The sequence below is a fragment of the Peromyscus maniculatus genome, chromosome 7 (genome assembly GCF_049852395.1).
Source record: "Peromyscus maniculatus bairdii isolate BWxNUB_F1_BW_parent chromosome 7, HU_Pman_BW_mat_3.1, whole genome shotgun sequence".
Classification (NCBI taxonomy): Eukaryota; Metazoa; Chordata; class Mammalia; order Rodentia; family Cricetidae; genus Peromyscus; species Peromyscus maniculatus.
In genome coordinates this window covers 43578720-43650808 of record NC_134858.1, presented here as the reverse complement: position 1 = coordinate 43650808, position 72089 = coordinate 43578720, and the positions used below count along the sequence as shown (strand labels likewise).

The 72089-nt window shown below is 46.9% G+C and overlaps 1 long non-coding RNA gene and 1 pseudogene across 1 annotated transcript; both read right to left on the bottom strand.

The window, feature by feature from the left end:
- Nucleotides 1-22961: 22961 nt before the first annotated feature.
- Nucleotides 22962-23130, bottom strand: LOC143274244 (small ribosomal subunit protein uS14 pseudogene; annotated as a pseudogene).
- Nucleotides 23131-45943: 22813 nt separating this feature from the next.
- On the bottom strand, nt 45944-48093 carry LOC121830827 (uncharacterized). The gene is made up of 2 exons (XR_006074072.2): nt 48011-48093; nt 45944-47347 (listed from the first exon to the last, which is right to left on the bottom strand). It is a non-coding gene; the product is annotated as an uncharacterized LOC121830827 (long non-coding RNA).
- Nucleotides 48094-72089: the final 23996 nt, after the last annotated feature.

Below are 72089 nucleotides of genomic sequence, written 5' to 3'. Positions count from 1 at the left end.
TGAGGCCCAAAAAGGACATCAGATCCCCTGGAGCTGGAGTTACAGATGTTATGAGACTCCCCATCATGGGTGCTAAGAAACGAACTTAGTCCTCTACAGGATCAGTATGTGCTCTTAACCACTAAGCCATCTATCTAGCCCTAATGAACTCATTTTTTAAAAACTTCTGTCCAGGCTCTGCCATATGCCAGCCTTGGCTGGGTACTGGGGATGAACTTGTAGCCCAAACACAATCATGCTATCATGGTTACTGGTTAGCCACCCACATCAGAATAAACGGAGGTGCTGTGGGACTGTGAGTTCCAGGTGGAATAACCATCTGCTACAAAATATGCCAGCCACATTCTCAGGATCACAGGCCAAGAATATAATTTTTCTATACAATTTATCAGTCAAATTTTTTCTCACCCAGCAGCATGGGAATTCTATGAATGCTCATGTGCCCCCCAGAGTTCAAGGCAGCATCATAGGCAGCACCAGTACAGAAGCAAGAGACCATTCAGGTTGCCCCTGGGCATTTGGCAGGAAGCAAATTGGCTAGAGTCAAAAACTACTAGTCTTAAACCTCGTAGACCAAGGGCCAGGGTTCCTAGGCCCAAACCTGGATGCAAGTTCTGACTTTTGCCAGAATCTCATATTCTTGGCCAAAGTCTTAGGTGTCTTGCCCAAGTTATGATGCCATGCTTCTGAATTCCACCTCTTATACTAAGAACGGCCCAGACACTCCAGCCAGGGTCACCAGACTGAGAAACTCACAATACAGGATTGCCCAGTTAAATTTAAATTTCACAGAAACAACCAATAAAGTGATTTTGTAATATCAGTTATGTCCCAGATAGTGTGCCAGACACGGCTGATGGAAAATTATTGTTTGTCTCAAATTCAAAATCAAGTGAGCAACCTGTGTTTTGTTTGGGAATGGAAAAAAAAAAAAAGACTGCTCAGAAACTGGGCAGACAAGATAGACTGGGAGGACAGGGGCTTAGGAGCCAGGGAAAGTGCCAGGAGCCCAGCGGGTGTCCTCCAGCTCCCAGGGGAGCCTGGGCTCCTCCTCCAGCACAACCTCTCCCAACCCAACAGCAACGTGAGCAGTCTCTTGCAGCTGTGCTAACTAGAATGCTTTTCCACAAACAACAGATTAATTGATTTAAAACTTTTAATGCCAGATGCTCGGTGGAAGCATTTTAATAATCCTCGAGTCAGAATTAATCACGTCTCCTGATCTTTAAGGAGGGCAGTTATTAAATCCTGCAGAGGCAGGGGATGGGGGCAGGGAGAGGGGGAAGCCTGTTTTTTCAGGAGCCCTAGTCACAGTCCAGCTCTAATTAAGAGTCCCAGGGTCCACCTGGGGACATGGGTGGGGAGCCCCGGTAGAGACATCTCTGGGTGTGATCTGCCTAGGATTGCCCCCAGAGAGACACAAGGCTGCTTAATCCAGCCTTGATTCCATGAAGCTCGAGGCCAAAGCAGGACAGAGGGAAGGCTCATCTAAGACTTGTCCCACAGGCAGGCCTGAGGCCTAGCTGACCCACAGACCACAGACCCAGGATTCGTTCGCTCAGTCCCGGGTCAGGACTACACTGGGGTCGAGACGCCCACTGGCCAAGTCCTCTCACCCACTCCCTTTGTACTTCCTTGGAACTTCAGACAAATCTACTCGTGTCATTTTTGAACAAGGAAAAGGGAGAAAGTCCCCTCTCATAAAACTAGGAAGCTCTCGACCCTTCTATGTGGCCACCCTCTGGCCTCGCTCTCTATTTCCTCCTTCCCAGACTCCCCTCCTCCCCACAGCATGCCCTCAACGCTCTTTCTCCCTTGCCTCTGCAGGAATGGGTTATCTCTGCCCCAGGGACCCACTTGCTCTTCGGCTTCCCACTGAAGCAGAACACAGTCCTCCCCGGAAGCTGGGCCAATGCCAAAGCTGTGTTCTTGGGCTTCCTAGCCTCCATAGTAGAGCAATATACACTTTTCTTTCCTTTTTTATGGTATATGTGTATATTACATATACATGGCGTATGTACACGTTCCTGTGGGTGTGTGCACATGTGCATGCAGGTGAACACGTGTGCTCATTCCTCTAGAGGTCAGACGTCAACATGAAGTGCCTTCCTTGCACGGCTGGCCAGTGAGCTACAGAGATCTGTCTCTCTCTTCCGCCCCCAAATATGCAGTTACAATCACATCTGGCTGTTGATTGACATGAGTACTGGGGATCTGAATTTTGGTCCTCATGCTTATACAGCAGGCATTTTATAAACTGAACCACCCCTTCCCTAGCCCAAACCTTCTTTTCTCCATGAATCACCCAAACTTCTTTTCTCTATAAATGACCTAGTCTCAAGTATTCTGTCATAGCAACATGAAACAACGACCATCATGTTCTCTCTATTTTCTAATCTCTTCCCCTTCTTTATCATGTGCCATTTAAATTCTTACACTGTGTCTCCAAATGCCGCCCCCACCCGCTTCTTTCCCCACTTGGTAACTCATCTCTGGTGCCTTTCACCAGCCTCCTACCCTTGCAATGCGCCACGCTCTTCACCAGCATGAGTTCTAATCTTTACAGCCCCCTACCCAGCTTGTTTGCAGAGGGGTAATGGAGGCTCAGTTATGCTCCATGACTTGCCCTGCATTATACCAAGTACCACATCCTAGCCTCCTAGCTCCCATCTGTCCTCTTGGTTTCTTTATTTCAGAATGACTCCAAAGAGCACATTTTGCAAGTGATAACAAGTGCTCTGCTCTATTTAAAGCTCCTGGGGCTGAGAAGATGGTAAGGGAGTCCGCCACCAAGCCTGATGACCTGAGTTCAATCCCCAGCACTCACCTAGTAGGAGAGAATCAACATCCATAAGTTGACCTCTAACCTTCACATGCTGGTTGTACACACACACACACACACACACACACACACACATTCATAAATAAATAAATAAATAAATAAATAAATAAATAAATAAATAAATAAATAAATAAATAAGCAATGCTTTAAAACACATACTCCTAAAGGTCATGTCCTCTCCAGCTCTTCTCTCCACCCCTATTTATCTCAAAAGTAGTATATCAAACTACCTAGAAGTATCTCCTTGACAGCAGAAAGGTCATGGCTATGGTGAGCCTGTGTGGGTACCTAAGCTTCCTGGTAATGGAACTTAGGAACCCCATTTCTTTTGAGAGTCCCTCTTACCAGTGTGGTGAGGACCACACCCATCTGGCTCCAGCTACCTCACATGTCTCTCAGCCCTTTCATATCATCCCCAAGTAGGCAGGGGCCTGCTAATGATCCCCGCCACACATGAGGTCCAACTCAAAAGCAATGACAGTCCAGAACTGCCTTAGGGTGGCGCACTGTGGCCCCCATTAATGCCGAACACCCAGGGCTCCCCTGGTCCCCAGATGTCCCACTGTCAAGCTAAATCGATACTCTCTTTTTTCTCTGCAAGAACATCTCAGTAATCCTAATTGGTCACTATGGCAACCTCAGCTGCAGCTTCTCGTGGCCTCAATGAAGAGACAGAAGGATGAGAGGGGGTGAGATGGAGGTTAAGCCTACTTATTGTATAATGCTCTGCCTTTGATATCACCTAGATCCACATGCTAAGTACCTGGAAAGAAACAAAATCCCGTGTAAATTAGAATGATACCATCCAATCCCCTGCTTATACCCTCACTAGCAGCAGCCGATAAGGCCATTGTCTGCAGACGCAGGGCCTGACCTCCTCTGCCTTGGCAGCTGATGAGGTTTCCCTGGTAGGTCACATTCATCAGGCAGGCTGGGCTGAGAATCCTGAAGGGCCAGCTGCCTGTGCAGGACCACGGTCTGCAGTCCTGTCCACCCCCACAAGAAGTGCATCTCAGGGAAGAGGGGAGATAAGAAGACCACAGCATGAAGCTTTGTCCTGCCTCTTTATTGGCAGAATCAGGGAGGTGTCACCCATGCCTTCAGCAGGTGAGTCCCTTCCCACTTAGTTGGGGTGCTGTCTTAATCTATTTTCTGTTGCTGTACCAGAGTGCCACAGCTTAGGTAGTTTGTAAATGATACAAGTTTTGGCTCACAGTTCTGGAGACTGAAAGGCTAAAGAACAAAGAGATCACATATGCAGACGGCCTTTGATCATGTCACAACCCAGAGAAAAAAAGTGAGGTTCAACTTGTCCCTTTTATCAGTTACCCACTCTGGGGACAACTAGTCCATCTCCTTGCACCTTTACTGGGGTTCAGGAGGTCAGACTCGGCTGTCAGGTTTGTATGGCAAACCTGAGCTCTCTCATCATCTCTTATGGTGGCTAATTTGGGTCACATTGGCTGGGCTAAAGCATGCCCTAGACAGTGGGAAAGCATTATTCTGAACATCCCCGTGAGGTCAGCATGGGAGCTGGTCCACTGAGCAGAGCTCGCTTGTCTAACGTGGGTGGGCATCATCCAATGCTGTGGGGCCCGAAGAACAAAAACTGAAGAGGAAGGAAAACACAGGATCAACCTCTCTACTCTCTGACCTCCAGGTTTGGACGGAACCGGATCTCAGGCTCTGCTGTGCTTGCAGCTTGCCAGCACCGAGGAGGCCTTCCCTTTCCTCCTCTCATGGATCCTGTTCTCACTGAGGAGGATCTTTTGTCCTTTGCCAAGCTATAGACATGTGTGTTCTTGCCTCTTTCCAAGCTTAGACCAGAGTAGGTCACTATGGATAGAGAACTCAGAGGTGGGGTCCTTCCTGTCACTTCTATCATAAGGCAGGAAACAGTCCAGATGATGTTATCATACCGTGTGGTGATTATAGTTTCCTCTCTGAAACCCAATCCCACCTGGCTAAGAACATGACCCTGCCTCTCCTCTTTGGGTAGTTTTGTTTATTTTTTGTTTTGATTCAATAAAGAATGTAAGGGCAGGTACATTTCAGGTTCATTCCTTGAGCCCCCAAACAACTGAGACATAAATAAGGCAGTGTGTGTGTGTGTGTGTGTGTGTGTGTGTGTGTGTGTGTGTGTGTGCGCGTGTGTGTGTGTGTTTACTATACCAATGGGGAAGCGGAGACAAAGGGAATGATTGACTTTTCCAAAGCTAGGGAGCTAGTGAGTTACAGATCTGAGTCTTCAAATTCCAAAGTACAAAATCTGGGCTCTCTACCATGGTGCTACAGCTGCCTGCCTCCTGGAAGCTATTCCCTGGGCCCCACTCATCTGCTATTCTGGCAGGGTAAACACTTGAAGAATGCCCTGTGCTCAGAGGGCATGTTGAGTGGAATATCAGGTCAGGGTTCATCTGCATTTCTGGCAACAGAAGGCTCCGGAGATAATAGGAGCCCCTTTGTGCTCAGTGGGGCTGGATGGGAGCAAGCGGATGTCTGAAGGAGATTACAAGCAGTTATGGATATTGCTTGTCATGCCACCATCAGCAGACGCCTTTTTCAATTGACTAGTTGCTTGTATTTCCAGAATAGGGAATGCCAGATGTATTTACTGCAGTGAAAGAGAGTGTTGAAGGCCCTTGGAAAGACACCCAGCTGTCGAGTATCTGAGCAGCCGTGGAGACCAGGGTAGTTTAACTCTTGGTGGCCTAGTAATCAGCAGTCTTAGGAGCCAAGGACAAACAGACAGGGTGACATGCATCTGACAGATGACTCAAGATTTGACATCTCTTTTCTAAGTTGCTGGTTTGACAGAACTGACTTTCCTAAGTAAGCAATACAGTCAGAACTAACACATGTTGAGTCCTTGTGTGCTAGACAGACTCAAGACATTGCACCATCTTTCAAAATTATTATTATTACAATCTCAAAACAAATTCATAATAAGAAAGTGTCAGACACTGGCTGCTGGTTCAGCCACCAGTAACCCTTTCCTCTTAGGTACCCAGTCACTTCCCAGCCTTTCTTTCCTGTACTGATGTGAGCATGTGACAGTGGCATGTGGGTAGAACTCATTGACACTAGTTCCTGAGCTGTCCCGATCCTCCAAGCTCTCCTCCCCTGTCAGCTGCCTACTACATGCAGAGGATGCAGTGGAAAGCCCCCAAACTTTGTAGAAACACACCACCAGGAAGGGTCCATGGATCCTAAACAACTGCATAGTGCTAGACCCCTCCACTGGTCCACAGTAAATCACTGGGTATCAGCACTGAAGGTCTACCTATCCCAACTAGTTCATTATATATCAGCACATATCAACCACCTCTATTTTATGAGAGAGGAAAGAGAGGCACAAAGAGGTAGTCACCGTGATGTTCCCAAAGTACAAGTAAGTAGTAGGGCCACATCCAAAGTCCATGTCAGGCTCCAAAGTTCATCGGTTTTCCAGGCTCCCTGTACCAAACGGTATCCAGCCACAATTCTGTTTTACCAACAAATTCCTCAATAAGCTCTTCAATTACCCTTAGCCACCACTCATAGGAGTGTCTGTTGAATAGTGATTGAGGTCCTAAACCTGACTCAGAGGGTAGAGCACATCCATCAATCCCATCCCACACCCAGCAGTTTGGTCCACGTGTTTAGATCTAAATGAAAGGAGTTTCTGGAGCTATAGAATGTGGCCAGCTTCTCCCTAAAGACTGTGAATCAAGATAAAAACAGCTGTCCCTGTGGAAGTGAGAAGTCCAAACTCAGACCTCCCGAGCCTCATATCGGGAGGTTGGGATTTTGCATGACAAAGAAAGCTGGTTCTGTGCTTTAGCATGTGCCCTAGTTGGTGTTAATTGTCAACATAAGAACAGTGGAGAGTCATCTGAAAGGAAGACCCCCATCCAGGAATTGCCTAGATCAGATTCGCCTGTGGGTATGTATTGGGGGATAGAGGTGGGGTGGGAGGGCACATCCCACTCCAGCAATACTCTTTCCTAGGCAAGTAGTCCTACAGAAGAAAGCTAGCTGAGCATGAGTCTGTGCACAAACCAGCAAGCAACATTCCTCGACGGTTTCTACTTCAAGTTCCTGCTTGAGTTCTTGCCCTGACTCCCCTCAGCGATGGACTGTAACCCTGGAAGTGGAAGTAAACCCTTTCTTTCTCCCTTAAACTCCTTCTGGTAAGAATGTTTTACCACAGCAACAGAGGGGAAACTCAGGCAGCATATTCCTGTATTGATCCTAAAAGCCCGGTGTCCGTTGCTGTAAGTCTGAGACTCAAACGCCCGGTCTAACTAGTTGAGGTACATGTACAGTGACAAGGGGAAAGGATGGCTGAAATTGCCAGTGACCTGGAAACTCTGGAGTCTCCGATCGCTGCAGGCAGAGGAAAGCTCATGGTTCTTCTCTGAATGGGGCTCAGCCAGAGGAAACAAATCAACTTGACGTGAGGGAGAAGTGAATGTGTGGATGTGTGTGTCCTGAGTATGTGACCGATGTGCCAGACCACAGGAGGGAAAGGGAAAGGCGGGCCCATGCCTGTCCTCCAGGGTGATAGGGTGATTAGGGAAACCAAGCAGAAATGCTGGAGTTCAAATGCTAGAAGGTCTCCATGAGCACACCCTGCAAAAATTCTCTCCAGCCGTCACTGCTGATTTGTGCTTCATCACATGTCATACACGGAGCTCAGTGGCTGAGCTTACAAAAACATCCAGCCCCACATAGTCGGTGGTGTGGGCTTTTGCTGAACAACCGATAGGGAAAAGGAAAATGGTTTCCTTCTTAAGCACGCTGAAATAGCTCTCTCTCTCTCCCACCCTCCACTCCCGCTCCCCTCTCCTTTTTCTCCCTCCTTTCCTCCTTCCCTCCCTCTTTCTCTCTTCTCTCTCCCTCACTCCCCAGGGACCTTTTCTTTCTCTGAAAACCCACGTACTCCCTGCAAGTTTCTCTCACTCTTAGCCAACGTAGTCCCCAGCTCTTCCATCACTGTTTTATTATGCAGAAGATCAGAGTTCTTTCCCAGATTCTGTCTTCAAACTTTTGCATTCTAAGCTGTTCCCAGTCTCACCCAGCACACACTATCGAGTACTTCAAAAAAAAAGTGCCCCCTTGTTATCACGACTCATTCCGGATGATGAAGTGTACTAAAATAACACACTGAAAAATATTTCTACTATCCTATCATTGGGAATTCACCCTACAGAAGCCTGGCCTGACTGCTGTCCGTGGTGCTGAACCGGCGGGCGGTGGCCGCTCATCATTTTCCTACTTCCCTTTCTGTCAGGGAGCCGAATCCCCTTTTGAGTTCCATCCACCTTCACTAAAGCAGGATTGGTGGGGCTGTGGAGACTGCGGTGGGTAAAGCGCTTGCCACACAAACATGAGGACGTACGTTCAAACCCACAGAACCCATAGAAAACTGAATATAGTAGTGCTTGTCTGTAATCTCACTGCTCATGAGAATCCCCAGAAGCTCACAGGCCGGCTAGCAGGGCACACACAGTGCAGCAGCGAACAGCAAAGAGACCCTGCCTCAACAAGGTGTAAGGCAAGGACACTTGAAGGAGCCCTCTGGCAAGTGTGTGGGCATGCAAACGCGCGCACACACACACACACACACACACACACACACACACACACACACACACACTCACTCACCCACACAAATCGTACACCCAAGAAATAAATAATTAAAATGAAATAAAATTTGATTATTAATAGCACTTGTCTCATGCAAAGCAATTAGCACAAAGAGATCAATAAATGTAGCATTTATTGTTATTATCATTATTATCCATTGTGCTGTTACTCTACAGGCCCCGGGACGGTCTGATGTCTCTCTTCTTTGTTCGCGATCACTTCCCAAACAAATTCTACCCTCAATCTATTGCTCAATACTATTTGTATAAATAATGTTGTCACTCTCTCCCTCCCCCTCTCCCATACGGCATTTTAAAGTTAAAACAAACATTCCAAACTTCTGACTACCAATGAAAGACAAATAGGAGCTAACAAGTAGTAGAGAGATGGCAACAATCTACAAACAAGCCTCAATGTCCGCCACAACCGATCACACTGGTTATGTAAGACAAGAGCCAGCTCCAGATTCTTCTTAGCTCAGTGTTTTTCCTCTGCGGGCTCACGTGGTGACTCCACCCTGCCCCCAACCCTTGGAAGTCACTATTCCCAGCATTCTCCACTCTTGGCTTTTTCACGTTATATCTTATGCTCTGCTGAAACTGCCTGCCCATGGAGGTTGTTACTTCCTTCTAATCCACAACAATGTGAACAATGCCAATCATATTGCTTGGACCAGAGTGAAGAAACAAATGAGCAAACAAGAGAGTAAACATAGCATGGTGGGTTGCATTTCCTTGTCTCTTCCTTTTGTTCTTCCATGAAGCCACAAGCCTGTTTTCATGACTCTCTCAGAAGCCACATACCTGTTTTCATGACTCTCTCAGAAGCCACATGCCTGTTTTCATGACTCTCTCAATTACCCCTTCTCTCCGACTTTGGATTTACATATGTATTTCTTTGGGTATCTAATGAAACAGAAGTAATGATAGGCTAGTTCTAAGCATAAACCTTATGATGGCTTCCACCTCTTGCATCATAATGAAAAAAAAATTGTGTGGATCGCCCATAGTCCCAAGAGAACCAGAGCCATCTGGAGCATCGCTGCTAGAACTGAACAACCTAAGGTAATGCCATTGTCTGAGTCAATGTTCTATGCTGTGAAGAGACACCATGACCAATGCAACTCTTACAAAATAAAGCATTGAATTTGGGGTCTAGTTCATTATCATCATGGTGGCACACAGGGTGCTGGACAGTAACTGAGAACTATATCCTGATCCACAGACAGAGGAAAAGAGACCCTGGACTTGGCAGAGACTTTTCAAACCTCAAAGCCACCCCCCCTTGACACACTTCCTCTGACAAGGCCACACCTCCTGATCCTTTCAAATAGTGCCACTCCTTGGTGACAAAGCACTCAAATGTATGAGCCCATGGAAGGCATTCTTGTCTAAACCACCACAACCATGCCTGTTATCCACAGACTTGATGAGAGATACGAAACCAGGGCCTGACCTCACTTTGGATGAACCTCTCCTCAGCTGACCTCCAGAGCTGGGAGTGACAACAAATGATTATTGATTTAAGTCACTGAGTCTGAAGCAGATTTGTTACATGGCATTTTGATAATAGCTAACCAATACATAGATAATACACACAAGGAATTTTTTTTAATCAGAAGATTATGTTTTATGGATTCCAGCATCTCACTCCATCTGAGAGTTAATTCATCATCTATAAAGCTTGAGTGACAATTTCTGTCCAATCTAGTGCACAAACCATGCCCAGTCCTAAATGAGATTAAGTTGGGAGCACACTGCAGTGAACTGACCAGCAACACAAAGATAAGAGTCCATTATCACCAGGGAATGTCATTCATAAGTCTCTCCAACACCCCTACATACCCAAACTAGCCCTGGTTCCTACATCCATTGCAATGAGACACTAAAGAGCTAAGGGTGGGTATTTGACTCCACAGAAGTACTCCCGAATCCATTCACTAACAAAAGAGGATGTGACACACCCCTTTTCATGTTTGACCAGAGAATTTAACTGAGTTCCTAGACTTTTTAAATAGGAAGCTCATACTCTAGACTCTAATCAGAGGAAACTCAGCTAAGGAGACTGATGCCGGCACTGGACAGCTCTGCCTCTGAGAAAGTGCTTCCCTTCTCTTCCCTAACCTCCAAACTCCATCTGTTTCCCTAGTTACCCGCTTCCTACGGCATTGTATACGTCTCCTTCAAAGCCTGTTATAGGTTATCATTTTAAAGCTATTTGCGGAGCTGGGGGTGTAACTCAGTTGGTGGAGCGCTTGCCTAGCATGCACAAAAAAACCCTGTGTTCAGTCCCAAGAACTGCAGGGACTAGGTGTGGTGGCACACACCTGTGATCCCAGCACTTGGGAGCTAGATGCAGAGGACCAGAGGTTCAGTGCCATCCTTACAGTGAGCCAAAAGGCCAAAAGGTGGTTCAACGTCAGTGCCACACACACCACACTGTAAAAGTCAAAGGTGGGCCGGGCAGTGGTGGCGCATGTCTTTAATCCCAGCACTCGGGAGGCAGAGCCAGGCAGATCTCTGTGAGTTCGAGGCCAGCCTGTGCTACCAAGTGAGCTCCAGGAAAGGCGCAAAGCTACGCAGAGAAACCCTGTCTCGAAAAACAAAAAACAAAAAAACAAAAAACAAAAAAAAAAAAAGTCAAAGGTGGCCAGGGATCACAACCTTTTTTTTTTTCACTACGACCTCCTCAGCACATAGTATAGAGATAAGTCAAAAGCAGTCAATCCTAGGAAAGCAGAGGATTAAAAGGGAGAAATAGTTCTTACCCAAATAAACAAACAAATTATTTTAATGTTATTTAACAACCTGACACAGTACTTACTTAACTAAGAATAATTCCCTCAAGAATGAATGAATGAATTGGCAAATGATAAATGAATGACAGTGTTTGTCTTTCTGAAGTTTCTACCTCTCCATCAACGGTGCTAATTCTGTCTCTTGGGTAAACTGCACAGCCAGCTCCCATCTTGTGCCATTCATGAGCATTCTAAAAGCTAGCTCTTGGGGGATTTCTCATTAGAGGAGATAAAGGATGGAGAGTGAAGAGTTGGCAATTCACACAGTTGTTATTTATTGAGCATATACCATGTGTTAGACACATTTCTGAATATTGAGGTTATAGCCCTAAGTATAAGAGATACCCAAGAGTTCTTCTCCCATGGAGTTTGTGCTCTGATGGGAGGAGAGAGAAATGAAACACTGGGTGTCTGTGTCCCATGGTGCTAAGTGCAACCGAGAAAAACAAATCAAAATAAGGGACCCGGGGGAAGGTTGATACTTGGAATGGGGTGGTCAGGACACAGGCTTTGAGGTAACGTTTCACAGAGGTCTGAAGATGTGGAGGGAGCAGATCATGAAGATATCTGAGGGAAGATTCATCCAGGCAAGAGGAAAACAAAAATGGCAGGCACATAAGAACAGCACATGGAACGGCCATGGATGGGGAGCATGCCTGGCAGGATGTGGGAAAGGTGTGAAAGCCAGTGCAGAGAGAGAGAGAGAGAGAGAGAGAGAGAGAGAGAGAGAGAGAGAGAGAGAGAGAGAGAGAGAGAGAGAAAGGATGAGCTCAGCTGGTTCAGAGGGAGCCTCAAAGGCACTTCAAACTCTCTGCTTACTGCAGTAAAATACAGGTCTCACACAGAGGAAGAGAGGGAGAGGGAGAGAGAGAGAGGGAGAGAGGGAGAGAGGGAGAGGGAGAGAGAATGAGAGACTCAAGCATCCATATACAAACATACAACTGAATGTTCTGAGCACAACACTGAGAAAGAACCCATCACCCTGGCTGGTGTCCACACTGGAAAGAAGAAGGCTAGAAAAGGTTAACAGATGTTAACAAGCTGAAAAGTGTTAGGGTGGTGGTGGGGTCTCCTCTGTATCCCCAGATCCTCTGAACTTCTGATGCTCCTGCCTCCACCTAATGGAGGCTGAGATTACACATATTTGTATGATGTTGGGGATTGAACCAAGACCTCAAGGAACCCACCTTAGAGAAGGGTAGATGAATGTGGAATGCATGAATGCTTGATAGACAGGTGACAGAAATGCTGTCTTAGAGTCTAAACTGGATTTGGTTCAGAATTCCACTGTTGAATTGGGCAGGTGGCACATGCCTGATATCCCAATATCTGGGAAGCAGAGGCAGGAGGATCTCTGTGAGTTTGAGGCAAGCCTGCTATTGTATTATTCAGGGTTCTCTAGAGGAACAGAACTTACAGAATGATACATATGGGATTTATTAGAATGGCTTACAGACTGTGATTCGACCATCCCAACAATAGCTGTCTCCTTATGGAAGTCCCAGAATCCAATAGTTGTTTAGTCCACAAGGCAAGATGTCTCAGCTGGTCATCAGTATATGACTGAAACTTGAAGAAATGAGCTCTAGTACCAATGAAGGAATGAAGTTGCCAGCAAGAGCAAGGACAAGCTGATAAAGAACATGAGTTTCTTCCTTCCATGTCCTTTATATAGGCTGCCACCAGAAGGGGTGGCCCAGACTTAAGATGGGTCTTCCCACCTCAAATGTTCCAAGAAAGAAAAATCCTTCACAGGTGTACCCAGAAACTTAGGTTTTAGGTAATTCCAGATGTAGCAAGTTGGCAACCAAGAATAGCCATCATATACCCAGTTCCAGGCCAGCCAGTGCTACATCATGAGATCCTGCCTCAAAACAAAGAGAAGCAACCGAAGAAACCCAGAATTCCACTGCTCAGTCTGGCCTGTCTTTTGTGCATGTTTTCTCTAGAATTCTCTCTTCTAAGGATAAGAGTCAAAGTTATTAAAGCATGTAGAAGAATGGCCAGCCCAGCCAGACACTAGAGACCACATCTTGTACAATTCCATTTATATGAAAAGTCCAGGAGAGTCAAATCCATAGAGGCAGAGAATAGATTAGTGGTTGCCAGGGGCTGGGGGAGCAGGGGGATGAGCAATGACTGCTGGGAGGATGGGTTTTCTTCAGGGGGGTGATGAGAGAGTCGGGATGGCTTACTAGCCACAAATATTCTAAAACTCCTTGTATTTAGTGTTTCGAATGGGTGAGTTTTGTAGTTTAGGAACTTCCTCCAGTTAAAAAATCATGTTTTCAAGCCACACTGATAGTCTTCTCAGGCGAGGGAATCATCCTTATGAAGACCATGACGTGAAATAGCATGTGTGCTGTCCCAGATGGAATCATAAACAGAAAATGGACAGTAAGTTAAAAAAAAAAAAAACAAGGAAGTACGAATATAGCTTTGGCTTTCTAGTTAATGGTTATATGAAAGAGCAGGTCACTTCCTGTAACTAATACACCAGATTGATAACTCAGATCAGAGGGTGATGGTAGAGAAAGCTGCTGCTCTGAGGCCTCTGGGAGTTCTGCTTCAGCATCACAGTTTTGGGGGTGTGTTAGGGTTTTGTTTGTTTGTTTTTTAACTAAAGTTGTAAAACAAAAGTCTTCTTATTGTTGTTGTTATTATTATTTCATACAGCCTGGGCTGGCCTTGAACTTGCTCAGTAGCCAAAGATGACTATGAACTCCCGATCTCCTGGGTGCTGGGATTACTCACATGTACCCCTGCACCTGATTTACACCGTGCTAGCAATTGAGTTAAGGGCCTCCAGAAATATAAGGGCCTTGTGCTTGCTAGGCAAATACTCCACTGAAGGAGCTACATCCCCAGCCCCAAATTTCTTGTTTAAAAACAGTGGCCAGTGAGGCCTGGGAAACGGCTCAGTGTTCTCCATCAGGCAGCACAGCATGGGCTGCCCCCTCCACCTGCAGAGTGGAGCCTCTCCTCCACCTCCTCCCACAGCCGGCTCCCTCCCGCACCTCCACACCCCCTAATTCAAGCTGCCTGAGCGTTCTTCCATAATGCTGCCTCAGATCTGTTCTTTTTGTGTGTGCCCTGGGCAGTAAACTGATTGTTTAAAATAATCATAACAATAAGGTAAAAAAAAAAAGCTATAACCATATATATATATATATATATATATATATATATATATAAACTTTTTTTTTTTCTAAATGACTTTAACTAATGTCCTCTGGGCTTCTGGGTGAGTACTGTGCACCCTGTCTGTGTACAGGCAAATGCGATTACAGCAAATCCTGTAACACACCCAGCTCCTCTGCACACCCAGCTCCCCAGGCCATTGCCTGCCCTAACCACATTAGCAGCACAGGAGCCATCCATCAGGCTAACTGGGGACAGGGCCTGGCCCTGCTGCATGGCCCTGGACCCTCCCAACAGAGAATCTGCTCCGATTTCTCAGTGACAAGATCAGGCAAGTGGCCGTAGCCCTGGACTGTCTCAACTTGCTTCTCTCTTGCCAGCCTCAGCCACCCCACAACATCCTCAGAGTTTCTTGGCTGGCTGTGGAGGATCTCTTTGGTTCCTGTGGACAGACCAAATCTGGCTAGGGTGAAAGGCCGTGTTTCTAGTCTCCATCTGCCTCCCACTCCTAGTTCAGCAGGTGCTAGCTCTTCTGCCCCCACCAATAACACTCCCAGTCTCCTGGACCCAAGGCTGTCAAAAATAGAGCTCACTGGCAGCAGGAGCAGGAGAGGGGAAGGGGTAGGGGGTCTTGTTTACCTAACACACTGCTAGTTGCTACAAAGGTCAGGGCCCATCTGCCAGGCAGCAGGTGCCAGGAAACCAGCTGCTTTCATGGCACAAGTACCAAATATTACTGCAGGGCAGGTTGGTGGACCTAGGAGCTGAGCCCTCCCCTCAGTCCCTGGGCCTGCAGCAGACACATGCATGTGGATTTAGTCTAGACCCCGAGCCAACCTGATAGGCCACATGTAACTGGCTCATTTGCCACTGAGACCCATGCAAATGTTGACTTCCATTTTGACTTCTCCTTGTCATTTCCCATGCCACACGCCACCATCCCTATGCCCTGGACAACCTCAGGGAACTATTTTACTTTTAGACTAAGTTCAAGCTAATTAAGACTCCTAATTATCTGTCACTGGGGGAAAAATTACCCAACAATGCTCTTACTCATTTCCATTTGAACAAAAACAGCTTGGTTTTGGGAGGCTCATTTCAGGTGATGGAGGCTTCTTCTAGGTACATCTGGGCCATTTCCTTATTCTACTCTCTCCACACAAATTCTGCTAGGACAGTGACACTGGACAAGAATGGAGCCACAGGGAGAAACCTGGAACCTCCTGAAGGCAAGTGCAAGCTGCATCCCAGCCTCAGGAAGAAATGCCAATGGTCTCCCAGGCTGACTTAAATAAAGACACCAATTTTCTACAACTTAGGCATGACCCTTCTTCAGCTTTTACCAGTAGATGCAGGACAGCTCAGGAGAGAGTAACATCCCACAGGTATTATCTCCTTCTTTAGAGCGTTCCCCATAGACAGGAAGACAGAGCTGAAGAAGACAATCTGGGAGTTTAACTCCTGATATAGTAAGGCCAGGCTCAGGCAGAGGCTAGAACAAAATGTGGGGTGCTCTAGGAGCTTCGGAGCCCCACATACGCTCCAAACACTAGCAGCCTCAAGGAGGGACCGGAAGCCCAAGGAAGGCCTGCACCAACTTTCAGACCCCCAGTAAGCAACCTTCCTTCTCTGAAACTGTTGTAAGACCCCAAGCCGTCTGCCTGGCTCTATTTCAACCTCCACTGTGCACGAAAGTCACTTGAAAGATTTTTTTAAGTTGTAGTAGCAAGTGCAGCCATTCTTAGGTTAAATGGTTGCAGTTGGGATGGCTAGTATTTTTTAAGACTTGCTAGATGGCTCAAAAGTTTAGCTAGACCTGAAAAAAAACAGCTCTGGGATTTCATGGCCACCCCAAAGCTTCCATCAAAACAATCAAGAGGGCTTGTGAAAACAGACTACAGATCCTGCCTTTAAAACGTCTAACTCAATAGGTCCATTTTTAACAAGTCCCCAGATGATGCTGATGATGGCCGGAGGGTGGGACTTTGAGAACCATCATCCTAGACCAATGCTGTTTCCAGTCTGGCTCCCCCAAATAGCAGCAACAACAACACTACAAATATGAAGATGCATCTTTACAGGATTAAAGAAAGGTATGACAGAAGGTGGAGGAACAGAGGTGAGTCCAGTGAGAGAAGGTGTGCCAGCTTGGTATCACCACACTGGTGCAGGACAGAGGTGGGAGGGAAAAGAGAGCAGGGCCAGGTCCTGTCAGTCATCTGTTCTCTTGCCTTGCCTTTCTCCACTGCTATGGAAGGTTTAGGGACAGGAGAGATGGCTCCGTGTAAGAGCATCTTACGCTGCTCTTACAGAGTACTGGAGTCAGCACTAACTGATGTCATTATTGCCTGTAACTATTGTATATAGTTATTGGACATATTGTATATAGTTTTTCTTATGTTCGTTATAACCTTCTTTTTTATTTTAGACAAAAAAGGGGAAATACGGTGATATTTCCTCTAACAATTAAAGCTTGCCTGAAGATCAGAGGGCAAAGCCAGCCACTAGTTAGCGGTAGAGGCCAGGCAGAGGCAAACATACCTTTAATCCCAGAACTAGGGAGGTGGAGACAGGAAGTGATATGGCTGGGCAGAGAGAGGCATCATGTAAGGTGGGAGGAGACAGGAGCTCGGGGTTCCTTTCGGCTGAGGAGTTCAGAGAAGTAAGAACTAGCAGCTGGCTGCTCTGCTTCTCTGATCTTTCATCTCTCACCCTGATATCTGATTCTGGGTTTTTAATAAGATCAATTAGGATTTGTGCTACAAATACCTTGTGTGCTAGCAACAAAAAAAAAATCTTAAAAGTGTCCCCAGCCCCCCAGTTTTTGCATAAATTAGTGGCTCAACTGTCTCCTCCCTACCTCCATCCCCCCCTCACTCCTACATAAGCAGTTATCACCAAGTTCCTTGTCTCCCTCATATTACAGATGGAAAATAATCTGCTTAGAGCTGCCAGGGCAAGGATTTTATTGCCCTTTGATCCTGGCATGTGCTCCCCACTGGAGACAGAGTTGTGCCCAAGCAGAAAGACAAACTGTAGACTGAGCATGCTCTAAGTCCAGAAGGCTGACCCCCTTCCTTGGAGAGCTGACTGATTTCTCCCCAAGCATCTCCTTAAGTCCTGAGCTACATAAATGTTAGGGAACATGGTAAAGAGAGAGGAGGTAGCCAAAGACCCAGGAGGCCTCTATGCTACCCTGGGCCCAGTTCCCACTTACCATGACCCTGGCACAGCCACATGCTCTCTACAGTTTAGCTTGTCTCTGTAAACCATGGCGAGGACCCATGCATGTTCTCTCTGACAGGGCTGTAGGCTGTGTTGTGTACATTGGACTGCACTATATGTGTACCCCCCCCCAGCTCATTTTTAGTAATGAGTGGCCATTGATTCACTGGAGCCTGTCTGCAAGGTGCCCCAGAGTCCCATTCCCAGGAGCGCCACTCTGTGAAACAAGGCTTGGCCAAATGACTACTCATGACACAACATCTCTTCAAACTGAGGCTGAGGGCTTATTCCACATGGTTGCAATACCCATCCCATTATTCAGCCCTGCCTTGGGAAGCTGCTGGAAGCACCTGTTAGACTTTAGCCTTGTTGGTGGCAGATCTTCAACCAGGGAGGGTGGATTTGAAGGTTGGAAGCAACCCAAAGCTATCCAGAGCCAAGAGTGGTGAATAGAGTGAGCAATTAAGGCTGGGAAACACCATTTTTAGTCTGCAACAAGGTGTAACTGTAATTAAATCGATCTGGGGGGCTGTCTGGATGGTTACTAATGTCTCCTCTAGCTCCAGTACGCTATGATTTTCTTGTATAAATAGAAAATGGATTTTGAAGGCAAAAGAAACATTCCACAGGTTAGAAACGAAGCCACTTCAAAGGAATCTGTAGCAAATTACTCCTCCCCAGGGACTACTTTAAGGGACAGTTCTTTAGATGCAAACCTTATTTCATGGAGTTAGAGACATACTTTTTCACATTTCATCTCTGAAATATGGGATCAGAACAAAGATAACAATGAATGGAGGGTTGTAATTTAGCAGACATCATTTTTCCCATCTTAGAGTATATAAAAAAAAAATGGTGCATTCTAACCAATGGCATCTTAGAATAGATGAAATGCATTAAGTCCAGTTTGACTTTACCTCTCATCAAACACTGCTTTGGAAGTATGGTTCTTCTACTTCCCAGGTGGGTTTGTGGTTGGTGATTTGGCAGTGGTGGTGGTTGGTTGCGTTTTGTTTTCTCAATACTTGGGCTTTTCTTACATGAGGCAAGCTCTGCTGCATCCGTAATATTCTCTTTGTATTTCTATTTTGAGATAAGGTCTCCTTAAGTTTCTAAGCTCCATCTTGGACTCATCCTGCAGCACTGTAGCACAGGAAGGCCCTGAACTTAGAATTCTCCTGCCTCAGCCTCAAGAGTAGTTAAGATTACAGGCCTGTTCCACAAGCCCAGACTCAGGTCAGTCTTGACTCTCAGTTTTCACTGTGGATCCAGAGTCTCTAGCAGTAAGACTGAGGTATCAGCAGATTCTAAAGGTCTCCGGCCACAGGTGTACAGCAGCCTCAGATAGTCAGAACTACCTTATAGCCTTCTGGGAACCCGGGTGTCTAAGGAAACCAATAGCCAGTAGATCTGAGGAATGGGAAGCTGTGACAGTCAGAACTGATTATCAGTTTGACAGGCTCTAGACTCACTTAGGCAGCCGATTCTAGGCATGTCTGTGACGGAGTTTCTATTAAGTTCATTGAGAAGATACACCCTGTCTGGGAGCATCCACATCCCACAGGCCAGGGTCCTTGACTGAATCAATCAAGAGAAGGCAAGCTGAGCACCATCACCCACTTCTTCCCTGACTGTGGATGTAAAGGGACCAGCGCCCTCCACTCCTGCGGCCGGATGTGCCCTCCCCACTTTGATGGCCCCTGATCTGTGAGCCGGAACAAGCCCCTCCCTCTTCAGGTAGTTTTTGTCAAGTAGTTTGTCCAGCGGGAGAGAAATGACTAACACAGAAGGACTTAGCAATCATGCTATGCTCTTGGGCTGAGCCATGCTTGAAGTCCTCCTTCTTCGGACATCCTTTTTTTTTTTTTTTTTTTTTTTTTTTTTTGTGAGACAGTGTTTCTCTGTGTAGCTTTGTGCCTTTCCTAGAAATCGCTTTGTAGACCAGGCTGGCCTTGAACTCACAGAGATCCACCTGCCTCTGCCTCCCGAGTGCGCTACCACCGCCCGGCCAACATCCTATTTTCTAGATGGCGTACCTTTGTTATCACTTAAGAGGTCTCAGTGCTTGATGCACATACAGAAAGAATGTGCCCCAGCAAGTGTACCGTGTACAGTTAACTGGGTTGAGGAGGTCACAAGGCAGCGCCATCTTGGGCCAGGAGGGTGCTATTCTTTATTTGAGATAGCAATGCAACTAGTTAAAGGATGACTTTCCCCACTCAAAATTCACACATACCATGGATTCCAAAGTTGCCACATGCCACCAGTTGTTAGAAAACCTCAAGATGTAAGATGGCACAGGCTGCTTTCTAAAGCTCTCAGCAAGGCTTCCAAGGCCCCTCCCTGAAGACAGCTTGAGAAGAAAATATGGATTTGCAAAGAGAAGCCCTTTGTAGCTTATGCTCTGCAATATACCCCCCTCAAGAGGTGTGGCAATTAATAATTAGGCTTGCAGAACTGGCAAAGCCACCTTTTCTTCTTCAAGCTCAGTTTCCTGCAAGTGGAGGCAGGAAGTGAACAAGTCAGCAGAAGACAGATGAGTGCCCAGGAGACACCTAATCCCCCAGGCCTTTCTCAAGTGCACCTGTTAAGTGAGCACAAAGATGTCTCACTCCATTGATTAAAACATAGCTACAAGCAAGAAGATTTGGGGGTGCGGCCTCACCCTCATCTGATGCTTTCAGTTGCCCCAAAGTACAGCCTGCTGAGGACTAGGCAGGAAGCACTGTGTTGAGTAAGGCCAGGCCTGGTTGTTTGGACACTGGTCTAGTAGCCCCAAAGAGAAATATACCCACTTTATTCAACAGTCCTTGGCCTGCACCAAAGAGACTCCTAGGCTAAAGGATCTGCTAAGATTAAGTTGGGCTTCCTGACCACAGTTGCGTCTCCACAAAATGTGTTGGCCTTCCCTATCGCTTCCCAGAATGTAAGGTGCTAACAGGCATTGAGGAAACAGCTGGCATATGGTGAGCAGAAGAGTGAATGAATCCCACCACAAGCACTGTTAACGGCACTCAAAGCACAGAGCTCAAAATAAAGGGGAGGGATACCCAGTCTGAGTTGGAAAAGAGGGACATCGGATAATGTCTGAGTCCTAATCCACACACACCTGAGCTGCTCTTCCTTGTCTCTCAGATGAAGCCCCACCTTCCCTGGCAACAAGCCTTCTGCTGAGGATGCTCTAGGTCCTCCTTGGAGGCTTACACTAAAAAGGACTGACTCCTGTTTCCTGGAAACCTATAATGGGTCAGGTGACAGACAACATGAATGAATCCAAAATTGTTCTCTGTGGGTGATTGACAAAGGGAACAGAAACAAGACATCTGGTTTATATGGAAACCCACAGAACCCAGAGAAGCCTGAGGAATGCATTGCTGGGTTGTACAGCACGATTTCTAAATTTGCATACCTTATGTGTTGCACGATTAACAGTTTAGCACAGTGCCAGGCTGCTTTCCAGAGTGGCTGCACAAATTTGATTCCCACCTAAAATCTACACCTACTCCAGTCTCTTCCCATCAAACTGGGACAGGCTGGGATACAGCTCAGTGGCAGAGCACTTGTCTACCATGAGAAAGGTCTTGTGCTCAAGGCCCAATACAGGAGTGGGGAAAATGACATGGAATAAGAAATGCTGTTGAGGATATGAGAAAACGGAAAAGTCCATACCTTGGGGGGGGGGAGGTGCGGGGGCATCAAAATAGTCACTTTCCTCTTTGGAAAATAGCCTCATGCTTTGTTTTAAAATGTTTAATATAGGCTATACAATAAATGCAAGTACAGAAAATATGAGTATATGACCCAACAATTCCATTCCTAGGTATTTACCCATGGGAAAGTAAAATGTGTGTCCACACAAAGGTCTGTACATGAATATTCATAGCAGTGTGTTGCGCGCGAGGGTCAAGAGATAGAAAGAAAGCGCCACTCGACAGTGTTGTGCTCTTGGGTTGAGCCATGCTTGTCTTCCTCCTCCCTTAGAGTTTATGTTTTTCTAGGCAACCTTATCTTTGCTATCACTTAAGATGCTTCAGCGGTCTCTGGTACTTGCAGCACATACAGAAAGAACATAAGCCCCAGCACTGGCACTGTGCACCATCGGTGGATAGATAAATCAATGTTAATAAACAATAATACAGGACAAATACTAATACATGCCATGGCGTGGATGAACCTCAAAAACATACTAAGTGAAAGAAACCAAGCACAGAGAGCCATTTAAACGAAATGCCCCGAATTAACAAATTGGTAGAAAGTGGAGAAGTGGTCATCTGGACCTGGGAAGGGTAGCTAAGAGAACAGGCGTGCGGGCCACCCATCATAATCCTCTTGCCTCATCTGATGGATGAGATTACAGGTATGCATCACTGTACCCAATTTAACTATAGTGTTACTTTTACTTTTTTTTCCCCCAGTACTGAGGACTGAAACCAGGGCCTGGTGCCTGCCAAGCAAGCCCTCTGCCGCTGAGCTGCATTCCCAGCTGCCTCCCGCTCCGCCCCCTCCTTTTTAATTCTGAGCCAGGGTCTCACCCATACTGGCTGTGCACCCACTTTTTATCCCAAGCTAGCCTGGAACTTGCACTTCTGCCTCAGCCTCCCAAACGCCAGACCATTGCCCCAAACCCCAGCTTAGCTAAGCCGTGAGCTTCCGATCACCTCTCCTGTCTCCCATCCTGTCTCTCTAGGCATAGTGGGATTGTAGATGTGGGCTACCACATACAGCTTTTACTTGGGTTCTGGGGATGGAATTGGGTCATTAGACTTGTGCACTGAGTACTTCTGCCTGCTGAGTCATCTCATGGGTCCAAAAGGTGTTCTATCTGCAAGCCTGTAGCCCTGGGCAGGCTGAGGGCTTCCCAGGAAGAGCAGGGAGTCTTTAGGGAAGAGTTCTAGGCGAATGAGGTTGGGGCGGGGAGTGAGTTTGCAGGAGAAAAGAATATGGCTATCAGCTCCACATTTCCAGCCCAAAAAATAGGGTGTATGCAAACATACTCGGAGGACTGGAGGTGTGGTTTACATGGTACAGTGCATTGCACAAAGCCCCGAGTTCAGTCCATAGCACTGTACATAAACTGCATGTAGTGGTGTGTGTCTATAATCTCAGTAGCCAAGAAGACAGTTCAGAAGTTCAAGGTCATCTGCACTACACAGAGAATTCAAGGCCCACCTGGGATTCATGAGAATGATTGTTTGGGTTTGGGGCTTTTTGCTTTGTTTTGTTTTTTAAGGTCTTAAAGTTTCAGTGTTTTTCTTTTCTTTTTTCTTTGTATGTAGATGCTAGCATGATCTCTCGATCTTCCATAATCCACTCAAGAAAGGTGGCTTATTTAATGAAGCCCAGGTCCTTTGAGTACTGACAGAACACTGCCTGCACATGTTCAGCCCATATTCCTAGATCAAACCCTAGCTAGCATGTTGAACAGCCATGGCAAGAGAGAGGACCCTCGCCAAACATGCGAGGGTTGACTCCAGTACAGCTGCTGGAGACCCATCTTGTCTTCAGACTGCCAACGAGGGGAAAGGTGAGGTGCTATGTTTAAAAGGAAGAAGGAGAGAAGGAAGAGAAGGAGGAGACATCTCAAAGGGCAAAAGGATGAACCATACAAAATCAGGATGAGACAGGTATTGCCCTATCAAGCTGTGTCATGCAATCTTCCCCACATAGGTTCAAAGAAGAGAATCCAGACAGCTGTAATTCTAAAAGGGCAGGGTGTCATTCACAATACTTCCTAACGAATGGTACCGTGTGAGCAGGCAGGGAAGTCATTCATGAAGGAAAAACCTGTCCTCGAAGCGAGGACCTAAGATGCTTACATCCTGAGTACCTGAAACTCGTCCTCATCCATCTCCCCCCACACCTGAGAGAGGAGGTGCCGTAACAAGCATCTTGATATATACTCGTCTACAATCTGGTTATGAGGTTATCAGGCAAGAAAGACACCCCAGGGGAATGCATATGCTTCTTTCATAGAGGAAGCTGTGAGTAAATAGCTGAAATTTATCTTGAGGGAGATAATAGAAACACTTTTTTTAAATGTGGAAAAAACAATATTTTCCTCTAGAGCATTAAAGCCTTTCCAGGCTTAGCTCATGGTTCTCATTAATGGACCTCCTGGCCAGATCCATCTGGGGTCCAGGAGACAAGGTGAGAAGTGGATTCGCCTGGTCAGTGGTTTTAATACAAGCCAGGTTGGGGGATGGGTGGGGAAGAGCACGTACCACAGTAAACTAAACCTCTGCTGCTGCCCAACTCAAAGCTCCTTGGGGGGTGACCCAAGGATATCCCTTGCTTATGTCAAGAGGTTCTGGAATTTTCTGGGAAAACCTATGGCTTCTAAGTCTATGATCTATGCCATTCTTGTGGGAAGGGGGGGAGAGCACTCAGGCCTCTTTGCCTACATAATGTAAATAGTGAATATGTTCACTTCACTGACCTGTTGGTGTAGGAACCAGCTCTGCTGCTGAGGTGGCTGCGTAGTGTCACAAGCCTTGTGAGCAGAGTAGCGCTGGAGGGGCAGAAGGAGAGAAAGCAACACAAGCAATTATTGAAAACATTACTCTCAATTCTTGAGATCAAGCCCAGAGCCCCACATACACTAGGCAAAAGCTATACCAATGGATTACATCCCCAGCTCTCTTTTTACTATTGTTTTGAGATAGGTTCTCACTCAGTTGTTGGTTCTGACCTTGAAGTCATTCTGTAGATCAGGCAGGTCTTCAGCTTGTGATCCTCCTGCCTCAGCCTCCCCAAAACCTGGGATTGTCAGCCTACACCAAAGGGTTTGGCTTCACTAAGTTCTTTAAAACAAATCTTCATGGAGTCCTCAGTTGCCACTGGAGAAACTGAGGCTCAGGAACCATGGTTGATCCAGTCAGTAAGAGGTAATGTAGGATGTGAGTCCAGGTCTATGTGCATCTGACTCCACAGAGTCCTGAAGGTTGGTCATGAATGTTGTGATGGGGTCAGGACCAGGGTGGGTTCACTTTCTGTATCTGTAGGTTAATCTGGTACATGGGATGCCTCCTTCTGTATCTGAAGCTTCCCATTAGGAGACCCACCAACACCCTCTATGAGCAAGAAAGTCCCCATCTGAGTGCTCCCAAAAGCCCTCATTCCTGGAGGGAGCAGGGAAAATCCTGTCCCTGGCCCAACTATCCACTCCTTTTATGGGTACATTTTATATGAACTCAGCATGGAACCTCTCTGTGTCTTGATTTCCAAGTTAAAAATTTAGACCAGATAGATGCTTTTCAACTTTGTTTCACTATAACTCACAGCAAGAACTGTATTTTTTATAACCCATTTTATATGTAAATATGTTTTTTTCCCCTACAAAACAAAGGTTATTCTTACTCTACAGGATGCATCCTACTATTTTTCTATTTTATTCTGTTTCCTATGTTTGTTAGTTTCAACACTGGTCACAGCTCATTAATCGATTTCACTACCCCAGTGGGTCATGACCTGCAATTTGAAAACCCCTTCTAGAATGCTCTCTAATGACCACTCCAGCTGTGCCACTTGATGGCTCTTTATCTAGGCTGCTCCTGCTACCACCCTGGAAGCTGATGAGCTCACGAGGCTGCCCCACCGCCCCCTCCCTCTTCTGGCCACCTGCCTTACACGTGAGCACACTTGCACTTACCCTCGTGAACTCCCTGAGGTTAAATGACTCATTCAAGGTCACACCCTTGCCTCTAGGCTCTCTATCCTGTCTTCGCTTCCTGAGACAGTGTCAGTGGTCAGAAGGCATCCAGGCCTCCTGGAGGAAGTCTTTCCCTCACTCCCCAACCCGCACACACCCCAAGAAGCAGCTCTTGCGTCTCGCCTTCTGTACTTAGCACTTCTCACCTTCCCTGGCTGCCAGGACGGCCTTGTGTGTCTGTCATGTCGACTGAGCACACCTGAGTCAGGCATGTGTTTGGGGCTGAGGGACAGGTGAGGAGTTTCTTGATCTGTCTGGTCTCCAGGCAGATTTCAGAGTCTTCATTCTCAACGAGCAGACATTCTGCCTCACGCAGGTTCTAATTGGACAAACCAAATGTGAGTCATTAAAGCTGTCTTTCTCCCAGTCCCAGGAGTGGACTTTTGAGGCTTCCTGTCAAATATGCCCCTGGATCTGTGATGTGTCAGCCAGAAGTCTAAGGATGCATGAGCTGGGGACACGGAAATGGGCAGGGAGAGCCTGTGGCCTCCTTACATGCAGAGTGTATAGGGACTCCACAGAAACTCAAACCCAGGTGTCAAAGAGGAGCCTCTGGTCTCAGAGAGACATCTGTAAGCAAAAATTTTGGCTCAGGGTTTATAATGGCAATTAATTACTGTGCTGAGTTTAGGTAGGAAGAAAAGATGAAGAATGATAGCTGGATGGCAGCTGATGGATGTTGAATAATAGATAGTAGCAGAGAGATGGTAGGTAACTGTAGATAACGGAGAATAAAAAGTTGCTCAGAGATTGTAGCCCAGCACAGATAATAGATAGTAGCTGATAGTAGATCACAGATAACAAATGGAAGATTCTGGATAATGGTGGAAGATAATAGAAGCTGATAGTAGATAATAGTAGATGGTTGATAACAGCAGCTAATAATAGATAATAGGAGCTAGATGATAATAGTACCTAATGGTGCCTAATAGTTGCTAAGTGATAATAGCCACTAATAGAGGGCAGTGCTAATAGCGGGTAATAGTGGCTGGCTGCAGATCAGAGCAGATAGCTCCTAGCTAGTGGCCCGAAAGACTACTGCATAGTGAGCATCTCCTAGCTCCCATCTGTGGCTCTGAGTGACATGAGGACTCCCTTACACAGCCCTGTCCTAAAGTTTCTGGCACCTAAGATAGAAGGAATAGGGGCAATTCAACCCACTCATCACAAAGCTTTGCTTGCATTGTGTATGTGTGTATACCTAGATGTGTGTGTTTTATGTGTGTACATGTGTGTAGAGAGACCTTGTGTTTTGAGGTGGGGTTTTTCACTGGCCTGGAACTTACCATGTAGGCTGGCTGCCTGGCAGCTAAGTCTCCCCCAAACTGCCTGTCTCTGACTCCTCCACACCAACATGGCAAGCATGACTCCGACCCTCCTGCTTGTACCAGAAGCACTTTAAACCCCACCTTTATTTGCACTTTAACTTTCTTAACTAGTGCAGGATTTTAGGCCCATCGTGTAACCCTAGGATTCCTTACCTCCAGGGGAGGAGACGGGTCATAATCTGACAGCAGGAGGCAAAATGCCAATCCATGATAACTTTGATATTTCATAGTGTGCTACAAAAATCAGACAGTCCAAAAAGCAAAGGAAGGCCCCTCTGCAGGAGGCAGACCACGAGCTAGTTGTGGACAGAGAAGATAACTCTGTCTTCCTCCCTGGATGCCAGCAGGAGGCTCCTCCGAGCTGTGCGCATGGCTGGTTCTTCTGATCATGCAGGCTGCCTCTCCTCACTCTTCCCTGCTATGTTACCCTGAAGCATCTCATCTCGCCTTCAACTATGTCCCCAGTGTGTTTCACTGGTTCCGTGGCTCTCTACCCAACTGGGACATGAAGTCCCCAGCCCCTAGAACAGTTCCTGGCATATATAACACCCCAGTGAATATTTATCAGATTAAATGATAAATGGACAAAGCATTCTCATCTTGGCTTTAAGATGGCAGCTATGGGGCCAGATGGGCTGGGGTACACAGACTGTTCCACTTCAAACTGGTCATGGTAGATATTAGTAAATCACTTAACTGCTCCGATTACCTTTACTTTGCCCATGCACATGTATCTTTTCATAACGACCCTTATAGGTCATATGTCCATGTATGCACACGTTTCTATGTATATTTATCTATCCCTGTGTATCTATGCACAAGTATATTTCCAGATATTTTTGTGCATGTGATGTGCATTAATATGGAAGTTCCACACACAGTGCATACAGTTATGAGTGAGGAACCATTGTGGATCTCCTATGTATCATATGAGAAGCACTGCCAATTATTGTTAATCTCATTTTCAAATGAGGAAATAATGTAAGGGAAAAGGAAGTAACTTGTTGGATCAAGGTCACAAATTAGTGACCAAGCTTGGGTGAGAACCCAGAGGTAGCTGACGCTAAAGTTTTTCACATTTGTATCTTGCTAACTACTGTTCATTCAACAAATATTTCACACACCTGCTCTAGACTCATCATGTGCAGGACACAAAGGGTTGTTCAGATAGATACACCTCTTGGAACATTCCCAGTCTGCTTTCTAAGACAAGACTGAGATCCTTGGACTGACAAAGAGACCACATAAGACAGAGCTAACAAGTAGGACCCCAAGGTGAGGAGCAGGGAAGGGTTAGATCAGTATGCACCAAGGATGCTGGCTATGTGCTACCCAATGTGTGTGCTCAGAGATGGATGGGGTAACTAGGTGGTTTAAATGAAGCTTGAGGGATATATGATGGGTTTTTAAATGGCATCTTCTTATGACCACCTCTGGCCCTCTGTGTGGATAAGGATGGAGATGGGGAGCACCATCCTGCCTTTGTGGACTCCTCCCCATGCGGTCACCTGCTGCTGCTGCTTGCTATGGGCTGGGTTTGCCTTCCCGGGTCCAAGACCCTCAGCTGAGAACTCAGATCCTTTCACAGGCAGCACTACTCCCCCTTGCTCCCCACATGTTTCTTAGGAGCCTCCCAAGGAGCTGAAGATTTCTAAGATATGGAAATTAAAGAGCACGCATATTCTTAGTTCCCCGCATGGTACAATGGCCATTAACCAATTAATGGCTGGGCAGATGCCAACCAGTACCAGGGTAATTACTAGATGGTAATTGCCATATCATTAGAAGGTAAATATAGGGTCGAACTGTCATCCACCCTGTAGAGGGCAACTGGGAATTCATTTTATTCCTATTAAGCATAATTATCCCCCAGTCTCTAGGAACCTGTGATTTCCAATATAATTATATAGTGTTTGCCAACTCCATCCACAAGAGAATGAGTTCCAAAGCAGACAATGAGGGGCAGCCTAGGAAGTTGTAGGGCAGGAGTTTAAAGCTCATAGCAGCATCAGGGTTAGGAGCTAAGTCAGTTGGATGTATCCAAAGACAAAAGGACTTAGGAAGAGAACAGGAGAGAAAAGGAAAACATATTAGTTGCTATTATGGGTTGGATGGGAGATGTCCCCATAGGCACACGAGTTAAACACTTGGTCTGAAGCTGGTGGTGTTTGGGAAGTTTGGAGAACCTTTAAGAAGTGGGGCCTCTTGGAGGAAATCACTCTAAGCCAATGGCCTTTGATCTTTACAATCCAAGTCCCACCACCACCCCTGCTTCCTGCTCAGGTCATCACCCTTCCTTGCCTACTGTCACATCTTCACCGTGGTGAGAAAATGTATCCTGCCCCCTGGAACGTAAGCCAAGATAACCCTTTTCTCCCCTAACTTGCTTTTGTGGGGAGTGATATTTTAGTACAGCAGTGAGAAAGTAACCCTTCTCACTGCGGTGACCACATACCCTACAAGAAGCAGCTTAAAGACCATCACGGTGGGGGAGGCTGAGTGGAGTTCACGGGTGTCCGGAGTGTGTGGTTAAGAAGCCTCACCTCCTCACATCTGAGTGGAAAAGGAAGTAGAGAAGGAACAGGAAGCTGAATTGGACTGTGAATATCAAGGCTTACCACCAAAACAGTGCCACTACGTGTGACCAACTCCAGAATATGAGCCTGGAGGAGTCATTTTATATCCAAGCCATAACAGATGGTTCATTGTGATTAATGGAAAACTTGTCCCTGAATGTCTAAAAACACCATAGGAGCCTTCATTACCCTCCTAGGTACAGTACCCTCCCCCATTCAGCCAACCAGAGTTGGTGCATGGCCATTACCAAGTGTGACATGTTATACAACTGCTTGAGGGAGAAAATAATGATAATAATAATAATAGTAATAATAATAATAAACAAACAACAACAAAAACGTAACGGGCATTATCATATCCCTCATTTTAAAGGTAGGGAAACTGAAGTTCTTAACTGCCTCCTAAATAAATAAATGTAGTGACTGAAAAAAGGAGAAGGTCATCTGTAATACTAAAAGGTACCTTCTCACTAGCAAGGCAAGAGCCACGCAGGTGTGACAATTGGGACATAAAGTTGATAAAGAACCATAAAGGCTTCGGGGTGAAACAATGGCAAGCAGTGTCCCCAGCCATGGAAGACACGCAGCTCTGACCCAGTGCAATTGGAGACATCCAGAGACACCATTTTTCATGCTAATGTGTATTAACACCATATATCACCTCTAAAGAGAACCCGACTCTAATAAACATTTACACCAAAACTATTTCCTATAAATCAAGGAACAAATCCCCAACCTGGTTAAGACTGGCTTTGTATCCGGGAGTCTTACTATTAAATCAAGTATCGTAATTTGCTTCAAAACTGCTTTTGCCAAAAGGTTAAAATATCCATACTTGTAGCTCGTCAATCTCACGGAGTAGTGGGAGGTCCTTTCTTTCCATTTCTCCTTATTATTCAGTCTTCTTCCCGTTTTACGACTGGCTACCCAGTATCTCTCTCAGGCTGTATGACCTGAACCAGGAGGATCAGTTTAGTTGGAAGATGAGGGATTTACAAGATCAGAAGCTTTTAAATAACAACCCATGGTTTAAAAGGAAAACAACTATAACAACAGAAACAGTACACTAATTGCTATATTAATAAACCTATTACATGTTAGACACTGAGATACCCCTGGGGGTGAAATGCAGAATAAAGATGGGCAGAGCCCACCCCTCATGGGGTTTACAGTGGAGCAATTTACAGGGACCTTTGCACTCCCTTCCACCTGAGTCTCTTTTAATCCCCACCACCTGGAAGGAGTCTCTTCATTTTATTGATAATGTTAAGCAAATCACTCAGCCTTCCATACCCAGAAAGGGACAGAGGAAGGATTCTAAACCAGATGTGTCTGATTTCAGGCCCAGGTATTTCTACTGCCTCACATCCCTCTCCATTTACAGGGAAGATTTTTCTCCGAACACTAAACAATTGTCTACCTCAACTCCCAGGTGACCCTGCAAGTGTGACGTGTTGTCTGCTGTCTACCCGGCCTGCCAATAACCACTCTCCAATTATGTGTTTATTATCTTTGTGGCACAGGGTTACTGTAGCAGTAAAAATTTACCCTCAACAATACAGTACCTACTATGATTTCCAACTACTAATGGAATTGCTATTTTTGTTTGTTTTAAAGCCATAGCAATAAAATAGGCTCCCAACAATATCCTGGCAGTTTTTCTTTCTTTTTTTTTTATGTCTTTAAAATTTACTGGAACTGATAACTGCAATAACAGAATGCCTGTAAGATGCAAATGGTCTTCCTGGAAAAAGGAACTTTGGCGTCAATCATGGTAGGGCTCACAGAATCAGAGACTGATTCGAGTTTAGAGAGTCAAGATTGACAGCCAGAGTAACCTTGGAGGCACAGAGGGGTCTGAGTCACATGAATCTGATTATCCATTTTGGATAATCTGAGGCAGGAAGACCCATCCCTTCTCCCCACCAGGAACAGCCAAGGATGTCCTTGCTAAAGAGGGAAGTCAGGACAGCTGGGTTTACAGGAACTCTGGCTATTCTTGTCCTGAGGGAAGTACCACAGTGCATTCCAGGTTCTGTGGTTCCTGTACACTACCTCCTGGTACCTGGTCCCAGGTCCAAGAGGAAACTGGAGGGCAAAGGCAGATGAACAAAAAGCAGTGCGCCCACTGAGATTAAGACCAACTAAAGGTTAGGGGTGTTGTTCAGTGGGCTCTCGCTTGCCCAACATGAGTGAGGGCCCTGGGTTTAAGCCCCAGCACTGGGGGAAGAGGGGTGTAAACACACACCAGAGAGAGAGAGAGAGAGAGAGAGAGAGAGAGAGAAGCAATGTCAGGATCTATACTCCCCTAGAACCCCAGTCTATGACTTTGAACTTGTCCATTTCACAGGGTTAAGAAAGGCCATGCCAAATCGTTTCCATTGACATAAGGTATCCATTCTAGCAAGGATTGGCTTGTCAATCAAACTCTTTCAAGAGCAGCATTCCAGACAAGGAAAATGTGATAGAATCTATATAGCATGAATCTTAAAAGGTCTTATTAATAAAAACAAACCCAGGGCCAAGTATTGGGGTGAATACTGGAAGATCAGAGAGACAGAACAAGCCATAGCTAACCTCACCTGGCCAACTTCTCAGCTGGTCTTGTTTCCTCAGACTGGAAGCCTCTATGTCCTCATCCCAATGGCTCTCAGCTGAACTGTGCTGCTCAAAACCTAAAAGCTTAACCAGCCAAATGCTTCCAGTTTCTGGTCCTCACACCTTATATACCTTTCTACTTTCTACCACCACTCCCTGCGATTAAAGGCTCACTTTCTGGAATTAAAGGCGTGAGTCACCATGCTTGGCTGTATCCTTGAACACGTGGATTTCTGCCTCTGGAATGCTAGGATTAAAGGCATGTGCTACCACTGCCATCCTCATGTTTAATGTTGTGGCTTTTCTGTCTCTGACCCCAGATAAGTTTATTAGGGTGTACAATATTTTGGGGAACACAATACCACCACAGATGGGGAACTAGATAACCTAGAAAAAGTTCAAGAGTGAAAAAAGAGACAGACCTGCCTGGGCCACAAAATAAGAGAAGTCTGAACAAAGGGCCAGCAGGGAAGACAAAAGGCTGACAGGTATGAGAAGGTGGTAGGAGGAGAGGAAAGAGTGGAGACATGCATCTCTCACTAGAGATAACGACTAGATGAGGGAGGGAAAGGAGAGGCAGAGCCCCCTGGAGTATATCCAGGTGTGGAGGCCACAGTGGTCCTAAAGGCTTGACTATAAAGTTCTAAGTGCAAAGCAAGGGAGCACAAAGAAGAAAGCTCCAGGCAGATATTCAAAGACAAGAATGAGAAGAAGAAGAAGAAGGAGGAGGAGGAGGAGGAGGAGGAGGAGGAGGAGGAGGAGGAAGAAGAAGAAGAAGAAGAAGAAGAAGAAGAAGAAGAAGAAGAAGAAGAAGAAGAAGAAGAAGAAGCAGCTTTCCAAGAAATACATCCGGCATCCCAGGTGCATGAGAACAGACTAGTAAAAATCCCAAGTCAGCCAGGCCGACTGAAGTGTGTGTGGAGTCAGGCTGAACCAAGAGGCTACGAGAGTTAGCAGTCACTACTGTGCCACACTGAGAATTTTCTAACATGGGTCCATGGTCACTGTAAAGCGGTTAGACAAAATACTCATGTAAGCGTCCAGAAGTCACCCCATGGAGATCTGTAGCCTGTTCCAACATTAGCAGCATAGACATGGGACACAAAATCAGGATCTGAAGACTTTCCAACCTCAGTCTTGTCCAACATGTATCCTTAAAGGTGCATGCAATGCATTGGCCCACTCCCAGACACACACAGCCTACCTACAGTGTCTTCAACTTCATCGCCACACAGGCCTGGAAATTGTCTAAGTCCGCCCATGTTTCCCCCTGCAATATTCAAGCCTGCCTCTCATCTCCACCATTGGCTTCAGATGGCTGGGAGGTGGCCAAGCCCAAAGCTCTCTGGGAGCCCTCAGGAACCCTGCTTAGCTGCACTGAGGCCTAGCCACGTGAATGCCTCCTCTTCTGACCCCAACTTTGGAGGGTATCAAGTTTGATCAAGCTGAGCTGGTGTGTGATAAGCAAGAGGGACAGGCCAGGAGCCACCAGCTAGACCACTTCAAAGAAGCAGATGCAGGAGGAGCTGAGTGACACAGAGAAGCCATTTAGTGTCCACTCTATTGTAGGCTCCCAAAGACAAGAGGTTGGCCTTTGCAGGAAGCTAATGCTGTATGGGTGCATGTTTGGACACACGAGCGTATCTGTTGCTAAATTGGTTCGTGTAAGCAAACAACCTTCCCTCTGCAACATGTGAAAAATAATCAATGGCCAACTTTCTAGGGCCCCTTCTCTCCCCCAGAATATTCCTAGGATGCTCTCCAGATAGTCCAAATCCCTCCCAGAATGCCAACCCGCCTTCTCTGCCTCTACAAATCCTATTCATTCTGTAACATTTAACTCAAGCCCCTCTCCCCACAAGGACATGCTATTTCTCTCTCTGCCTATCTCTGCATAGTCTTCCTTCCTACATAAAGCAGACTTTCATGTTTCCTTACCACAAGCAGTAAGTCAGCCCCTCAAGGTCAAATAAGAAGACCCTGCCATCCATCACTCTAGTGTCCCCTACAGAATCCCACAAGTAAACAGTTGTGATGATGAGTTTAGGGTTGCTCATTTAGCAGTATTTTGGAGTGTGTCTGTGTGCTTTCATTCCATAAGAGATTATCCCTTGAATCAGTGGACTGAGGAAACAAGATCTCCCTGACTCAGAGAGGAGAACACCATCCAATCCTGAAGACCTTGAATAGAGTACAGCAGGATGGGAATTCACTTCTCCAATGGCTAACATCTACCTCCTGCCCTCTGAGACCAGCACTCCTGACCCTCTGATTCTCAGGACTCAGAATGAACGTTCCATCAACCTTCCTGCTCCCCGGCTTGCAGTTCTCAGAACTTCCTGGTGTTCATCATCACATGATTCAATTCCTATTTCACACATACACATTAACTGTTTATTCTGTTCTCTTGACTAGTACAGGGCTCAATAAAGGGCACATGCTCAAGTCTACAAGGATTGAAAGTTCAAGGCCAGCCTAGGACACACAGTGAGATAAACACACACACACACACACACACACACACACACACACACACACACACACACACCTCCATGGATCAGTATGAACAGCAATGTCTTACCTGACAACAGTAGGTAGAAATTACACAATATACCTTCTCTAAGACTGATTCATTGGGTATACAATAAACTGTAGCATATGATGCTCAGAACCCAAAGAAATACTGTGTGTCGAGAGGTTCACATTGTGACAGACAAATGACAGATGCTGAAGTGGAGCTAGACCCCTTCCACTGCCGAGTTCACAGAACCCTTCCTTACATAGCTTCTTACATCGCCTCCTCCAACCCCTCAAGGTAATAAGCATTTTCTATTGTATGCCCCATTCTACATGCAGATAAATTGAGGCCTGAGAAGCTTGTGTTGCTGAAATCCAAGCAGGGAATCCCAGAATCAGCCTTCTGACAGCACCCTAGGCTGCCCAGAGGGTCCACAACATCAAAGCAGTGCCTGGACACTGTGCCTGTTGGGTCAATGGTTATCTTTAACGTCTGAATACAGAGAAGATAAGAGAGTGCTCCAGCTGGACAGAAAGGGCCTCATTGGGAGCCACATGCTGCAGTACTATGGGTATGGGGCCAGCAAGACTCTGATGTGCCCAGTGTCCTGCATAAGAAAAGAGAGCTTGCTTTGCCTTAGTCAGAATGCTGAGGAATTCCATCTGCAGGCAGTCTCCACGGTGGTGGTAATGGTCCAGTTCTCCCACTCGGAGCAGAGAAAGACTTCCCAGAATTCCCCTGGTCCCCTCATCTCAACTTCCCCTATGCTGTTCCAGATCTGAAGCCCCCCTTAAGACACCATCACAAGACAGTGAGGGAGAGGCAAAGTGGAAAGGTCCATGAACACCAAGAAATCCTCCATTGTCCCAGCTCTTTCCTCCGGCATTCTGAATGCCCCTTTAAGATACCCGTCCTAAGGTTTTAAGGTTTGGGTGGGTGGAAGGCATGAAAGGAGACTTATTGATGGACACAAGCTATGACAAGCATTATGCTGCATCATCCATAACCCCGAATCCTCTCTGGTCCACACAACATCCCTGATAAAGGAGGATGGGTATCTCCAACCATAAAGACATCAATGGCTCAGAGTCCATTAAACAGAATCTGCTGTTCACTTAAGCTAAAATAGAACTCGGGCCTGTCTGGTCCAAAAGCGGTGACTGAGGACATAGCTCGTTGGTAGAGTGCTTGCCTGGCACACACAAAGTCCCGAGCTCCATCCTCAGTACCAAGAAGTAAATAAACCACTGTGATTTTGAAAAGGCGACATATCCCCATTTTATGATCTTATCCTTTGGGAAGTGGGGGTTGTAACTGAAAGATGAGAGGCTAAAGGAACAGAGTACAAGCTGTAGCAGGGTCAGGTGACAAGTGATAGATACCTATTGCTAATGGAAACACCAGGGTCAGAGTTCAGTGAAAGGGGGTGGACACTTAGCCGGTCTCATCCTCTCCTGTCCCTGTCTTAGGAAGGCAAGGTGGAGGATGAAGGAGAGGGGCAGTGGGTATAACAACACCTGTCTGGTGGGTTGGTGGGAATAATTTCAGTCTTCCTGTCCTTACATCCTTGTCCTCCTTTCCTGCCACAGCCAGGGAGAGACCATTCTTCCACCCTCCCACAGGTTTGCGTTAAAAGAATCAAGGAAATAATTACAGGATGGAGAGGATTTATTAAATTGGATAAGTCTTGGCTACAACCTTCCTTTTAGGCTTTGAGTGGTTTGGGTTGTGTTTTGTTTTTTTTTTCATTATGGCTGCATAATAAAATAATAGCATAATTAGTGAGGAATTTGTTACCTTTCAAGGAAGAGACTTTAATTCCCCTGAAGAATATCTCCCCACCCCCAGGCTGTCTCTACGATGTTGTGAGGAAGAACATGAGGAAGCAAAGGAGGACTTCCCTACCCACCCACAGCTCTTCAGGTGGGAGATCAGGATGCCACACTACCTCAGACTTGGCTGACTCTTCTAGCAGACTCAACAGAATGCTGACTGCTGAGGCTAGCCAGAACATCCAGGAACTTTCTTCCTGTGAGACCCCCACAATGACCTCTAGCATTTCCCACGTTGCCTTATCAGAATCCAGATAAGACACACATTCCTGGGCTCCGTTTCTAGCAATCCCAGGGAGGGAAGGCACCGATGGAGAGCATCATCTAGCCACTAGTGTTTTGTTCTACTGTATTTTATTTTTGTGATGGTCTCATGGGTTACAGGCTAGCCTCAGACTTACTGTGTACCTGAACAGAACCTTGAACTCTCAATCCTCGTGCCTCTGCTGTCTGAGTGCTGGGATCACAGCAAGTGTCACCATACCCTGTTTATGCAGTGACTAAGGATCAAATACACAGCTTCTTCAATGCCAGACAAGCACACCATAATATGTGAGCCTTTGAAAGGAAACTTTAAAACTATATGCAAACCACAGATTCCGTGATGGATGGTGTTGATTTTTGCCCGCCTTGTAATTCTAGAAAGTGGTGGAGGCTAAGACACATAGGGCCTTCCTTTGTGTTTGGAAAACAGTGCCCTACAAGTGCATATGTGTGGACATGTACATGAGTAGACAGGTCTTGTGAGTACATGTGGAGGCCAGAAGGTTATCTGGTATATACTTCTTCAGGTAGAGTTTCTCTCTTCCTTTTCTTTCTTGCTTTTCTTTCTTTCTTCCCTTTTTCCTTTCAACATGGTCTCTCATTGGCCTAGAACTTGTCCAGTAGGCTATGCTGGCTGGTCACTAAGCCCCAGGGATCTGTCCTCTCTGCTTTCCCAGGAACTGGGATTACAAGCACATGCCACCCCAACCTTTTTATACATGGAGTCTGGACTCCAAACAAAAGTCTTTTACAAAGCAGGCACTTTAACAACACCACCCCACCCCACCCCCCAGGGGTTGTTGTTTTTTGTTTGTTTGTTTGTTTGTTTTTTCCTCACAGATGAGAAGTCACTTGGCCACAGTTTCCTCTTCTATAGAAGAAAGAAAAACATGTCACAAAGATGTAAAGCTAAACACGTGAGAGCTTCGGAAAGCCTTAAGAAAATACGTGGTTCTCGAGAGTGCTCATATCCTTAGCCTCGCTCCGCTCTAAGGTTGGGTGCCGGCGCCGGGGCTGCTCCACGTTCTCGGTTCTCTGACCTCAGACCATCCAGGCTCCTGCCCAAACTCCAGGTTCAGTTCGGCTCCACAGTTTCCATCCAGAAATCTACCACTCCCTTCCCCAGGCGCATCCGTCCCTCATTCATCACTGTCACATCCCACAGAGGACTTTTATTTAACAACCAATTTATTTCCAATTTAACTAATCTGGGGATGGGCCATCTCTCTCTCACACGCAAACCACCGATGCCTGGGTTGTAAATAGACTCACAAACGAGGGTGCTGGATAATATAAACTCTCATCAGAGCAGCATCAGGAGAGAAGGCTGCTGGAGAGTGGGGGTCACAGGAGTGCAGACCAATGCAATCTACAACTCCCCCCCATAAATAACCCTGCAGCCCTCACTGCTGGCCCCTGCTCTCGGCAGGCCTTAGAATTATTTATATATTTGTCTGTTGATTCCCCAGCTCACCTTGGAGCCCAGGACAAATGTTTCATCGACAATGTATGAGATGCTAACTAACTCCAGGGTAGATGGGAATGAGCAGGTGCCTGGGTAAGGTAGCCATGACCTGACCCCTAGCCAGCCCCTCTGTCTATTTTTCCTGGGTGGCAGTCTCATCTCAAAGCCCACTTGTGTGGACTGGGCTTGGATGGAACAATGGCTTCAGTGAAGGGTAACCTTGCTTTGGGAAGAGGCCAATAATAAGTAGTCTCAAAGACCCAGCCAGCTCCAGGAACACGCATTGGTCTGCTGGAGACAACAGGGAAGGCCTGGGCTTACAAGCTGACATGGAGGACAGGTCCAAGGCAGCAGCAGACGGGGTGGTCTGAGGTCTGTCTCTGGAAGGCTTGGAGGCTGAGTGTTCCTGCTCCCAACTTCCCCTTCCTCCAGGTTCTAAAGCTGTGTTCAGACTTCTTTACCCACCCATCCCTGGTGCCGGAGATACAGATCTGAAAAGAAATAAAAGATCAGGAAACCATGTTTCGGGGTGTGTGTGTGTGTGTGTGTGTGTGTGTGTGTGTGTGTGTGTGTGTAGGCCAGAAGTCCACTTTGGGTGTCATTCTTCAAGAGCTATCCACCTTGTGTTTTGAGACAGGGTTTCTCTCTTATTGGTCTGGAGCCTGCCAATTAGGCTAGGCTGGCTAGCCAGTGAGGCCCAGAGTCGGGGTTACAAGTGTGCACAGCCGCACCCAACTTTTTACAGGGCTCTAGGGATTACATCAGGTCCACATGCAAGGCAGGTACTGTGCTCACGTGTCTCCTCGGCCCTGGGAACTCACACCAGAAGGAGCAGAGTCTTGCTTCCTGCTCGGCTCCCTTTTCTGCAAAGGCAGGCCCAAGCTCAGACTTCCAAGGTCCCCTCTAACTCTAACCTCTTCCAGGTGGAGCCAGAGTGTGACCCGGCTGCTGAGAGATTTATCCTCTTCCTGGCTGGCACACTGAGGCCTGCCAGCATGGCTTTAAATTATGCCTCCTCAACTCTGCTGCACTCGGCACTTTCTCGGCCACCTTAGAGGGCAGAGAGAGTTTATGTTAAATAAACACCTCGTGGTTATTAGAAATATATTTATAGTGGTTATGGGCCTCCAGAGGTAGAAACAGATTCATTCCCGGGCTGGGTCTCCAGGGAGGACTGTGGCTACAGAACAGCTTTCTCCAGCCCCAGGGACCATCACAGAGGGTCACCCCAGCCCACATCAATCCCACCCTTGTTTTGTCTCCCTGTGACAATAATTGCAGGTCTGCATCATGCTCCTGGTTGGCAGGGGCGGGGAGCTTGCGCGAGACAGGCTTTCAGGGCTGCTGATTCCATTTGAGAAGGATGATGGATGTGTGAAGCCTTTTTGAAGTTGGAGACTCAACTCAATCCTAAGCCAATTAGAAAAGGATGTGTTTATTGAAAGCCCGCAGCATCTCTTTCAGGAGTCTAGTTTACATTAGAGCTATGGCCTCTGTTTCCAGAGTAGGTGAAGGGGCCCCGGGAACAGGGACAAGGAAGGAAGGATCCTCCCCAGCAGCGCGGTAACTCTCTCTGAGGAGGAAGGACAAAGAAGCCAGAAGCCTCCCTGCCCCTCCTCCCCTGCATCCCAGTGTTACATGGCTGCATTCCTCTAGTGGCCAGAAATATTTAATCGAATACTTTTGTTTGGATCTCACATCCCTGGTAACCTGAAGATGTTACCATGGCAATCCCCAAGTAATACATCTCGATTATTTATGGCCTTGCAAATAGGGTGGGGAGGCCCTGCAGGCCCCACAGAAACAGCGGGAAGGTGGGAGCTTCATTTCCCACTCTCACCGTTTTCCCAGCAGCCCTGGAGGAAAGGCAGACGGAAGATGTGAGTGTGGTTGGCTGGCCTGAGTTCAAAGCCCTTTAATATGGAGGGCCTCACCTCAGCTGCCTTCTCCTTTTATGCCCCTTAGAACGCTCCTGTCTCCTGTATCTCCATTCTGGGGGTCTCTCAACTCTTCCCCAGTGCTCTTTACTCCCTATGACATGGGTGCTGGGAAAATGGGCGGAGCTGGGGCTCAGGAGTTGTGCTCTTGGTGCTAGTGTGACCAGAGCCAGAATCCTATTCACACCACCTCTCGCATCTGTGAGTTGATATCCTGGAGGCTTGGTTTCTTCGAGCACCCAAATGAGAATAAGAAAGGACAACTTCTGAGATTCAGTATGAGAATAGTGAACTAACACCTATCGGGTTCTCTGTAGACTGTCTTGGATGTACTAAGGCTCCCTAAATCCTTGTTGTTTGGTTGCACTGCACTGTGGAGCACCCTGGCACATCCTTGTCTCTGGACAGTTGTCAAGGGAGCAGAGCCTGGGGTGGACAAGGTATGGGAGGAGGTACATTTCCAAATCTCTCTCTTATCCAGTCTTCCTGTGTCCTGTGCCAGCCCTGACCAGCCCCCGGGGGCCCTGACAGAGCAGTAGCTCACCCTGACCCTTAAGCAGGCCTCCTTGCTCAGACGTGGAGCTTTTCCTGGGTTTAGCCCAGCTACTGTGTTCCATATCCCCAGGCCTGAGTCCTTGCGGCTGTGAAGTCCTCTGCCTTGCACACTCCACTTCCTGCACCCTCCCACCAGACTAAGTCCTTCTCATCCTGAAGGTCTCCACTGTCCAGGGGTCTTCTCTAACAGGTCTCTAGGTGTGAGTCTCCAGCTCACATCCCCCTGCCCCCTGCCCCGCGCATCTTTACCTCTCCATATTTATTTCACTTAATGATTGTTGATTAGCCTGGCTCCCCCGGGCTGTAAGCACCATGAGAGCAGAGGTCTTATACCCCTTTATTTATAAGAACTCCTGAGCCCTTCATACTGCCTGCCATATATAGCTACTAAATATATTTCCAATTAATGAATAACACAGTCAGGCTTACTGTACTCAGGTTTGAGAAACAGAATTCAGACTACATATGTTCAGGTGTGAAAAACAGCCCTCCTCACTTGTCTAAGCTCACATCATTTTGTATCTATGGCAATGTGAGATTAGAAACCTTTGCTCTAGACACAAGCTGAACTACAGCTGTTAGGAGAGAGGTCGGTGTTCGGTATAATAGTTCATATACATTCACATCTGTGCATGTATAGTACGGGTGTGGACACGCGTACTTGTGCATCTGTATAGAAAGGATGTCACGCTGCCCACTCTGACCCTAACAGTGGTGGCTGAGGCTAGGGCTGCTGTGTGGTCCCTCTCTGTGGCAGAAAGACACCAAGGAAGGTCACAGAGGCACTGACACCTGAACAGAACAGATAATGAGGATCAAGAAGATGGACGCCAGTGGTCCTGATCTTCAGTCCTCAGACCCCTACAGGTGTCCCCAGGGAGCAATGGGGACTCATGAGCTATTTTAACATTTCTGTATGCCTAGCAAAAATGACACATTTACCAGAGATAAGGCTGCAAGACTACTAACTGAGACATCATTTCTCTGCTTTTGGCTGGAATTACATCAACTCAGTGTGATAACACCACTAATCTTGTGCTGATCTGAACCCCTGATTGTCAGTCATACATGGCTTTGATTAATAAAAAATGGGAAAACAAATTATTACTTGATAAATGCAGTTTGTTTGGTAGACAAAAATCTTTGAAAATACGGGAAGCATGGTGCAGAGAGAAGGAGAAACTGACTGTTAAAACCACAGGCTCGGGAGCCGCTCGCTCATTCAAGTGCTGGAACAAGCAAACAGCTCCTTGCAATAAATTGCACTAGTCTCTTAACTCAGTAGGCCTCAGTTTCTTCATCTGAAAGTGGGAGTCACAGTAGCATGATCCTGTGAGACAATGTACGGGGTGGTTTGAAAGAAAATGGCCCCCCAAAGGGAGTGGCACTATTAAGAGGTATGACCTTGTGGGAGTAGGCGTGGCCTTATTGGAGAAAATATGTCCCTGTGGGGGCAGGCTTTGCAGTCTCTTTTGCTCAAGCTTCCCTCGGTGTGACACTAAGACCATTTCCTGTTACCTGCAAGATGTAGGACTCTCAGCTACCTGCCCAGCACCATGTCTGCCTGCACACTGCCATGCTCCCTGCCGTGATGATAATGGACTGAACCTCAGAACTATAAGCGAGCCACGCCAATGAAATGTTCTCCTTTATAAGAGTTGCCATGGTCATAGTGTCTCTTCACAGCAATAGAAACCCCAACTAAGACAATGTAGAGGAAGCTACTAGCTCTTTGCTGGAATCCACCAGATAGATCATTATTGAGATTCAAGATCCTTTGTCATCACTGGCCCCATGGTGATAGAAAAAATTGAATTACTGGACCCTCAGTCACAGATGGGAACCCATTGAGCATATACAAAGTCGCTGAGGACCTAGAAAATTATAAAAAAAAAAAAAAAAAGAAAGAAAGAAGGAAAGAAAGAAAGAAAGAAAGAAAGAAAAAGAAAAGAAAAGAAAAGAAAAAAGAAATGGACACTGGGCTGACCCACCCTTCGCCAGTGAGGAAGCAAATGGGATCTGCCAAGCGAGGTAGAAATCAAGCGGGGTGGATTCCAGGCCAGGTGATGGGGTACTGAATTTCATGGGTTCACTTTCTAGAACCTTTGAGCTGGTGGCTTAAATCATACCCACTTACTATTTCCCAGTCTAGAGCCGAAATGAGGAGGTAGGTTCAAATGAATTCTCTGCTTAGAGCCTCAGAAGGCCAGAGTCAAACTGTTGCCCAGAATGTGCCCTTATCTGAGGTGCTGAGGAAGAACTGGCTTCTGAGATCACTCGGGTTATGACAGATTTGAGCTCTTGTGGTTGGTTGCAAGACTGAGGCCCCAATGTCCTTGCTAACTGTCAGTCATACACAGTCCGTGGGGCTGCAGTACACCCACGCAGACTGTCCACACCTCCAGTGTCTTAGTTACTGTCTATTGCTGTGAAGAGACACCATGACCAAGGCAACTAACTTATAAGAGAAAGCATTTAATTGAAGGCTTCCTTAAAATTTCAAAGGGTTAGTTAGTCCATGATCATCATGGAAGGAAATAGAGCGACACGCAGGTAGTCATGGTGCTGGAGCAGCAGGTGAGAACTACATCATATCTGTAGGCTGGAGGCAGAGAAAGATCAAGACTGGGAATGGCTGTAGGCTTTTGAAACCTCTAAGCCCACCCCCAGTGACATACCTCCTCCAACAAGGCCACACCTCCTAATCCTTCCTAAACAGTCTACCAACTGGGAAGCGAATACTCAAATATATAAGCCTATGGAAGCCAATCTCATTCAAACCATCACACATGGTAGATATCTCCATCTTCAAGCCAGCAACAGCAAACCCCTCCAGGATTTCTTCTTGACGGTGGCCTAAAGTGACTCATGGAAATGGTCCACTTGACCAAGAAGATGCCGCAAAACCATGCAAATCAAGGGCTTGAAATTGTTGTATTCAATTTAAAAACACTCATGACATTACCAATACCATCAAGAGTAAAGAGATCCAAAAGAGCCACCAGGAATCTGAAAGCTGTCACTTTACAGAAGTACTACGTGCCATCCTGTGCTTACAGTTGCGGAGTTCATTGGTGTGCCAATGCCAGACAATAGGGCTGGACACAAGGTTAGTGACCCAAAGGCTGGATTGTTTTCTATATATGCTTGACGGCACAGAGGAGCTGGGGTTGACACTCAGTAGGAGAGCATGTGCTTAGCATGTGCAAGGCTCCAGGTTGAGGAGCCAGCACCACATCCCAAGTGCAGACAGTGGAGCATCGCTGAACTTATTTAAAATCGAAGATGGAGATTCTCAGCTGGGTGTGGTGGTACATGTCTATAATCATAGCCCTTGAGAGGCACAGCAGGGGGATGGAGAGTTCAAGGCCAGCCTGGGCTACCTAGCAAGATCTGTCTCCTCCTCCCCCCAAATGGTTTTGTTTTTGTTTGTTTTTTTGTTTTTTTTTTGGGGGGGGTTGTTTGTTTGTTTGTTTGTTTGTTTTTGAGACAGGGTTTCTCTGTGTAGCCCTGGCTATCCTGGATCTCTCTGTGTAGACCAGGCTGGCTTCAAACTCATAGAGATCCACCTGCCTCTGTCTCTGCTTCCTGAGTGCTTAGATTAAAGGTGTGCCACCCCCGCTTGTCCCCAAAATGTTCTTAACTATAAAATATTGGCATAGATTCTCTGATCATCCATTGTCTCCAGGCAAACACAATACCAGAAAGATGCTGCCAAACTTATGGAGCTTGGGGTGGGACTAACCCGTGAGTGAGCTCTCCTGGCCATGTGGCTCTGCTCCAACTGAAAGGGAGCAAATTTCTCTCAGAGCCAAAAATAAGTTTGCATAGAAGAAAATCATATCTCAGAAGAAACCTAACGGACAGAGTAGGAAACCATGGAATAATATTCAACATGGAATAAATGCAAAGGATTTTTAACAAGTTCTTGGTTGCTCTTTTCACTTCTGCCACCAGCTAGAGGAAACACAGCTTTTGAAGGGCTTCTTTAATTAGAGCAGGGGCCATCCCAACCGCCCCTCCCACCCCCACCCCCACCCCCCCACTGTAAGTTCTGCTGTGGTCCTATTGATACCTTGTTCCTAAGGTCCCCCTCATCAAAGGCAACAGCATGACCCCAGGGCATTGTAGAACCTGATCTCCCACAGGAGGGATGTCAGAGGCAGTGGACCAGGATGAGGGATCACGGCTCACTGTGCCTTGTCTGCTGGATGCATGGGGATGGAGAACTTCTCTTTGTTGTAGGAGACACAGTCATCGCACGCAGACATCACTAACACAGGTGAGCACCCACCATCCTCCATCCTCCAGTCCCTCCACCAGTGCCCCCACAGCCTGCTGGAGCCTTTTGGATTAGGTCGAGTACATTGAGGAATAGCTCCCATCTGCCTCCTGGCTTCATTCTCCTCTCCATTCTCCCATCTGCCCACAGCCAGCTCAGGGTCAGCTCCCCTTCTGGTCTGGAGGAGGAAGACCACTGGCTCTTCAGCTACCCCTCTCCTCTCGGGCTTCTGTTGAAAACCTCAGTGGTTCCTGGTGTCCATGTTGGCTGCAGTCCATTTTCTGTCAGGGGAAGATTTCTTGTCTCCTGAGCCAACCACAAACCCAGGTCGATCCAAGACACTTCGTCTTAAACTGATAGATCCTGTTATGGGTCTTCCTCATCCCACCTGTGTGCTGTGTGCCCAGCCAAGAGTCAACATGCCCCAACTAGCCAGGTCACAGAGCTTTCTGGACCGGTGTCTGTCTATTTATCATCCATCCTCACCTGATTTCATACCCTTTATGTGCTTAGCACCTGGCCTCATGGTTCAGTCACCTGCTCAGAACTGTTCTGTGTGTCTTCTTCCATGTATCAAATAAGCTGTTTGACTATGCTGGCCTCAGCTTCCACATCTGTAACATGGGTACAGGAACAAGGCCAGGTCAGCAGTCCTTTATTTAGGCTGCTTCCCTGTGAGAGGGAAAAACACAGATTTGTGGGCCCTACCCTGAGAAATAATTTGAAACCCTGAGGTAGAGCCCATGTGCTGTGTATTAGCAGGCCTCCGTGTCCCACCAGCTCCAGATCCCTGCTGGAAGGGAGGTAAGTGCTCATCTTTTTGCAAATCTCTGCACCGTAGTGAACCAGCTAGAAGCCTCTTCAGCCAGATGCAGGCAGCTCCTGGGTGGGTAGGGAGCCTTCTGTCACATGTCTCCATGGTAGAAGCCATACTTTGTGTCTGATTTGACCCCACATCAAGATTCTCCAAGTACTAAGTTACTAGAATGCTTGTCTGCTATAAACAGGCCCTGGGTTCAATTCCCCGGTACCTGTAGAATTAAGGATTTCCCAGGATAGGCTCCAGAGATGACTCAAGCAGTTTGGAGCACTTGCTCTTCCACAGGACCAGAGTTTGATCACTAGCATGCAAACCTGGCATGCCCCTAAGTGTTAACTCCAGTTCCAGAGAATCTAATACCCTCTTCTAGCATCCATAGTACCCACACATATGCAGCATATAGTCACACACAGAGACACATAAATAAAAATAAGTATTTTTAATGTTTCCCCAAGTGTTACACACCCTCCTGTTCTCTGTTCTCTGGGATAAAGGTGACTGTCCTTCCTACCCGGTGGTCTGGCTGGGGAAGGACAAGGGCCTGTCTGCTGGGGCTGTCTCCCAAGCCTGTTCCTGAAGCTTGTGGGGAAGCAGCTTTCCAGCCCAGCTGCTCAGAACGGCTGGATGGTCTCGGATGCCTGGTTGTTAAGGAGCGATGCATCCTCGACAATCAAGCCCCTTTAGTTCACCTACAACAGGAAGTGAGCAAGCGAGGAACAAGTATAACCGTGGAGAGAGAAGAGATACCCATGTTGCTCTGCTCACATCAGCCCTTATAATGAGATCTTCCTGACAGCTGGTTGGTTGGCTCCACTCTCCTAGGTTTAGTACCCACACACACACACTCAGCCTACCCTAGCTCCACTCACCCTGGTACAGTACACACACACACACACACACACACACACACACACATACACACACACACTCAGCCTACCCTAGCTCCACTCATCCTGGTACAGTACACACACACACACACACACACACACACACACACACACACACACTCACCTTACCCTAAGCCAGACACAGCTTGCTGGGGTCTGCTATCCTAGGACAGGGCTGAGAGCACATCTCTCCCTCTGTTTGTCCTTCTGTCATCCCCCAGCTAGAGGAGCCCCAGGAAAACAAAGCCTCCATTTGACAGGGGACTTATCCCTGTGAGTATGAGTAGAACCCGGAGAGGCCCTCATTTCACGCACAGAGAAACTGAGGCACCTAAGCCAGCTAGAAGCTGTAAGAGCTTGGTCCCTGCGCAAAGGCCCATGCTGTAAGGAGAAGCGGGAGCTTACCCAGTAGACAGACAGATGTCTTCACAGCTACATCCTACAACACCCCAGTACAATACTCACATTTTAGGGCATGCACCTTGAAGTGCAAAATGGTCTGGGGTGAGACCAATTAGGACCTTGGCAGAGGCTTCAGGGAGGAAAGGAGGGAAGCCAGAGAATCTGTCTACCATGTGGTAGCTCGTGTCAGAGTGCTCACAAGGGAGTAACCAGGAGGTTAGTGCCCACTCTGACTGCGTCAAGGGTCAGCCTAAGTCACCAATGTTAACCAGCTCCTGTCCCACTTAGAAGAGGCAAGGCGAGATGAGCAAGTCAGACCAGAATCGCATCTCTAAGTTTTGGAAGAGCTGCGCGTTTTCCATAAGCCAGAGATGGAGCCAGGGAGACAGGAAGGGAAAGCCAGACAGGAGAACCTCCTCTTTCGTTGATGTCCTTCCTGCTGATGCTCCCAGCAGCTCCCACAGTACGTGGTAGATCCCTGGAAGAGATAGGTCTCTTTTGCCCGGTGACAGACTTCCCTAGCAGACCATCCCAGGAGCCTGCAGGATGCAAACGAGAACACAGCTATCAGTTCTTTAATTTTCTTTTTCTTCCCTGGGGCACAGTAAACCTACCCCCCCCCCCGCCCCTCTGGGTATGTAGCTGCAGCAGCTAGAGTCTCATATTTAGAAAGAATGCTCTGGAGAAGGGAGGGACAGGAAAGACCCCTCTGCTGTGCCGGCGACTTCCTAAGACTGCCGCTATTGGCTCCCCATGTGGGCTTCTCAGCCAGGCTGCACCAATGATGTACACCCAGGCAGGCTAATTTAGACCAGCTGGCCCAGCTACAGATTACTATTGCAGAGAGAGAGAGAGAGAGAGAGAGAGAGAGAGAGAACCTGGGAAAGCAAGAAGCAGGGACTTGGGAGAAATCTCAGTGGTTTCTGAACATTAAATGAGTTGGGATGCAAATGAGATGCAAATGAAATGTAAATGAGCCTCTAGTATTTTTGAAAATAGACACCAGTGGTTTGGCTAAGAGAACAGCAGTTAATCTCTCAGTGGCTAGGGATATCCAAAGTGACCTCTCCTAGAGGAGCATCCATTGCATGCAGGACTTGCCTGAGCTACTCAGAGCCAGGTCCCTAGCCCACTGGGCCACAGTGCACTCCAGTGCCCCCTGGCACCATGCATGGGTCCGCACAGAGCAGCTGCCAAGGTACCTTGTCTTTCTTGGTTCGGCACAAAGTGCATAGGTAAAGCGCAAGGGTCACCCCATATCAGCAGCACAGGGCCCTCCAGGAGTCTGCGGAGGAAGGTAGTATCATTATGACTTGTGATAAGACCTGACCTGAAGTTACAAGCAGGTTTGTGCCAGAGCCTGAGCTAGAACTAGAGTTCTGGGCTCCACTGCCCACTCCAACGTGCCATCTCTCCCAGCTCTCACTTGTTCTTGAGTGAGAGTGGACTTTCTCCTTCTGAGGATAGAGGGTGAGTTCTTGGGGGTGGGCAGGTGACAGGGAGGGATGTCACCCGTCTGATAGGAGGTGGGTCTTCACAGGTGAAGGTGAGGATGTCCCTCAACTCCTGACACTTCCTAAATCATCCCAGGATTCTAAATTCTGTGGAGCCATAAGCTGGCAAAGCATCCTGCTCTGCCATCCTTTCCCTTCTAGTCCTGCCTAGACACTTCCAGGAGGGGGCCTCCATCCCTCTAAGAGCTGGAGAGTCCCCAGCTAGGGTCTGGAGACACCAGAAGGAAGACAGAAAGTAATCAAATGGCAGGTTTGATTCTAGCAATCATTCTAGCAACTAGCTCTGTCTTGTCTTTCCCGGTTCTGCTGGATGCTTGAGGTGCCAGAAGGGCCCTCCAGAGGGCACAGGGGAGCTGGCTGCGCCGCCTCAGAGACAGCAGCCAGGAAGAAGCAGCAGGCAGGAAAGGTAGTTGCATTTGGGGAAGAGACAGTCACAGGCTGTAGCTGCTCCTTAGGGTAGCCCCCACCACAAAGGACGATGTGCCCAGAAGGCAAGGTAGCCCACCTTCCCCCCTCCACTCCTGGCTTCGCTGTCCTCTGCCGTGGCCTCAATGGCAGAACTCAGGGTAGGACTGAGCATGAGACGGAACAGGGAACGCATGAGGCATATAGCCCTGATAGTCAGAGGCTCAGAAGAGCTTCCGAACAGAGACCCCTTGAGTTCAAGGCCAGTTGTCCCAATACACCTGGTGAAAGCTTGATAAATAAAAACGTGGACTAACTGACTGGTCAGTTAACTCGTGTTGGAGACCGAGACAGTGAAGCATTAGTGTGTGCATGTGTATGTATGTAGGAGGGTGCATGTGCACATGGATGCCAGATGTTGACGTCCTGTGTCTTCTTCAATCACTTTACACCTTATATTTTGAGATGGGGTCACCCATTAAACATAGAACTTGCCAATTCAGTTAGACTGGCTGGCAATCAAGCCCTAGCCATCCCATTTCTGTTGCCCCAACCCAGTGCTGGGGTTACAAGAACATGCCTCCCACGCCCAATCTGTCACGTGGGTGCTAGAGATCTAACTCAGGTCTGCATCTATATTCAAATGACTCAATATGGGAAATGATCAGTCTGAACAATTGAGCCCCCTTGATCTTCCTCTGTAGGGTTTATCTAGAGATAAGACAATGACTGAGTGAATGTACAATGCAGGGCAGACAGGAGGTACTCAACAGACAGTATTCTCCATTGCTCTTATTTCCAAATTGGTTTATGACAATTAACGTCTTCACCTCTGCTCTTCTCCCAGCCAAATGTCCTCTACTTCCTGATGACACTCCTACTCATCCTGCGAGGCATAGACAGCTGAGTGAAAGTCAATACATAGAGGCTGAGAGCTCAACGTTTCTGGACTGGAATTCTGTCTCTCCTAGCTGCTGTGTGATCGCAGGCAAGTGATTTGACCCTCCTGAGGCTCCGTTCTCTCCACTATTGCACAGGACTACTGCAGGGATAAGACGTGTTAAGTGTGATGTACTTGACAGTATCTACTTTATAGACGGTGCTGTGTGAATTTAAAAGATAACAATGTAGTCAGCTCTGATGCCATCTCCTCCCAGCTTTCAAACTCCGAAATGTTTCTGAATTAAGCTGGACACATGGTACCACTTGTTACTGTACAGAATCCTATCCTTGTGGATTCACATTCACATTGCTGTGGGTGGCATGTGTGCCCTAGAGCAGCACAGTGGAGGTCCACAGATGGGCCCCAGAGTGTGGCCTTGAGAGGAGAAAGTCCTCACCTTGACCGGACTTACAGAGTCCTATTGGGACTCCGAGTCTAATTTCCTCTCCCTTCTGCAGTTCAGAACTAGGCAGCTTCAGAGACGGAACAGCTCCTAGTCTGAAATGGCTTAGCCATCACCCTTTGCCCAGGAGTTGGCCCCTCCATGCAGCCTCCGCGTTCCTCGATAGGAAAGGTCCCTCTCTACCTCCAGAATTCCAAAGGTTGAATTTACTTCTAGGCCCTCCTCCTACCCACTGTCAGCCCTGCCCCCGGCCCCAGCCAGCAGCAGCAGCTGTTCAGAGATCCTATCTAGCCCCGGCTTGACATTTCAACAGCCCAAGACCCAGAGATAAAAGTTGTCACTGAACCAAGTCCCATTGCCCCTGCCCTTTCTCTCACCCTTCCCTCTCACTTCTCAGAGGTTCACAAGGCGTCAAGTGGGCACCGAGATGGTCTCTGTCTCTTGCTACTGCTGCAATTCCTACTTTGGGGGTGGGAGGACCTTCAAAATGGATGAATACAGAAGAAGCAGTTTATCACCTGTGCTTTTATGATTGCGGCAGCCGGGAGGGGGTGGAGATGTCCTTTCAGATAAGCATTTGGAGGGGGGGTAGAAAGATTTTCAAAGCTTCCTTTGTTCTTTTTGGAGAGCCAAGCCATGGAGTTCTGGCAGAGAGCCCAGGAGAAAGGAGGATTTTAAAACACAATCTGAGCTGGCTTCCAAACCGCTTCACCATCCCTGTCATCAATTAGGGATGTTACTTAACAAGGGTTTGGGCCGATGTCTCACCCAGCCTGCTCTCCCTAATTGGACACAGACTGGTGATGAATTCCTGGAAAAAGCACTCCACACCACAGAGGTCTTCTCCATGGCCCCAGACACTCGAGGACAACTCAGGCTAGGCTGATATTGGACTCTGGGGGGGTGGGGCATATTCCAGACAAGAAAACAATACGACCTTTCTAGGGCCACTTGGTGCAGACCAAGAGGACAGACCCAGGCCTCCAATCATCCATGCTGCTAACTAGCTGGGAGCTAAAGTTATGCATCCAAGGGAAGGAGAAGCGGCTGAGTCTGTGTGGCCTGCACACCTCAGCCCTGTTCCACAGCAACCTGAGATTCTTCCTCTGAAGACCTTCACCCCCAAGTTCTAAAGAAATGGGTCTGGACCAAAATGGGATGAGTCTAAAATTGGGCTGAGTTGTTATAGACTCAACAAATATTGTGCCCAAAGAGCCAATGGATCCTAAGTCACGGCCTTGGTACTACCCAAAAAGCAAGAAATGGTCATCTTTACCAAGCATAGTGGTGCACACTTGTCTATACTTTCAGTACTTAGAAAGCCAAGGCATAAAGTGGCAAGTTTGAGGCCAGCCTAGGCAACACAGTGAGTTCCAAGTCAGCCTCAGCACATAATAACATCTTTATCTCAAAAAATGCATAAATAAAATGGCGACCTTCCTCCACCAAGTAACTGACTCTCCAGTTTGCAGCGGAGATGAGTCCTCAGAAAAGTATGTCTCGTGGTGCACTGAGGCACTCTGACCTTTGGAAATGACTGAGCCTTGGGGTTCAGGGTTCTCCCAACTTTACTCTGCAGTCCCCAGGCTGGGCATGTGCCATTTTCTTTGCTCTGAAGAGAAGAGCTGAAATCGAGATAGACTGTTTACGTAAAAACTTGGCTAAATTCTCAGGAGAAACTCAGCTCAATACTAACCTAGATGGTAGGGTTTGAGAGCTCATGGTCAGCCCAATGGCTCACAAGCTACTTTTCCAACCAGGCTGGTCTTTCCTGCCAACGCTACTTCATTCCACATCTCCTGGGACTCTAGAGGTCCAGCGTGAGGTGAGTTAAGGCAGGGCTTTCCCCTACACTGCTGGATCCCTGTCTTCAGGTTGTTTATGCCTCAGCTTGGGCCTCTTGGCTGAGTGATTAAGGGACAAGATGTCCCACCAGGTATTGTCCTCAAGGATCTTAGGACCTTGCAGCCAACCACGAGCGTATCGGTGTGCTAGCCCACATGGCCACTGGAGAGACACATGTGCAAAAGCAGAGGGTTGTTTCTCTAGTTCAAGTGGGCTGAGCCCCCACTTGAAGACTTGGCCTTCAGCCTCAGCTTCTGGCTTATCTTCCCAGTACTCTTTGGCAATTATGCCCTGCCCTGCTTGGCTGGAGCCTTAATGCATCCCTGCCTGGTTCTTGCCAACTTCCTGCTGAAGTCCAAGAGGCCCAAAACTATTCCCTAGAACTTCTGTTCGCTGGCAGAGTCTCTGCACTGGCCAGATGGACCGTCTGGATTTAACGTACAGACAGACGCCCACTCCATGCAACGACCTCTCTCAGCCCTATTCTACCTATGGCCATGCTCCTTACCCCAAAGCCTCCAACTCACCAAGGCTAGTGACCTGACACCACCTAAGCTAAGGTCACCCCAAGTCCTCTGGACCTGAGGAAGGGATGATTCCAAAGCCCTCATAGAGAATCAGCCATATTACTGAGCCAGACATATGAGGGACCTAGATGGGGAGCTCTTCATTTTCCATAACTCTCCTCAAGATGAGTGGTCCACGAATTTCCACAACATAGGAGTTGCCCCATAGTCCTAGAGGTGAGTAGAACTACTACAGCGCATGAGGCAAGGGTTAGGGCCAGAAGAGATGCCTCACCAAGTGAACTGAAACTTTTCTCTGAGTCCTGACACCCATAAACCACTAGTAAATCCACAAAACTCACCAAATCTTCAGGTCCACCCAGACAGTAGAAGGAAACAGAGAGGGGGAGATACACACAGGACTGAGAATGGATCAGCACAGGCTTAATCAAAGGAGGTCAAGAAATCATGGGAGGTCCACATTTCAGAACCTCCTGGAATGAGAGTCCAAGTTAGCTTTACTAGATTTCTAAAGGTCAAAAGTTCATATCTTCTACTCCTTCTATATCTCCCAGCATCTAGGGATTGGACCCAAGGGCATTGTACATACCAGGTAAGTTCTCTACCACTGAGCTTGGACCGAAAGGCATTGTACATACCAGGTAAGTTCTCTACCACTGAGCTTGGACCCAAGGGCATTGTACATACCAGGTAAGTTCTCTACCACTGAGCTTGGACCCAAGGGCATTGTACATGCCTGATAAGTTCCCTACCACTGAGCTACCCTCCCAGCCCTTGTTGTTTATTTGAGACCAGAACTTGATACCCAAATCAGGCTAGCCTTGATATCCCTATGTAGCCCATCCTGACATCAAATTTATAATTCTCCTGCCTCATCCTTTCAAGTACTAGTACGACAGGTTTGTGCCACCATAGCCCACCCCTGGACATACCTTAAAGTACAATCATAACCACCATCTTACTCTTCTGTGACAACATTTATATGCTTTGCTTTTTAATTATTATAAAAGCTCTACAAGATAGGCATTATACCCATCTTGGAGATGAGGAAACAGGTTCAGAGGAATTAATTTCCCATGAGATCATATAACTTCTGTATCACAAAGTTAAGATGGAAACACTGATGAGCCTGTCTAAAACTTGTGTTCACTCTAATATAGCATACCAGACTCCAGAATTTTCTTGGTTCTCATCCCTCCTTATCTTGGTATGTGATCATTCCCCCTTCGTCTGGACAGCCAAGCACGGGCCTGTGCCAAGATTATATAAATTAAAGTCACAGTCACTTCACAAATATTTCTCAAAACCTTACTGTTTGCTAGACATTGTGACAGAGACTGAGGGTGCAACCACAAAGCCAACCCAAATAATTACTAAGTATTGAGTGTATCATGACAAACAGCAAGTACGGAGCTATTGAACAGCACAAAGGGTAACAGGTTACGCCTTGGGACAAATAGTGGAGAATACACCACTAGACACACAGACAGCCTCTTCGGCCAAAATCCACTTCATGCAGTCTTCCCTATGGCCAATCAGTGGATCTAGAGACCCCCAGAAATACAAATCGCTTTAGCTCCACCCCTTCTTCATTTTACCTCTTTGCCAAGTAGATAAAAACAGAAAATGTACGGAGTACAAACTCCCTACCATATTCAACCCTACACCAAAGGAAAGGAAAGCCAAAACAACTTTTGAGTGTCACCTACATGCCAGATCCCCTGACAAATCTCTACTTTCCTTGCTAAAGGAGTAACTGGGGCCTAAGGAACTTCACCTAGGTCATTTGGTTTGCAAATGCTGAGCTGGGATTGAAGCCCAGCTCCACCCATTCCAAAACCGTGGAGTGGCTAAACATTGGCTAGTCCTGCCTCACTATCCAGGCCGACAGCTGCTGGCCGCACCTCAGTGACTGGTGGATTGAGCCTCAGCACAGGTAGGGAGCACTGTACTAGATTGTGCCAGCCCCACTGTGAGCCCCTGGGACACTCCAAGTCAAACGACAGGAAACAGCAAAACAAGCTCTGAGAGCTTGGAGTCCGTGCTTGTTCGCTCCCCTTTGAGCTGAAGACCGTCCCCCCAGGCAATCTCAATTCTTTGTATCCCCCACCTTCCCTTCCCAGCCAAGAAGTCTGAGTACAAGCCTCGGGAAAATGTCAGCCAGACCTGGCCAAGCATATGCTTGCATCAATGGCACCCGCAGGGAGCGCCAACAGTCAGGAGGGGGGTAAGAACCCAGGGCCAGGGCGGGGCATGTGGCATCCCATCAACCCTGCCACTGCTCTGAGAACCCTCAGACCTACTCTTGGCTTTCTCTCTGAAACAAGGGATGTCTATGAGCCTTCATCATCCATGCCCATGGCAACTCACCCAGCTCACAACTGCATGCCAACCCATGAGCTGGCAGAGACACCAGCAAGGCTCGGTTCCCTCTGCCACCTGCCTGTTGTCACTCTCCATTGAGTATCATTGCCCTTCCACAGGGCTGTGCTCCCGGGCTCCAGGCTTCCAATCTGCTCTCCGGGAGGCTGACAGAGGACAGGCAGTCCGGGGGAGGCTGCCCTGCCTTACTCCTACCAGCTCCTTGCCCAGGGCATGAATGTTGGAACAAGCGCTAGGAACCCAGATGGTAATTGCTGCCATCTAATTATGCGTGCATATGATATTAGCCAAAAGCATTTGACTATCTCCTGCGGTCTTAAGCAGATCAAATGGAGAGGCCGCACAGGTTCGAGGATTACTCCAGCAAGATAATGGCTGACAAGACTGCCTGCTGCCACTCAAGCCGTCACTGCCAGGCTGTCATTGGCCACTGGAGACCACACTAACCACCGGGGAACGAGAAAGAGGTGGGCTGACCCCTCTTGGGCCAGCAGGATATAGAATCCTCCAAGGCCTAGGGCTCTTGGTATTTCTATCATCCAATCCTCCTGGTCCCAATATTGATGAGCAAGAGAGAAGGAAAGAGCTTACAGTCTCCAATAAACAGCCTGTTTTTGTTCATGTCTGAATAATCAAAAGGAAGCCCCGCCTCCCCCCCCCCCCCCGCCCCGCCCCACCCGGCCGCTGCTGCCGCCCCTTCCTCTAAAAGCATGATACCTGGCACACCAATTGTGGTCTTTCTCACAGCAACAGATAGCTAACTGGGACAGCTTCCCCTTCCCCTTCATCTAGAAGAGGGTATCTACTCGGATGGCTCCCATTTGCAATTAATTGGGAAAAAGTTATTGCCTTTACCTGGCCCTGTTCGCTGAAGGACAGATACCCTGTTCAACTTTACTGTCTTTCTGGGACCTAAGGTACTTAACATGAAGCCTTGCCCACATCAGGAGTTCAAGGAAATTTTCCTGAGCTCGATTCCACCACCCTAGTCAGCAACTGTCTCTTCACTGAGTGTAACTGGCAACAGGTTAAACAGTAGCAACCCAGGCGTGAACAAACCACAGTTCCTGCCCTAGAGACGTGGCCTCTCTGACTCAGGTACGTTAAATCCTAAATGACATTCTGGATGATTGGAGTTTGGAAGGGAAGAAGAATATCAACAAAGAAAAAGTTGGGTAGAAGCTGAAGGCAGAATGAGCCCTTATAAAAAGTTGATGCTTTAGTGAGCGCTGCTCAGCAAGACCTTCCTCAGAGTGTCAACCCGACGACGCTCTTCACAGTATTTCTTGGACCAAGTATGTAGGAAGCTAGTAATTCACGGGTATGGGAGAGGATGTTCTGTCATGTGGCTGGAGACTCAAGAGAGTGGTGTGGGAGCGCTGACTACAGTAGCTAGCTGGGAGTCCCCCACGCACGTCTCAGGATTCTGCCCAGTGGAAGGCGTTCCTGAGAGCTAGATGATGAAGGGAGGCTATGGTGGGCGCCGATTCTTTCTGCCTGGCCTGGCCTAGGCTAGAGGCTGCTGAGACAGCACCGTGGAGGGTGGGGTTAATGAGCAGCTGATTCCGGTGGGCTGCAGGGATCTGTAATCAAGCTAGAGTTCCAAGAAGATGAAGGGGGAGGCTCCTGGAAGGCTCCCTCGGAGGACTCGAAAAAAAGACTAGGAAAAGAGGCAAAGGCTGAGTCCACTGCCACAGCAGGAACGAAGACACAGCCTCAAAGTCATATGCAACAACATGTGACAGGGAAGTAAGGGCCGCCGAGAGGGTGCGGCAACTCTCCTGCCGGTCCCTTTAAGGGAGCTCACCTCACTGCGGCTGAGACCAGAAGGGGGCTCTTTCTGGGGCGGTTGGGACTGGAGTTTCAAAGGGTTCATAGAAAGGGGAGGGCACTGTGGAAAGCAGCTCAGAGTGAGAGCCAAAAGGTGTGACCGTCCACAAAGACCAATTCATATATTTGGGGATATGGGCAGCGCTATGTAAGAGGAGTTGAGGGTCAGACTTGGGAACTTTGGAATCCTGGAGGAATCCTAAAGCCGGTTAGGAAGACAGAGATAAAATGAAGGTGGGAGAATGGGTAGAGATAAGGTGACCTCTCAGGAGTGGTGTGTCTTCTGTGAAAATTCCATGGAGAGAATAGCAACCCCCACCTCCATATGTTACTGCTGGCTGGGTGGGGCGGTGAGATAAAACAGAGAGACTCAGCAGGTGACCGGCACAGGGTGCTGAAGACCCTGCCAAGTACTTAAGCTGCCCTTCTGCTGGACGACCTCCCGCCTGGCTTTAGGTCAGGGGTTTGGCTCCCGGATTATGCGGATTATGCACGGAATAAAGAGAAGACAATGTCAAGTTTGGCCCAGCTCCTCCTTTTCCCTCCACCTGCCATCTTCTTTCTCCTCACCCTCTTTCCTTGTCTTTAGAGAGGATGTTTGCCTTGCTTCTCCCTACACCCACGCTTCCTGAACCCAACCACCTTCCAGACACTAGGAAGTGGGTGTGCTGCGCTGTAGATGGAGGAAGGTGAAGAGTTGATTCCTCGGGGATAATGAAGAGAGAAAATGCATTCTGGGTGTTCATCAAAGATGACGGCTGATCGCAGAGTCCTCCTTCTTCCTCAGATGTATTTTGTCAACTGATCACCCAGAGCAGCCCAGAGACTGAGCTCACTGTAGCTCCCTGGGCACAGGGGAGTTGGGGGCTCTTTTGCTATGCTTGGCTCTGGTCTCAGGCGCCCTCCTGTGACTCCCCTGGTGTGGGAGAGCAGGGGGAGGGCCAGGCTCCCTTTGAAGTTCATCCTGGGATAAACTGTGGGATTCCCTGTAGGAAGAAGGGTACAACAAGTGGTGTGTGTGCTTAGGGAACTAACCTCCGAAGAGCAAAGGGCAAGCAGGCTCCAGTCAAGGGTGTGCAGTGATCCTAACATAATCCTAATTGTTCCAGGACTCCAGGCTGCATAGAAGACCATGGGACGTCGAAAGGCCACTGAAGCCCTCTGAACTGCAACTTCATTATCTGAAAAACAGGGGTCATTTCATACTGTATTAAATCTAAGATATCACTGACACGTCGAGATTCTCTCCCCCTACCCTTTTCTTTTACCAAAAAAGAAAACAGGAACTACCAATTAAACTATGCTATGTCATCCACCATAATTGGAATGCTGATGTCAAAGATGTTTAAAAAAAAAAAGGGGGGGAGGAAAAAAAATCAATCATGAGAATTCACAAAAGACGATAATAATAATTCTCGCTGCACAAGGAAGGCTTTGGAAACGACCCAGTGGGCTAATGAGCATCATCACACTTGGCAAACCAGGGAGCTTGGTGAAGGCCTGAGTTGTGCTTATTATCGGGGTGTCAGGATGGTCAAGATCTCGATCGACAGCATGAGAATGTGAGCTTCAGGAGGCAGCCCTAAGCCATCTGGTTCTTCTCCTTCAGCACCACATCCCTAGTGCCCAGAAAAGCGTGGTACATGACAGGCTCTCAGTGCACTCATAATTAGATGGATGAGGTTCTAAAACATGGCAGTCTCACCCGGTGACAAACACATGGGGAAGTCTCTTCTGCCCCTCTTCGTGACCTGCTAGCTGTGGACAAGGTGAAAGCTTGAGGTCAGGGCTTCTTGAGATTAGCAGATACCGCCATCTGCAGGGAGGCTTGGTTTGTCTCTAATGAAGATGAACACCAGCCCCATGAACAGACAAGGACAGTCCCTCCTTCCCAGCCACACAAACAGTGGGAGCATTTGCGGAGTGACGAGTATGTGAACAGCCAGAGGCTGAGTTCTGCATGGGAGAGATACAAATGGGATCTTCTTTCCCCGGGAGTTGATTGATTGAGAAGAAAAGATGTAAGAACAGAGAAAATTTAAGGCAACAGGAGGAGGCCTGTGCATAGCATTAGAGACCTGTTAGTTGGTTCTTTGGTTGGTATATTTGTTTGCTAGAACTGCCATAAGAAAATGCCATAGCCTGGATGGTTTAAGCAACAGAAATTTATAACCTCACAGTTTTAAAAGCTTCAAGTCCCAAGACCAATATGTCACTGGGGTTAATTTCTTCAAAGGCCACTTGACTTAGCTCATAAATAGCCATCTCTTCTGTCTGTGTCTCTATGCGGTCTTTCTTCTGCACAGGTATCTGTTCCAATCTCTCCTCTTTAATGAGGATGCCACCCTAAGACTTCAACATGAACTTGGCAAGGATAAAATTCAGCCCGTAACAGTTACTTAGCTATTCAACAAGCACTTCACAAACACCTCCCGCATGCCAGGTACTGTGCTAAGTGAAGAGAAGAAATGGGTAAATCACAACGGCTCTCAAGGGGATCACCATCCAGTCAGGGAAGCTGACAAACAGGAAACACCGTCATCCTTTATGGAAGGTAACGGCAAGCACAGATAGCATTATGGGAGTGCTGAGGAGGAAGGACACTGTCCTAGCCTGGGAAGCCGCCAGGGAGGGCTTCAGAGGCAAATCCTAGCTAACCATGAAGGGTTATGTTAGCATGAACCACACTCCTGGTAGTAAAAACAAGAGCCAAGGTGAAGAAGCCTTATAACAGGGAATAGGGTGAGGAAAGACGACAATCTCAGAGGTCAACCTTAAAACTACAGGATGCTGAGGAGTGGGACCTCCTTCAGTGTGATGTTTTAGGGACCACACCCACCTCTTCCCAGGCCTAGTGTTTATTCCAGTGTTTCTGAGGGAACATAGATATTTCAGTGATGCTGGGACAGAGATTGAGCAAGCAAGGACTATGCACAATACAACAACCACATGGAAAGAGCTGGAAATGGGGTCTAGAGGGGACTGTCCAGCGGGCAGAGGAGATTGGTCTCTGTCCTGAGAGATGTGGGGTCAAGAGATGCAAAATTGAGCCTTTGGGAGTCTTCCTTTCCCTCCCTAATTGGGTGGGTATGTATCCCATCTGGTGACAATGAGTTTTAACCATAAAAGCATATTGCCCAGAGCCTGACTGGAAAATTCATAGGTCATAACTGTCACTACTCTTATTCTGCCCAGGATGTTTGCTGATCTGTGAAGAAGGGATAATATAAGCATCCTCTGGTGTCGCTTGAGGAGTAAAGGAGATGACCTGTATAGTGAGGACTAAGAGAGACAAACTATGTAACAAATTATTATGAAGCTCAGCTTCGTCATGTGCAAGCCAAGATAATTTTTATATAGTATTAAATTGAAGATTCCTTTGATTATAAGATCCATTATGCTTTGTTTTATCATTCGGGAAGAAATGCATGTTGAGTGAGATAACATGTGATAAGTGTTCAGCGCTGAACTTAGTAGGTATAAAAGGAGAGAAGTGGGAAGCAGCTTTTGGTTTGGGCTTCTGTCTAGTCGCCTAGGCTGGAAACCTGGTCACGTTTGACCTTTCTTCTCTCCTGCCTCCTTACCCTCATTCACCACCAAATTCTGAACATGCAGTCTGTCTCCTGATTCTAGAATCTGTCCAGTTCTCTTCATCTAGTCTCTTAATCCCTCTCACTAGTGTTATGAAGCTATCATATAGCTGTTACCCATGTGATGTGAAGATGAGGTCGTTCTAGATAGAACCCCTCTCCAATCTGACTGGCGGCCTCGTAGGAAGAAAGACACTTACACAGACGTGTGCACGGAAGGAGGACAGTGTGAGGAAGCACTGCCAGGCAGACAGCCCTGGGACAGTACAGGCGGAGACCAGAGTGATGCCGCCGTAAGCCAACAACTGCTCACCACCACCAGAAGCTAGGAAGAGGCAAAGATGGGCTCCACGGAGTCCCAGAGGGAGCAGGGCCCTGCCAATGCCTTGATGTCGGGCTTCTGGTCTCCAGAGCTGTGAATTCGTTTGTTATTTTAAGCCATCTGGCTTGTGCTACTTCATTATAGCAGCCCTGGGGAGCTGATAGAAGCACCAACTTTTACAGCTGTTGGAGCTACCCCAGTCTTTGCAGAAGGGTGGGACAGGGAGGCGGGGCGGCAGGAAGAGAAGGAAGAAAAAGCCATTGTCCTTTTCTGTTGTCTCATCTCTTTCTAGACAGTTACTAGGGGTTTGGTTTGGTTTGGGCCCCGAGCAAGAGAAAAGATTTCTTCCAGGAGGTACTGTAAACATGGGCTGTCTACATTCTTCTGAAAGAGGAAGTGAGTGGAGCTAAGGAAACGTTTCTTTCAGATAAACCAATTGACAAAATGATCATGCGAGCTTCTAAAGCTCAGCCATCCCTGTGGACTCATAAACTTGAGAGAGAACGAAGCACTTTTGTAAAAAGGGTATAAAAGGCAGTATTGTATAATTTCTCTTAAATGTCTGCTGGGCATCAGGGGCCTATAAATAGGCCACGCACCTGGTTCGCTGAGTAAGAATGGGGCGGTCTCTTAGGCAGGGTGCAGACTCTGGATCTTCCGATTCATCTAGGCTGCAGGGGCGGCGCAGCGCCAAAGGATGGAGGGCTGCTCTCAGCACCTTGGGAAGGAGGCTGCGGGGCTGAAAGCAGGCAGAGGTGGGAGGCCAGCCTGCTGAGAAGGAGGCAGAGAAGAAGCAAATCCCATCCCGTGCCCAACCACGATGACGCACTAGGAGCCACAGGATTATGGCTTGCATTTCTTTTCTGTGTTACTGCAGCAAGGGATCATGAATTTAGTGGCTCACAATGACACTTTTTTTTTTTAATCTTACAGTTCCAAGGGTCAGAAGTTCAAAATGTGTCTTATTAGATTCAAATGCAGGTGCCAGCCTGATGTTCTCCCTCTAATATTCAAAGGCAGAACCCGTTCCCTGGTCTTTTACAGCTGCTAGAGGTGCCTCACTAGTCTTGGTTCCTGTATTTTCAAAGCCAGCAGCGCTGGGTCACATTTTCCCCACACAGCCATCTCTCCACTGGTCTTCTTTGCCTCTTTCTTCTGCCTTTAAGGGTCCTTCTGATGACAGGGGGCGTACTAGAATACGGAAAATTCCCTGTTTTAAGATCAACCAATCAATAGTCTTAATTCCGTTGTGAGCCTTAACTCTCCTTTGCCGTGTGAAGAAACACATTCACAGGTCTCAGGAAGCAGAATGGAGACATCTTTAGGGGAACACTGATCTGCCCATGACTCCATATTCTGCTCCTCAAAAATACATGTCCACACCACAAGAAAAATGCAAATAGATTCACCCCATTTCTGGTATCAGAAGCCATATTAGTCACAATTCAATCAAGGATCTGGAGAGAGACATCAGTGATTAAGATCATTTGTTGCTCTTGCAAAAGACCTGAGTTTGTTCTTATAACCATCTATAGGTCCAGCTTGAAGTGATCCGATGCCCTCTTCTAGCCTTCTTGGGGAACCAGGCACACACGGTGTATATGTATACATGCAACCAAAACAATCATAACAACCTCAAACCTGTTTCAAAGTCCAAAGTCTCTTCTGAGATTTATGGCAATCTCTTATCTGTAATCCCCCTATAAAAATCAAATTCCAAAATGTAAATGAAGACTTTTCTCTGTCCCACCCCATCCCACAGCTGCTTTTAAATAATCACTCAGAGGCTTATATTGATTATAAATGCTTGGCCAATGGCTCAGGCTTATTACTAGCTAGTTCTTGCATTTAAATTAACCCATTTCTATTAATCTATCCACATGGCCCGTGGCTTACTGGTTCTTTCATATCTTGCTTCTTGGACAGCTCTCAGCGTCTGCTCTGACTCTGCCCTTCTTCAGCTCCATCTTCAGTTTGAATGTATCACCTAAACTTATTCTGTCTCGCCACTGGCCAAGCAGCTTTGTTTATCAACCAATGAGAGCAACACATATTCACAGCATACAGAAAGATCAGCACCAAAAGCAGATTCACATACTTCCAAATTATAATGGCATAGGATATACATTACCATTCCAAAACACAGGGAAGGGAGCATAGCAAGGAAATGCTGGACAAAAGTGTTAGAATTCCTAGCCACTCCCCCAGTCCAGTATCTGTGCGCTGTGTGATCACATAATCTGTGTGCATGCATGATGTAGCTATGTAAGCCCATATGCACATGTACCAGGTTTGGGGGGGCTATAAAAGTGGGTTCCACCTGTTCCTCCCCTCTCTTCCTGCACGGTCATTTTTTTGCTTCCCATAATAAACTCTTATAGTGGGTTTTATTGTACCTTGTGGCTTTTCTTGCACGGTAACAGCACCGCTTAATAAATAACAAAAAGCAAGACCAAAAATCAGCTAGGCAAACTCCAAACTCAGCAGCTCCATGTCTGATGTCAAAATGCTCATCAGATCTCCAATTGTGTTCAGCTTCGTTGACTACAACATACTTCTTTCTCTTGGTCTGGTTCCACTCCCTGTTAGCATCTCTCCTCGGCAGGTTATCCCACAACTCTGTCATCTCTAACATCTCGGGCTCTCCATGGCCATCCAGGCTTCCACTTCATAGCTTCACACAATGGCCTCTCTACTAGGCCTCCATTCAGGGACACCCCTGACACATGCCTGGCCTCAGCAGCTTTATTCCATAATTCCTTTCTTCTATCCTTAACTCTAAACCAAGAACCACTTGGCTGAAGCTGACAAGTTCTGCTACTTACTGGGACTGGAACATGCCCCCTTGTTTAATTACATCTTCAACAACTTTCTGTTTCCCATGGTTTCCCTCCGTGCCTACACTTGGCTGTCCTTGAACTTGCTCTTTAGACCAGGCTGGGCTCAAACTCATAGACTGGCCAGCCTCTGCCTTCCCAGTGCTGGGATTAAAGGTGTGCCACAACATACCTGGCTCTGGGCTTTTCTCTAGTTCCTTTTCACAAGTTGGAAACTTAGCTGGGTGGGATCTTGCCCTGAGGTCACCACTCCCTTTATTCCATTTCTTAATCCATTTATCTCCTTGAACATAGGATTTAACTCCATTCTACTTCCTGTGCTCTTTTTCTCCTCAGAATTTACATTTTGTAATTTGCCCTGCTCAGCTTGTTCCTTTTCATTATAAATCTTCATTAGAGTTACCACTAATAACCACACAACAGAGTCTGTACTAGGCTGTTTTGAGATTTCTTCTGCCAACAGATTTTATCCAAAACTCTCCACTTTAGTTTCAGGCAGACTCTTTTGGACAAGGGCAAAAGGCAGCTACTTTCTTTACCAAAACATCACAAGAACGATCTCTAGGCAACGTACTGAAATTATTCTTCTTTGAAACCTCTTGATGGAGCTCCCATAGTTCAAACAACTCTTAGCACCTCTGTCTTCCATGTTCCTACTAGTATGGCCCATTAAGCAATGTTTAAAGCATGCCACTGCTTTCTTAACCCAAAGTACCAAAGTCCAAACAAACAACACAGTCAGGCCTGTCACACCAATACCCCAGTCCCTGGTACCAACTTCTATCTTTTTAAGGGTTTTATTGTTGTAAAGAGACACCATGACTACAGCAACTCTTATGAAGTAAAACACTTAATTGGGGTGGTGACTTACAGTTTCAGAGGTTCAGTCCATTTTGATCATGAGCATGGCGGCTATGATTACAGCAGCATGTACCTCCCAATAGTGCCATTCCTTTGGGGGCCATTTTCTTTCAATCCACCACAAACTCCTATCTTGTTGCAATATCCTAGCTAACCAGGAAGCCTTGGTGACTGTTACGGTTTGGATATAAGTATTGCCCCCAAATACCTGGACTCCCACTAGTAGATAAACTGGGAGGTTATTAGATGGTGAGGACTCTAACATAATCAATTGATTGATTCAATTATGGGTTCACAATCTGATAGCATTATTGGAAGGTGGTAAAAGGTAGGCGATTTGGAGGAAAGCTAGCTGGGGGGAAATAGACCACTGGAAATGTGTCCTGGGAGACTATATCTTGTCTTAGGGGCCTTCCCTCCCTACCCCCCCTCCCTCTCTCTGGTCACCATGAGTTGGGCACATGTGTACCCCTGAACCCTCTCTAGTGTGATGATCTGCCTTGCCACAGGCCCAGAACCATGAAGCTAAGCTGCCATAGATGGAAATGTCTAAAATTGTGGACTAAAGCAAATATTCCCTCTCTTTAAGTTAGGTTTCTCAGGCATTTTGTCTTAGTGGTGAAACACTAACACGTACCACAAGAGTGTAGGAATGGTGAGAGTGGGCAGGTCATGGTGAAATATATGAGAAGATTAGAAATTGTGGCCTCAGAAACAGGAGAATCCATCTGCTTGTGACAGGGCCACATATCCATCTGTCTAAGGACAAGTTCTCTCTGGAATGGTCTGCCAGAGTATTTCAGGTCTTTGTAAAATCTAAGATGTCCTTTGATAACGGACAACAGGAAGCATCTGCAGGACCTTTGGAAAACACTTGGCCTCTACCTCCCTATTTTCCAGAGACTTGGAAAGGGAGTCATACCAACCATGAACAGACAGATGTAGAACTAGATGCTAACTGGATTTAGGACACAGGATTCTGATACACTTGTTGGTAAGTTGTATATCACCTTGGCAATGCCAAGTGCCAGAGGACCCAGAAATCAATCTGCATATCCAGAAGGGTTGGTGATTCTTCTCCAAAGTACAGCTGATACACTTGTTGGAGGAGAAACAAGACATACAAAACGTGACTTGGAGGCAGATTTAAGGCTTGAAGTCGAGATACACTCCAGGTCCACATAGATTGCAATTTAAGAAAAGTTATCCATTCTCTTCACCCAAAGTAGTTCCCTAAAGTCCAACTCTATTCATCAATTTTTAGTGTTGCTGGGCCAAATATTTGAGAAAAGTGACATGCAGGAAGATTGACTTTTGCTCCTGGTCTCAGAAGGTCCAACCCATTGTGACAGGGAGGGAGTGATTCATAACATGGCAGCCAGAAAACAGGGAAAAGGAGATACAGGAAGAGGCCAGGGAGAGATACAGCCCCCTAAGACACACTTTTAACTGATATATTTCCTTTAACTCGGCCCCTCCTCCCACATTTGCCACCTACCAATAACGCTACCAAATTATGAACCCATCAGGGGATGAATCCATTGTTTAGATGAGAGTCCCCGTGATCTAACTGTCTGGAAGCACCCTCACAGGCACACACGAAGACACTCATCACTAACTTCCTAGCTGTGCTAATCCATTCAAGTTAACTGTTAAAATTGGGGATCACATCAACCCAAAGTGAGTACCAAAGCTCCCCCTGTTTGTGCAGGATCATTGAGTTCTTGTGATCTACTAGATCCAGAAATCTCATAAAACTCAAGCCCAAGTACACATAGTTATGGTGAGTATAATTACATCACTGAAGAGGAGTAATGCATGGGATGCAATCATAACAATTTATTATTGTTTCCCTTTGTCTGTGATTATATACTCTTGGTCCTGGAAATACTCCATAGCTTGATGTCCTTGACAGGTAGAGTTCTAAGCCCCACAACTCTACATCCTGCTGCACATACCCTATGAGGTCTCCTAATGGGAAAGACTTTAAATATGAGGGGATAGTCATTCCTACATGGGTATTGAACCAGGGCTTTGGGACTAGTCCTTGACAGGTCCTTTTTCTAAAAGACTGCATCCCCTCCCGACTCCCCATCCTTTCCCTTTTGCTCAGCATTCTAAATTCTGAAGAGAAGCCCCACCTAAATAGTAAAGATGTTAATTTTTAAATAATCTTTCTTTATATGTCCAGGGCCCAGAACATCTGGTGACCTTTGTAATGCCTTAGCCTTCAATCCTGGGCATCAGTTGATGCAAAGTGTATAAACTGCTGTGAGGTTTAACTGACAGAAAAGCAGAGTGTCTGTTTTAAGAAACATGGGAGTGGGAGCCGGGAAATGGTTCAGTCAGTAGAGTATTTGCCATGCAAATATGAGGCCCAAGTTTAAGTTCTTCACAGCAATAGAAAAGTCAGGTGCAGTGGTACACAGCTTTATTCCCAGCACTGGGGGAGTGCAGACAGGATCCCTGGAGTTCACTGCACGGCCAGTCTAAACAATCAGTGAGTTCCAAGTTCAGTGCAAGACCTTGACATCTGACTTCAACCTCTACACGCACGAGCAGACATGTACATGTACACCTGGACACACATACAAACAAACAATAATACATATACACGTATACTCAGAAAGAAAGGAAGGGAAAGAAGAAAAGGACGAAAGGGAGGAAGGGAGGAACAGAGGGACTCTTCCTGAGAATGTTTTGTTCTGAGAGATAAAATAGAGATACCTTGGATGATAAAGACCCTCTTCTCCACAAGCCTTCCTGCCCATTGTAAAAAGTTCTCTGTACCCCTAAGTTCTCCAACTGGGAACTTGGGAGCCAACAGCCCTCCGTTTTCTCAAGATACCAACCTTTCCTTGAATGAGCTTGATCCCTTCCTGACAACCCCAATCTTCAACTATCAGCCTTTGAGCAGTCAGCAGCCAGGACCTTAGTTTGGTAACATTGCATAAAACTCCTTTTCGGTAAGCAGACATATGGGGTGGCTGCCAACAAGAAAATGGGGTTGTCAGTCCTGCTACCCCAAGAACTGAATTCCCTCAACAGCTCAGAAGAGAACTCTCTGGGCTCCAGCTTTGAACTCACCTCACAGACATCTCAGAACTGAACAGAAAGCCCGACTCCTGGTCCATGGAAATTGGGAGAAGGAAATGGGTATTGTTTAAGCCAGTGAGCTTGTACTAACTCGTTACACAGCAATTAGAAAACAGAAAAGTTATTTGTTTTTCTACAAAGTTCAAAGCTCAAATAGGAAACAATAAGAGCTAGATGCTACACAGATGTGATCAGGGATAGGGGCCACCAGGGCCGTGACATCTCCCAAACCACACTCTGCCACCACAAAGGGTCCAGTCTATGAAGAAGCTAAATAGGATATCTGTGATGGATTTCAATGAAAATGGTCCCCATAGGCTCATATATTTGAATGATTGGGCCCAGTTAGTGGAACTGTTTAGGAAAGATTAGGAGGTGTGGCCTTGTTGGAGGAGGTATGTCACTGCAGGTAGGCATGGAGATTTCCAAAGCCCATGACATTACCAGTTATTGTTCTCTCTCTCTCTCTCTCTCTCTCTCTCTCTCTCTCTCTCTCTCTCTGCCTCATGGTTGTTGTCTCAACATGCAAGCTTTCAGCTACTGCTCCAGCACCATGCCTGCCTGCCTGCTGCCACACTCCACACCATGATGGTCATGGACTCACCCTCTGAAACTGTAGTCCCCAATAAACTCTTCCTTCTATAAGTTGCCTTGACCATGGTGTTTAGCACAGCACTCAAAAAGTAACCAAGAGAACACTCTGCTAGCAAGTTAAGCCACAAATGAAGTCTTCCCTCTAAAATATGAGGTGTTTATAAATGTCTTAGTCAGAGTTCTATTGCTGTGAAGAGGCATCATGACCAAGGCAACTCTAATAAAAAGAAATAATTTAATTGGGCTTGCTTATAGTTTCAGAGGTTTAGTTCATTATACTCATGGCAGGGAGCATGGCGGCATGCAGGTAGACATATACCTGAAAGTTCTATATCCAGATCTGAAGGCAGCAGGAAGAATGAGAGCCTCTGGGCCAACCCCAGTGGCATGCTTCCTCTAACAAGGCCACACCTACCTCAACAAGGCCACACCTCCTAATCCTTTCAAATAGTTCCACTCCCTGGTGACCAAGCATTCAAATCTATGATTCTATGGGAGCCATCCTTACTGAAATCACTGTTAGACCTAAGAAAAAAAAATTCACCATTGTCTGATTAAAGCAAGCTGTATTTAGAACTGGCCAGTTAACAAGGCAAAGGGGTGCGTATACATCATGGGGTCACAAGTTTAGCATAGGTGGAAAAATATGATTTGCAGGATACGTTAAATTTAGGAAATGGAAACTTATTATTGTAAAGTGTGGAAACTTAATAACAATGTATAACAATGTGGCTCCTTAACAACAATGTGGTTCCTGTTTAGGTTACACACCACCACAGGCAATAACCACAATTCCATTTGATTTGATGTCAAAACTCCTCTCTAACTCCCCTGGGATCCTGTGGACGCGGGGTGTGGAGAATGATGGAACCGTTTTTGCCTCTGGCAGGAAATAACTAAAGGGTGGAGGGGCAGAGGCTTCAAGGTCCCTGAGTAACTAATGTCATGGGCAACGGCAAGGGTGAGCTTTTAGAAAGGAGTTTGCTACGGACTCACAAGAGACCTTAAGAGATAGGAAGTAGGCAGGGCTCTTGTATAGCAAGAGTGGATCCTAGGAAATGGCTTGTCAGCAAGGGTCCCACCTAAGGGTTAATAGGCTCTGCTAGGCTGAGGCATACAGAGTGAACTGGTCTGTTCAGTTGGCCCACTCATGAGCTTGCCCATGTGTAAGCTTCAACCACATCCTCACAAACAGCTTCCAAGACAGCCGACAAAAAGAGAAAAATGTAACAAACACCAAGGCCAGGAACCAAAGCACTCCGGTACTTCCGGCATTTCTGACCTTCAGAAAGGACCAAGAATATTCCCAGCTTCTGCCCAAGGACAAGAATTGGAACTATTTCCAAGGCTCAAACTGCCTCACTGGTTTCTATCCCCTTCCCCACCTCCGGAATGCTTACAGTAGGAGAGACAGACAATGTCGTCCCTTTAAATTATCAGACCCCACATTCTTCACATCTCAATAAGAACACCGCTTGGAGGCAACCAGTGCTCACAGCCAGGTCCTTCTTGGCTGCGATAGATGCAGAAATTGTGACCTCTTCCCACCACCGTTTATGGACTGAGGGTGCCAGGAAGGTGCCACAGACTCTTCAGGCCTACATTAAACTGCTTTCAAGCTACCAGTGAGGAAGGGGCCTGGTGGATCAGGCCTGCATTCTGGGTAGCAGTCAGTCAACAACCCTTCTCATTAAGGACCCCCTTGCACCAAATCCACGGGTTTCCATAAGTCCTACAGCTGCAGCCCAGTGGCATGGTGCCTCCATCCCCTCCCCAAGGACTTACCAGTTAAAACTAGACTCAAGTTCAATTCTCCCTCCTACATCACTCTTCACTCTCGGCAGATAGCTTATCTGTTTGGGGACTGAGAGACACATGGTTCTCCTGCACAGTCGGGTTTACAGTATAAAATCTGTGCTCTGAGCCCTCCGGCTTTGGCTTTTGATATTTAAAGCTATGCTTTTGAAATTCAAAAATACCCTTTTTTCTCTCAAGCACCTTGCCCTTAGAATTGAAATCTGTGGCTCTCAATACCATTGCCTCTACAATAGATTTACAAAAGGCTACTTAAGGGCTCAGAAGGCAAGAAAGGGACGCTTTGTTCTCTCTGTATGGTCCCTGCCCTCGGGGCAGTGCATGGAGAAAGCCCAGTCGTGGCTCAAATTGTGAGGTGGAGAAGTGAGAGGGTTAAAGAGATGGAAAAGACTAGAGAGTTTAATATCAAAACTTCACTGGAAGCATTTATAAAACGCTGAGGTAAGTTTTCCCCAAGGCTCAGCTGACTGTGGTGTTCAGGACTCATTCTAGCCAAGGTACTAATAAAAGCAAACAATTGTGAGTTCATAAATATTGACACAAAGAGTTGACAGGTAACTTTATTATGCTTATTTATAATCATTTGTTGACTGAAACTTAAAAAAAGTCTTAGAATGTCTGCAATCAGAGATTTTCAGAAAATCATTTATACTTGAAAAAGGACATTTTTAACAATTTTTATTTATCCCTTGATGATATATATATATATATATATATATATATATATATATATATATATATATATATATAAAATGTATTTTATTGTATTTACCCACCTCCCCAGTTCTTATTCTTTTCACCCTCCCTACAGAATCTTTCTTCACAATACATCCCTCCTACTTTCATGATTTTTTTTTAAACTTACTGAGTTTAATTAGGGTTGCTTGTATGTTCATAGGTGTGAGGTTCTTGACTGAATCATGGAACAAAGACATTTAAAAATTTGAAACACTATACACACACACACACACACACACACACACACACACACACACACACACACATTGATGAGATTCAAGACACTATAATGTTGTGCCCAGATCGTGACCCCCAGAGAGACCACCAAAGACGAGCATGCCAGAATGCAAAAGCAAGGTTTAATTCTGGATATCCAAAAGCAATACAAGCCTAGGCAGGGACTTCGTCCAATACATCCAATGCAGTGGAGGCAGGAGGAAGCGCCCACCTGTCTGCAAGCTCAGTTTTTAAAGGGAAAAGTCACAAGGTTACATCATTTAGGGGTGCTAGTACAGGTACAATTCTGATTGGCTCGCTTCTAGGGACTTCTAGAAATTACTTCTAAGGGAGTGGTTGCCCGCCACCATTTCTCATTGGCTGCCCTCAGGTGGAGGCATTTCTGTGATCAGTTACCCTGGAAACCAGGGAGAGGACATTCCATAGTCTGGCAGGCATTACCTCGTGACTATCTTGTGGCTCTGTACTTTTACACTTCCTGGTTTCTGGAATCTGAACTGACTGGTCTCAGTAACTTCTGGCCTGTTCCAGTAACTTATGGCCTGTAGCTAAAAGGAGCAGTCTTAGGCCTTTAGTTTTGGGGTGAGAGCATTTTGGTCTTATTTTGGTTCCACAATACCAAACTAAGGCACCTTGGCATTTGAGACAACAGCAGAGGCTGAGATCCCTCTGACCTTAACGTTAGAGACCCCAGACCCTAAGCAGAGGTGTAAGAGGCCAGAAATACCCGAGGCCCACTGCTGCTGGAGAGTCAAAAGGCAGCCCACGAGTCACACTGGCCACTCCCCTACATAGAAAATGAGTGACTCCTATCTTTGTTACATCCCAGACCCTCTAGCTGCCTGTCTCTCCCAGACATACCAGGCTCCCTTGCAGCTAGCTCTCTCTCTCTTGCTGACAGAGTTGATAAGAAAGCATGCTGTGCTGTGTCCATGCAGCACCAACCACCACACACCTTACAAGATAAGTTTATGATTCTGCCTGTGTGGCCTTTGGTGCTTAGGTGGGGGTTGATAGTTTTCCGCTAAAAGACTACACTTCCTAGCTTCCCTTACAGCCAGCAAAGCAGCTCTGAAAGGATCTACAGGGAGAGAACATAATATATGGGTGGTAGTCCTTTATACTCCTATAAAAACATCCAGAGCCATTTTGTCTGTTGGCATTTTTTTCATTTGTATAGGTGGGTGACAATAGGTCCCCTTGCTGTGAATATCCATGGCCCCAACTAAGAGCAGACCAAGCCTTTCTTTCCTTCCTCCTCCTTCCTGTCAGCAGCTGCCTTAAGAACTCTAATAATACAGGTCGGGCTAGATCATGTGGTACAAAGATTGTCCTATCCCTG